Here is a 72089-nt window from a genome sequence, read left to right as displayed (position 1 = left end):
TTACCGGTATTCACTGATGTTCTCATCTCTGGTTTCATGATGGGCATGGACACATGGTCTACATCATGGAGGGGGTTTTACACACCTCCAAAAGCATGGCTAAAATAATATAGGCTAGCATACAATACATACAGTACCTTCGGAAAGTATTCCTGACTTAGTTACAGCCTTATTAAAAAAGGATTCAATTGGGTTTTTTCCTCATCAATCTATACACCAATCCCTCAATCCCCATAATGTCAAAGTGGAATTATGCTTTTAGACATTTTTACAAATGAATGAAAAATGAAATGCTGAAATGTCTTGCGTCAATAAGTGTTCAACCCCGTTGTTATGGCAAGCCTAAATAAGTTCAGGAGTGAAAATGTGCTTACCAAGTCGCATAATAAGTTGCATGGACTCACTCTGTGTGCAATAATAGTGTTTAACATGCTTTTTGAATGACTGCCTCATCTCTGTACTCCACATACTGTAGACAAAAAGGGAACGTCATCTCACCGTTTTCTGAATTGGGGGTGTGTGTGAGGGTATTGTTGCTTTTGTTAAAGAAAATGGGTAAAAGCATAGGCCTACCACTTGTTAGGTGAAGATTTTATTTTATTTTGATGGATCTGATTATATAAAGTGATCTATAGCGATGCTTTAGGCTGCAATGCTAGAAACAAGCTGTAAAATGCAGGGGAAAGACGTGACTCCAATGGATATGGGATATATTTGGGTTGACGCTATAACATTCAAATGCTGCAACCTTCTATAGCCGAGGAGACAAAACAATGCACTTTGCTTGGGAAGTAATGTGTGATTCTGTCACTGTCAATTGGCGTTGAATATTTCAACAACGTACTAACTCTAAATCAGTCAGGAGCAGGCTATACCCTGCCATTTCAGAAATTAATTGGGAAGCCTTTGTGACACACTACAGGCTGGCAGGAGCACTCAGCTTTTCAACAACACATCAACACCAGCTCTTCAACAACATGCCTATACACTTTGCATTTAGGCTGTATAAAATGAAATTGAAATAATAATGAAACAAAAACTTCCTTATTAGGCTATACAGTCATTCTACAGTGCCTTAGAATTCAGTTATAGAAACACGAGTTTGTCCAGTCTTTGGTTTGAAGATCATGTGGTGAGCTATGCATGCCTAGTTTGTTAATTTAGCCTAGGAGATGCGCTTATATTTCCATGCCCTAAACGCAAATCTATTTTCTAACAACAATGTCATCGAATAAAATATAATAAATTAGAAAAGGATAGTTTCCAGGAATTAAAAATAGTTACAAGTGCATATATGCCTACCTGATGTTATGCAGCTGCTGTGTTAAAAAAAACTCACTAATTCATTGATGATTAGATACTTCAGTTGTACTGGTTCTGTTTGCACTACATTTTTTAACGTTGATAGACAACTTCAGCACTGTTCCAGACTATCCTCTATTTTAACAATAGCCCATATAGAAATCAATATGCACTCATTCGTTGTCATGCTCTGTTGTGGTATTTCAAGATTCTTATTAGGGCCTCCCGAGTGTCGCAGCGGGCTAAGGCACTGCATTGCAGTGCTTGAGGCAGCACTACAGACCTGGGTTTGATTCCAGGCTGTGTCATAGCTGACCATGACCAGGAGACCCATGAGGTGGTGCACAATTGGCCCAGCATCATCTGGGTTAGGGTAGGGTTTGGCCGGTTGGGATTTCCTTGGCCCACCGCACCCTAGCAACTCCTTGTGGTGCAAGCTGACTCCGGTCGCCAGCTGGAGGGTTTTTCCTCCGACATATTGGTGCGACTGGCTTCCGGGTTAAGCGAGCAGTGTGTCAAGAAGCGGCTTGGCAGGGTCGTGTTTTGGAGGATGTATTGCTCTCGCCTCTCCCGAGTCTCTAGGGGAGTTGCAGCCCTGGGACAAGACTGTAACTACCAATTGGATATCAAGAAAAAGGGGTACAAGTAAAAAATGTAAATAAAAACTATTCTGTTCTATCCCTGGACACTGGCTGCGGTGTCGCTGAAAGGAACGCTTGTTGTAAGAGAAGGGGGAAGGGGAAGAGTAGACAGAAAAGAGAAACAATGAAAATGCAGAGTCATTCTGCCCCTCTCTTTCTCTCCTTTTAAACCCCCTGTCGCTTTCTCTGGCTGACACTGATCTGACAGCACTGAGTAGGAACTGGACAGTAGTTTGTGTGTGTGTGTGTGTGTGTGTGTGTGTGTGTGTGTGTGTGTGTGTGTGTGTGTGTGTGTGTGTGTGTGTGTGTGTGTGTGTGTGTGTGTGTGTGTGTGTGTCTTACTGGTCTTCTTTAGTAACACACATCACAAGTACTAATTGGGCATCAATAACAAGCATAAAGAAGTAAAGACTGCATGCTTAATATTGACATGTCAAATGATGTAGAATTGCATTAAACATTTATAAAAAAAAATTTTATTTTTATCAGACCACAAATAAGATGATAGATTCAAGCAGTGCTTTTATTATAATGGATATATTTTTACCCCTACCCGTTTCTGCGGTGGAATGTGAATCCACAACCTCTAGCTACTTTGTCATGTAGCCTAATGCTTACAAAACACAGAACAGTTACTAAAACTGCATGTCTAAAGGCTCTGGTCTGTCCCTGGAGTGAAGGTAAACAGTAGTCCTGTTCTCTGCTATCCACTTTATGTTTCAACATAAACACTAGTTTATTTCTCAAGTGTTCGGGTAAAAATATATTTTACTGAAGGGAGGGCAATCCATTTTCATTTCAGAGAGGTCCGAATTTCTCCAGGTATCCTTCATAGCTAATTAAATAATAAATAAAAAAAACATGTTTATTTATTAGCCTTTTTGTTATAAGTATTTAGGCATATCATGTGAAATAGTCCTCGAGAAATAATTGTCAAAGGCATAAGAGATACTGTTGGATGTAGGTCTAGATCAGTTATGGATCGATCATATACCCAGAAGTGTAGGAGTTAGAGGTCGACCGATTATGATTTTTCAACGACGATACCGATACCGATTATTGGAGGACCAAAAAAGCCGATGCCGGTTAGTCAGACGATTTTTAAAACATTTTATTTGTAATAATGACAATTACAACAATACTGAATGAACACTTATTTTAACTTAATATAATACATCAATAAAATCAACGTAGCCTCAACGTAATGAAACATGTTCAATTTGGTTTAAATAATGCAAAAACAAAGTGTTGGAGAAGAAAGTAAAAGTGCAATATGTGCCATGTAGAAAAGCTAACGTTTAAGTTCCTTGCTCAGAACATGAGAACATATGAAAGCTGGTGGTTCCTTTTAACATGAGTCTTCAATATTCCCAGGTAAGAAGTTTTAGGTTGTAGTTATTGTAGGAATTATTGGACTATTTCTCTCTATACCATTGTACTTCATATACCTTTGACTATTGGATGTTATAATAGGCACTTTAGTATTGCCAGTGTAACAGTATAGCTTCCGTCCCTCTCCTCGCCCCTACCTGGGCTTGAACCAGGAACACATCGACAAAAGCCACCCTCGAAGCATCGTTACCCATCGCTCCACAAAAGCCGCGGCACTTGCAGAGCAAGGGGAACAACTACTCCAAGTCTCAGAGCAAGTGAGGTCACCAATTGAAACGCTATTAGCGCGCACCCCGCTAACTAGCTAGCCATTTCACATCGGTTACACCAGCCTAACCTGGGGAGTTGATAGGCTTGAAGTCATAAACAGCTCAATGCTTGAAGCACAGCGAAGAGCTGCTGGCAAAATACACGAAAGTGCTGTTTGAATGAATGCGTACGAGCCTGCTGCTGCCTACCATCGCTCAGTCAGACTGCTCTATCAAATATCAAATCATAGACTTAATTATAACATAATAACACACAGAAATACGAGCCTTTGGTCATTAATATGGTCAAATCCGGAAACTATCATTTCGAAAACAAAACGTTTATTTTTTCAGTGAAAAACGGAACCGTTACGTATTTTATCTAACGGGTGGCATCCCTAAGTCTAAATATTGCTGTTACTTTGTACAACCTTCAATGTTATGTCATAATTATGTACAATTCTGGCAAATTAATTACGGTCTTTGTTAGGAATAAATGGACTTCACACAGTTCGCAAAGAGCCAGGCGGCCCAAACTGCTGTGTATACCCTGACTGCTTGCACTGAACGCAAGAGAAGTGCCACAATTTCCCTATTTATTAGAAATTCATGTTAGCAGGCAATATTAACTAAATATGCAGGTTTAAAATATATATACTTGTGTATTGATTTTAAAGAAAGGCATTGATATTTATGGTTAGGTTTGGTGTAACGACAGTGCTAAATCATCACCCGTTTGGCGAAGTAGGCTGTGATTCGATGAGAAATTAACAGGCACCGCAGGACACGCTAGATAAACTAGTAATATCATCAACCATGTGTAGTTAACTCGTGATTATATGAGGATTGATTGTTTTTTATAAGTTTAATGCTAGCTAGCAACTTACCTTGGCTTCTTGCTGCCCTCGCGTAACAGGTAGTCAGCCTGCCACGCAGGCTCCTCGTGGAGTGCAATGTAAGGCAGGTGGTTAGAGCGTTGGACTAGTAACCGGAAGGTTGCAAAAACGAACCCGAGCTCACAAGGTAAAAATCTGTTGTTCTGCCCCTGAACAAGGCAGTTAACCCACCGTTCCTAGGCCATCATTGAAAATAAGAATGTGTTCTTAACTGACTTGCCTAGTTAAATAAAAAATTCCAAAAATTCAGATTTCCCGATTGTTATGAAAACTTGAAATCGGCCCTAATTAATCGGCCATTCTGATTAATCGGTTGACCTCTAATAGGAGTACAACATCTTTATTCTCCACACTTTAATACGACTAATGTTCTACTCTGAGATGCTTCGTGGATAAAGGCCCAGGCCTTATTGATTCTCACACAGCACTAGGGAGGACACAAATGGATGTGGAAGGATGGCGGTAACTAAAGAACCACAGCTCAGACCTGCATGTGTTCCGCTCAGTTGGCTAAAACATTTTGCTACGTTTTGAAACGGCACATTCTGAACAACACATTCTCCCTGAAACGGACAGACTGGATATATTCCACCTATTGAACATGGTCTACCAGGGTTTAAAGCAAAAAAGGTCAACTCAAAAAGCTGAAGTACCTCAGAAGGCAATTCAGGAGCAGGGGTTGCCATGCCTACCACTGGAACACACATCTCTAAGTACTAATTACATGTCAATATTAAGCATGCAGTCTTTATGCTTGTTATTGATGTCCAATTAGTACTTAGTGATGTGTGTTATCTAAAAAAGACCAGTCTAGGTACTTAGACAGTAACACACACACACACACACACAAACTACTGTCCAGTTCCTACTCAGTACTGTCAGATCAGTGTCAGCCAGAGAAAGCGACAGGGGGTTTAAAAGGAGAGAAAGAGAGGGGCAGAATGACTCTGCATTTTCATTGTTTCTCTTTTCTGTCTACTCTTCCCCCTCCCCCTTCTCTTACAACAAGCGTTCCTTTCAGCGACACCACAGCCAGTGCCCAGGGATAGAACACGCACAGAAGCACACACTCAGACACAGTCCCTCTCTCTCTCTCTATCGTTCTCTGGCCATCAGATGACTAGAAGAAATTTGTTTAGGCTATATTGTACAGTAGCTTTCAGCATCCACAACAACAAAAATACTGTTGTATCTACAACAGCAATCTGTACATATGATTCATAATCTAGTTCACCCTAAAACCATTTAATCTTCCTCTCCGCTATCTCTCTTACATTTTTTTTTCTTTGTATCAAATATATTTATATATTTTTTATTTTCTTTCCCTTCCTTCTTTCTCAGCCAGCCTTGATGAGCATGGCCCCTCAGGGAGGGTTGCTTTGAAGAGGTCCTCTGTCTGTCTGTCTGTCTGTCTGTCTGTCTGTCTGTCTGTCTGTCTGTCTGTCTGTCTGTCTGTCTGTCTGTCTGTCTGTCTGTCTGTCTGTCTGTCTGTCTGTCTGTCTGTCTGTCTGTCTGTCTGTCTGTCTGTCTGTCTGTCTGTTTGTCTCTGAGAGCCTTTTTTGTTATTTTTCCTAAACAAGCTGATCTTGTGATGGGAAACGAGAACTTCCCGATTAGACTCTATCCTGGGGGTGAACAACTACACACACACACACACACACACACACACACACACGCACACACACATACAAACTCACGGACACACACACACAAACACACACACACGGACACACACACACACACACACGGACACACAGACACACACGGACACACACACACACACGGACACACACACACACACGGACACACGGACACGCATCGCACTATGCAAAACAAATACATAAAAATACAAACACACAGACAAACACACACACCAAGGTTATAATGGTTGTGTGTTTTATATTAGTTTTTATTTCTATTAATTCTTATGTGAAATTCAGTTTGGTCTTAGTTTGTTTTCTGACTTGATTTACTAGTTTTGATTCAGTTTAAGTTTGATGAAAAAAATTCTGTTTCGTTTTTATATTATTTTTGTTTCAGTTTTAGTGTTAGGGACAGAAAGTACCCTCTGCATGGGAGGCTAGGAGGCATGTATGTGTTGTAGGTTCTATTTCTTCCTGTTAGCTAGTGATAGCTAGCCATCTCGGAAATCCCTGACCTAGAGCAACAGCACTAGGTCTGGAGAGGATGTCAGATTCTCTTGGACATTTTCTGTTCTGGGGATGGTCCTCTTCAGACAGACAACTCTCCCAACAAAACACAAGTTTGGGTAGGTCGGGCCAAGCCTGAAAAATCTAACTATTTCCGAAGCCTATAGCCAGTCCAGAGGAGAATGACTGCCCCCTCCATGAAGTTCAAGGCTGACCGGGGTACTGCAGGCTGTTGTATCCAGAAAGAAGGATCCCCGTTATAGTCAGTGGGAAAATGGCAATCTTTGTCTTCAATATTCTTGTAAATAATAAACAAATCGAAGACAATCATGGTACAAATCATTTATTCTATTACACCAGATGTATGTCCTTGGGCCGATTATTTTAAAATCGCTTTCGGACAAAACCTTTTCCGTGGTTTTAGTGAAGGTAGATTATGCAAACTAGCCACTTGCGAAATGCACTCATTAAAAAGAACCATATCGCTAGCTAGCTACTACTTCATGTCCGGCAGGGATGTTCACACTAGGGCAACAATCGGATAAGCGGTGACGTCACCGGATAAGGCAGTGACAGTCTTCCCTGTGCTGACTCCTCTTTGTCCAGGTACTTGTAAGGATGTGTATGTTGGCATATAGGTACATTGTGGGAGGCAAACTGTCTGTCTAGAGCAGGGCTGCCCAACCCTCTTCCTGGAGATCTACTGTCCTGTAGCTTTTCAGTCCAACCCTAATTTAGCATATCTGATTAAGCTAGCTAAGATCTTGTTGAGCAGTTAATGAGTAGAATCAGGTGTGTTAAATTAGAGTTGGACTGAAAACCCACAGGACAGTAGATCTCCAGGTAGAAGGTTGGGCAGCCCTGATCGAGAGTGACTTGATAGCTAGTGATAGTGATGCTAAATAAGGCAGGCCTATTTGAAATATCGCCATCTCCTGGCAGCATGTACTTGCCAGATTCAGAAACTTGAAAATTAAAACCCCATTACAAGAAAAGCCCAATAATTAAAATAGAAAGAACTAAAACTGAACATCATTCATTATGTTTTTTTATTTTATTTTATTAGTTTTGGAGACAAAGATAATAGTTTCAGTATCATTTTTGTTTTTCAAACAGGTTTGTTAATTATTTTATTTCAGTTGACTAAATTGTTTTTTCAAGACTCGTTTTTGGAATTATGCCACATCCACACACACACACACACACACACACACACACACACACACACACACACACACACACACACACAAAACATTTGTACTTATTGCCAGTGGCGATTTTAGCATGTAAATCTTGGTGGGGCAAAAAAAAAGTGGGATGAATGCCAGCAAAGCCACTGCACAACCCAACACTAAACAACACATAAATTGCACTATAATGGTGACAAACGGTGCCCACAAACTGTTGGGGCCAACAGCAGAGTCCCAACACCATACCACTGCTACACCTGGCTTTCAGTGGAGCCTTTTCTGGCAGCGAAACTGTTCATTCAGCCTCATTTACTGCCGTTAAGAAAAACATAGCTGATATAGCTAACCTGCTTAAACAAATGTGGTTTCTACTGACAATTGAGATGTACAAACTATGGCATAAGGGGACGACAAGCGGATAAGAGGCAATCCGTAATTTCGATTAAGACATTAATGAGTGAGTGACAACGGACGTGGTCAATATACCTATTTGTTCAGCACTTTTGATATGTACAGTGACAGAATTCAGAACATGGGCCGTTCTCACAGTGTACTCCCTGTACAACAAGTCAGAACCGTAGGATAAATAAAGGGGGCATATAAGCAGACAATGAAAGCTCTTACAATATTCGATGATTGCATTTCTCTAAAACTGGTTATAGGCCACATGTGCACCACCAAGTTAGAACAGTAGGCAAAATTAAGAGGTGAAAATAGACCAAATTATTAGGGTGAGGCACATTGAACGCCGTTTGGGTCTTTGCGTGTTAAAAAAGATACACATCATATAACACTATTTGCCGTGTTAAATAAGCTTTTAATTTGACACGTCAAGTAACACAATTCTATTATAGAATGTTGTCTGTGCTGAATTTGCACATGCAAGCCAAGCACCACCACTACTACCAGTAGCACTGTCAAAGCTGTAAAAAGAAAGTTGGCAAACAAGCACACACTGGGCCACGAATGATGTGTTCACAATACCGCGTTGGTGAAAATAGACCAAATTATTAGGGTGAGACACATGGGCTACTAGCAGCTTACTACACAACATACACTTATTATTTTATTTAAAAATATATATTTTACCCCCTTTTTCTCCCCAATTTCGTGGTATCCAATTGTTAGTAGCTACTATCTTATCTCATCGCTACAACTCCCCGTACGGGCTCGGGAGAGACGAAGGTCGAAAGTCATGCGTCCTCCGATACACAACCCAACCAAGCCGCACTGCTTCTTAACACAGCGCGCATCCAACCCGGAAGCCAGCCGCACCAATGTGTCAGAGGAAACACCGTGCACCTGGCAACCTTGGTTAGCGTGCACTGCGCCCGCCCCACCACAGGAGTCACTGGTGCGCAATGAGACAAGGATATCCCTACCGGCCAAGCCCTCCCTAACCCGGACAACGCTAGGCCAATTGTGCGTCGCCCCACGGACCTCCCGGTCGCGGTTGGTTGCGACAGAGCCTGGGCGAGCCTGGGCACGAACCCAGAGTCTCTGGTGCCCACAAAGGACCGCTGCGCCACCCGGGAGGCCTAGTATTACTTTCTTAGCTACAGTATACATATGTCCCTTGCATATTACATAATTTATGCAGCAGCATACAAGACATTTTTGGACTCACCTTGTGAAGGTGGCACAGCGGGCCTTTGTGGGCAAATCTTGTCATCAAAGTCTGTCATTCTCTGGATGTATGGTGGGAACTCGAGAAAAAACACACGGCCACTACATTGAATATCAGGATAACGTTAGTGGTTGCTTTGCAATGCTTGCAGTTAGCCACTGATTCCTTCCAAATGACTCATTGTTGAATTTCCAACTTGTTGTGTAATCTTTATGTCCAATGACCGATGAGCATCTGTAATTTTTATCTATAATTTTTCTTCATTATTTCTCTTCATATAACAAGGATTAAAAAGGATTTGCCAGTAGATTGTCGACTTAATTCATGATGATGACTGCTAGCCAAGACTTTGAAAGTAAGATGTTGACATGATCAGTCCAATCAAAGCTACTGTACATATAACGTGATTTGATGTAATTTTATCTATGGCCAATGAAATTGAGCCTTCTTGGAAGGGCACTTATAATATCACTCTACGGCAGGCTCCAAAGTGCTGACATTTTGGATGTCTACCCTTACTAAGGACTTAAACTTGGCAATGACATACTGTCCCCATGATTGACAGAACACTGAGCCAATCACAGCGCAATGCTCATATTTTCTGCTGGCTTGCCCCACCACCACAGAAGGCACTGAGCTAAGCTGAAACACCTGCATTTTGGAGCTGCCTTACTCAAGAAAACTTTGCTTGACATCATGGGAAAATCAAAGGAAATCAGCCAAGACTTCAGAAAAACAATTGTAGACCTCCACAAGTCTGGTTCATCCTTGGGAGCAATTTCCAAATGCCCGAAGGTACCACGTTCATCTGTACAAACAATAGTACGCAAGTATAAACACCATGTAACCATGCAGCCGTCATACCGCTCAGAAAGTAGACGCGTTCTGTCTCCTAGAGATTAACGTACTTTGGTGTGAAATGTACAAATCAATCCCATAACAATAGCAAAGGACCTTGTGAAGATTCTGGAGGAAACAGGTACAAAAGTATCTATATCCACAGTAAAACGAGTCCTATATCGACATAACCTGAAAGGCCGCTCAGCAAGGAAGAAGCCACTGCTCCAAAACCACCATAAAAAAGCCAGAGTATAGTTTGCAACTGCACATGAGGTCAAAGATTGTACTTTTTGGAGAAATTTCCTCTGGTCTGATGAAACAATAATAGAACTGTTTGGCCATAATGACCATAGTTATGTTTGGAGGAAAAAGGGAGGGGCTTGCAAGCCGAAGAACACCATCCCAACCGTGAAGCACGGGGGTGGCAGCATCATGTTGTGGGAGTGCTTTGCTGCAGGAGGGACTGGTGCACTTCACAAAATAGATGGCATCATGAGGCAGGAAAATGATGTGGATATATTGAAGCAACATCAGTCAGGAAGTTAAAGCTTGGTCGCAAATGGGTTTTCCAAATGGACAATGTCCCCAAGCATACTTCCAAAGTTGTGGCAAAATGGCTTAAGGACAACAAAGTCAAGGTATTGGAGTGGCCATCGCAACGCCCTGACCTCAATCCTATAGAAAATGTGTGGGCAGAACTGAAAAAGCGTTTGAGAGCAAGGAGGCCTACAACCTGACTCAGTTACACCAGCTCTGTCAGGAGGAATGGGCCAAAATTCACCCAACTTATTGTGGGAAGCTTGTGGAAGGCTATTCGAAATGTTTGACCCAAGTTAAACAATTTAAAGGCAATGCTTCCAAATACTAATTGAGTGTATGTAAACTTCTGACCCACTGAGAATATGAAGAAAGAAAATCTGAAATAAATCATTATCTCTACTATTATTCTGACATTTCACATTCTTAAAATAAAATGGTGATCCTAACTGACCTAAGACAGGGAATGTTTACTCTGATTATATGTCAGCAATTGTGAAAAACGGATATTAAATGTAGTTGGCTAAGGTGTATGTAAACTTCCGACTTCAACTGTACATCCACAGGTACACCTCCAACTGACTCAAATTATGTCAATTAGCCTATCAGAATCTTCTAAAGCCATGACATCATTTTCGGGAATTTTCCAAGCTGTTTAAGGCACAGTCAACTTAGTATATGTAAACTTCTGACCCACTGGAATTGTGTTACAGCGAATTATAAGTGAAATAATCTGTCTGTAAACAATTGTTGGAAAAATGACCTGTGTTAAGCGCAAAGTAGATGTCCTAACTGACTTGCCAAAACTATAGTTTCTTAACAAGAAATTTGTGGAGTGGTTGAAAAATGAGTTTTAATGACTCCAACCTAAGTGTATGTAAACTTCCGACTTCAACTGTATGTCCCCCCCCCCCCATGTATACTTTTGTGTTTCAAAACACTTGATATGACTTTCGTTTGGTTGTTGGTTTGTCTTTTGTCTTGGATGATAACCCACTTCCCAACAAGTGAACAAAACCGGCAATTATTTTTGGTTTGAATGATAGGACGTTGCTCGGAAGAGAACCTGGCTTGAATGAACTGCTTAACCCATGAATTTGCATTATAGGCGAATGAATTATCCTTCAATTACCATTTAATTTACCTGATTTATTGATCAATCGTTATGATGATATTGTGTAAACGGTCACTTCTGCTTTCACTTTTTCCCCCACAGTCTGAAATTGCATTTTTGTCCCCACCAGTTTTATCATTGGAATGTGATACAAAACAAAGCAAAGGTGTGCTTTAGGACCTTGCAGACACCTCCGAGCGGCCGGGTAGGCTGTTTGGAGTGTTTATCCGACTGGATAAAAAAAATTTTTTAAAGCAATAAGGCACGAGGGTGTGTCATTTATGTCCAATATACCACGGCTAAAGGCTGTTCTTAGGCGCGAACAATAAGATGCCTCATTGCTATTATAAACTGGTTACCAATGTAATTAGAGCAGTATAAATAAATGTTTTGTCATACCCGTGTTATACGATATACCACGGCTGTCAGCCAATCAGCATTCAGGGATAGAACTATCCAGTTTATAATTCATATATATATATATGCCCCCCCCCCCCACACTTCTTAAACCAAAGTTGTGCCCCTGTGGGCACTATTTTTTATCAGGGCTTCTGGATTAAAGTGTAGTGCACTATATAGGGAACACCTCTAAACCATAAACACGGCTGTGAGTGTGTCATGTCTGGGTTTAAAGTTACACTTATTTTAAATAAAATAATAATAATAACATTTGCTATCCCTTCTCTCCGTCTCTCTTTTCTCTCTATCTCTCTTCTAATTCTCTGACCCACTACCATCCAACCACAACATGACAATGTAATATAGTAGGCTAACCTAATATAGTAGGCCCGTCGTTGAATACACAACTGCATCAGAGTGGAGAGAAAATTATATAAAAATTGGGCTTGTTTTTACTGTGACAAGGAAACCTATTCCATCAGTTTAGAGAATTCAATGTCATCTACCTCGCGCTCCTGGCTAGAGAGATGCCAATGATTGTGATGCTCGCGATTCCGATGCCACACTGGATGTTACATCGGAAGAAACAAGAGAAAAAGAGTTGGAGGACAATAACGTGTCGGGGGGTGTGGCAGTGATGGAGAGCAGCGGGATCAGGAGGGACGGAGGGATGGAAAAGGAGGTGGGATTTGCAAACCGGATAGCGCGGTGACATCATCTTGGAAAAATGTGTGTGCGCGAGTGTCTGCGAAACAACGGTATCAGACAGCGCGTGTGACCGGGAACGACAACCGAGAGAGAGAGAGAGAGAGAGAGAGAGAGAGAGAGAGAGAGAGTACAGAAAAGGCGTTTCCATCAACGAACCGGCAAAACTGTTTATCCAGACAACCGGACGGACGGATAGAACTTGCCTGGAACAAAAACAAAGCACTTATCCACACTAGCCAATAGAATTTCGCCATAACAATTGCTTTTGTAATCGCTTTTATATGTTTATAAAATAAGATCCATCACTAGACGGCGTCCCAGAGCTGACAACATCCTAAACCAACTAGCCTACATTCTGGATAGAGGAGCTGAGTGAAGAAGCCGATTTTGCAGCGAGATTGTGCGTCAATCGAATACAAATCACATTTTGATAACTGGTAGAGAAGTGAACACTATCTCACCCACAGAACAGGGCATCTCTCTTCGCGGACTCATAGCCTACACAAAGCCCGGGGTAAGCCAACACATGTTTTTAATATCCTGGCTTCACTCACTATTTGTATGGGAGGTTATAATGTTGGCGTGTCATTGTATGCGAGTGTGTTTTTTCAGTTTTTGCTTTTTGAATTCGTCATTATTCAATGATATAATAATGGTTGTATGCTACTACATGATTTGTCATTATTTTGGCACCATCATCAGAGAATTCCGTTACATGATGAACCATAAACCCTACTTCCATAACGTGTATAGTTTTGTGTTTCAAAACACTTGATATGACTTTCGTTTGGTTGTTGAGTTGTCTTTTGTCTTGGATGATAACCCACTTCCCAACAAGTGAACGATGCCGGCAATGAATGATGGGACGTTGCTCAGGAAGAGAACCCGTCTTGAATGAACTGCTTAACCCATGAATTAGCATTATAGGCGAATGTCTTATCCTTCAAGGACCATTTCATTTACTCGATGTATTGATTCATCGTTATGATGATATTGTGTAAACTGTCACTTCTGCTTTCTCAATGTTGCTGTGTAGCCTAATCCCATTCGTTTTTTTTTTTTACATTGACATCACTAACCACTTTATCTGGAATGTTCTGTGGCGTTCAATATCGGAGAGTGGTTCAACAATAGCTTAATAATCGATGCTGTTAAACAACCTGTGACCTAGCTAATGTCTCGGTGTTTTGTCGTGCCTCATCATGACTGTGAATAATGGACATGAGGAAAATGTTGAGCACATATCATCCTTAATCCCGACCGCTGCGCCGAGCCCAGCATCACCATGCACGAATGTGTGCAGGAGTGAGCAATTGGGGGACGACCATATAGATTGCTTGCTGAAAACTACTGTTAGGCTATACTGTAATGAATCAGGTTGATGATTGAGACAACAATGGTGTTATTAGTGACAGTACTATAATGAAATAATAATAATAATGGTAATAATTAATATTGCCATTATTGTTGGTTAATTACTAATGCATTACTAATATATTGTCATCAAAATATTGTTTTTAGTCTATTTCCTTGTCCTTTTTGTCAGTGATTTGGTGTACAATAACCCTTGCACTACTAGGCTACAGAGCTGGAACTGTATCAAGCGTCTCAGAGGAGGATCGGATCTAAAATCAGTTTAGCCTTTTATACAGTGTAAACTGTGTTAGGCACAGGGTGACAGCTGCCACTGCATGCATTTCCTGTCACTGCCTTTTCTCTCACAAGTTACATTCCAAGTATACCAAGGACCACTTCCACAAATCTCCTGATCTGTGTGCAGTGCGCACACAATGGTTGAGTAAACTTTTTTAAACAACCAAACCCATCAAAAAATATTGGTTGTATGTCAGTCGATGTATTAAACGCGTTGTACATCTGTTGTACACACGGAGTGTGTACTAGTCAAACAATAGTCAGAGGAGTTGGCTAAAAACACCGATTCGGCACCAGACTATATTTACATTGTTTCAAGTCATTCTGTAGGAACATACAACGACTACAACTGTCACACTAAGAAAGCTACTCTGCTTTGTGCTATTTAAAAAAGGACCCGTTCGTTTTTGTGCTGGAGGTTTTGAAATAGTTTGTCTTCCCGAAAACCCCTTTGTGTTGACTCAGAGACTGGCGAAACACTCGACCGCATACATTCCCACAGACACAGACAGGACGTAGCCAAGGGGGAAGCACATTTCTGCTGTGCTGAACAGTTTTGTCCTCCGAGCAAAAAAATAAAAAATCGATATATCAAATGGGAGAGCCATTCCGGCCCGGCAGAGAGAGAAAGACAGAGAGAGAGAGAGAGAGAGAGGGGAGAGGATCATTAAACCAAAAAGCAAGCTGTCTCAATGTCCTCTACCGCCCACGTCCAAGATACACACTCCGCTGTTCTCTTGACTCCCTTATCAGAGCAGAACTTTCTTTACTGTGGCCGTTGAGCATTTTCCGACTGAGTCAATTGTGGAACCAGGAATGTCTCGCTCTGTACCTGAAGCAAAGGGAACTATCACATGAAATGCTTTGTCATGTTACGATGTAAGACATGTCATTTAAGCTGTGTTTCTGTGTTGAGGTCTGCAGTCTCTGCACGTATTTTGGAAACGACAGTAAGGGAGTCGGGATGTGCTTGTGAAAATCTCCAGAATATTTACACGTTCTTCTCACTCAGTTCCAGATGTAGAGGAAACAATGCCTTCGAGGGTGGGTGCTGTGTTGCATCATTGAGCTGTCGGTGGTGTGTTGTGTTGAAGTTGAACCCTGTAGGTAACTTTGGGAGTTTGGAATTGGAATGCATCCCAAAAATCTTTCAAACCATGGTTCTGGAACATTATGTCACGAATGCACACACACACACACACACACACACACACACACACACACACACACACACACACACACACACACACACACACACACACACACACACACACACACACACACACACACACACACACACACACACACACAAATCCCCCCCCCCCTCCTCTCTCTCTCTCTCTCTCTCTCTCTCTCTCTCTCTCTCGCTGTCTCTTTCACAAGGTCAACCATCCACTGTCTGGCAGTCCAGTGGTGTGGTGGAGAGGAGGGCTTAAGCCTCACCCAGCTCTAAGCTGGGTTGGCACAAAAACCTGATTAACCCATCCCAACAGTTGCTATGCTGCAGTGCTTCCATGCAGTCAGCGCCCTGGTAAAAAGTAGTGGACTATACAGTATAGGAAATAGGGTGCCATTTGGGACACAGCCCATATGTAGGCTACACTATTCCTGGTTTGTTATGGATTATGGAATCTTCCTGGAATCGCTTGCGCGCTCACACACACACACATGCACACACACACACACACATCCAGCAGCCCCCCCCAATCCCCCCTCCTATATGTAATCCACTCTCTGCTTCCAGATGAAAAGTCTCAATAGCCGTGATTTGATTTGATATGACTTGATTCGATTGGACTGCTGTGTTTGGAGAAGGATGATTGAGTGCACAGATGGAGGTATTGTGTGTGTGTGTGTGTGTGTGTGTGTGTGTGTGTGTGTGTGTGTGTGTGTGTGTGTGTGTGTGTGTGTGTGTGTGTGTGTGTGTGTGTGTGTGTGTGTGTGTAGTGATATCATTGTGTGCCACAGAAAGAGGCACCTCTAACTCTTCATCTTTGTTTTTCTCTTTCTGTCTCACTCTTTACTGTAGATGCTAGCATGTCTCTCTGCCTGTCTCTCTGTTTGTCTGCCTCTCTTTCTGTCTGCCTGTCTCCCTCTCTCTCTCTCTCGCTCACCATCTCTGTCTATCTCTATCATGTTTGTCTGTCTGTCCTCCCTATTAATTTCTCATTCTACCCACTACATTTTTGGTAGATTCCTCATACAGATGTAAGATCTTCATTTGATCACACTTTTGTTGCAGAGAATGTTCCTGCACAGCAGCAAACACAAACTTGTAGTGTATTCAAAGGTTAGAAAGGCTTTTAAAGTTTGTTTTTTCCACTTTAAAATGTCAGACTTGATTTTCCATAATGAAAAATGTATCAACCCTTACAACATTTTCCATTAATTATAATCCACATAATAATTCACATTTCCTGTTGCTGCAGGATTATTGTCCTGCTGTAGAATACTGGCTCAAATTAAGATCCTACATCTGTACCTTCAGTCTGATCAGTCCAGCTGTGTGTGTGCTGGTTTTCTCTGCCTCTCCTCCTGCCCGTATCTATGGTGGCCTGTGTGTGTCATTCAGTACCAGCAGTCAATTGTTATGTATCTTACTACACACATCCAATCAATCAGAATAAACCAAATTACAAGACAGTCAAAATAAAACTACATTACTTATTGGGAAGCACAAGCATAAAGCAAAATGCAGTGTTATCTGGCCCTAAATCGACAGCACACCGTGGCAAATTATTTGACCATGGTTACTAATCAAAACCTTAGAAAAACCTTGACAAGGTACAGTGAGCACAGCCTTACCATTCATTGAGAAGGGTAGACACAGGAAAAACCTGGCTTCCTATAGAGGAAAGGCTATGCAACCACTGCACCACAGCAGAACCCGAGACAGAGCTGCATTTCCTGACAAAATGTCAAAAATATGAAACAATTAGTGTCACTTCCCCAAATGTGAAACTCTTATTCAAGGTTTCAAAGATCTCTCTGATGAGAATATATTTCCCATCCTGTTGGGGGAGGATGCAGAGAGCTGTGGGTTGGCATCGCATGACATTGCTGCCTGACATAAAATGAGGGACCGTGTCTGACAGACCGAACAACGTGCACATGTCCTTTATGCCATTGTTAAATGAATGGTTATTTTGACCCTTGATTATTGTTGTTACTGTTGTCCCATTAACAATATTGATTCTTATTTTAATTATGTTAATATTGTAAATCTCCAAAGTAAGCTTTGGCAATATGTACATTGTTACGTCATGCCAATAAAGCGAATATAATTGAGTTGAAATTTAAAGAGAGAGATAAAGTCTGCATCTCTAGGCAGTGAGTCTGGTCTGCGCCTGTTGCTCTGCCTCTTCATCTGCTGTTGAGATGATCAAATGGGATAGACAGGGTAGAGAGAGGGAGTGAGACAGTGCGACACAGAAACAGAGAGAGAGGGAGCGATAGAGAGAGCGAGTGTGAGAGAGAGAGAGAGAGAGCGTGAGTTTGCCCATGCCAACCACTATGTAACCAAGGAGCCAGTGTGTGTGCTGTCAGATGGAAAGAAAGAGAGGTGGATGGATGGATGGATGGATGGATGGAAGTGGGTGAATGTTACCATGGCACTGTGGATATCTCCAAACCTGGGTGCTGTTAAGAGATTTGTATTCCCCAAAAGAGCACACACACACACACACACACACACACACACACACACACACACACACAAACAAAATCCCAAAGTCTTTTGTTTTCAATCCTTTCTATCCCTTGTCTTTCTCGCCGTTATTTTTGCTCAGTAAGACATGAATCTAGCCATCCATCCAGCCATTTGGGTCTTGGCCAGGCAGGGACTCTCCATCAGTTAAGGTTTGCACAGACACACAAGCTTCATATTTCATCAGTTTCCCTTCTATAAAGCTAAGGTGAAAAAAGACTTCCATTACTTCGTGGCTTGTTGTGAAGCTCAGTGCCAGATAACAATGTTAACTTGATTCCCCTGGCTATAACACAATGAAAAGACAGGCAGAGACACGCTCGGTCGGTGCGTGTGTGCTCACATGCGTTCGTGCATGCATGTGTGTCTATACGCACGTCCGTGTGTGTGTGTGTGTGTGTCAGTGTGTGCATGCATATGGGTTTGACCTTGTGCTGTGCTGTTGCTTATGTAATCCACATGAAGATACCTAATCAAACCAAATGTTATTGGTCGCACACACCTATTTTGCAGATGTTATTCCAGGTGTTGCGAAACGCTTGTGTTCCTAGCTCCAACCATGCAGTAATATCTAACAATACACAACTAGGTGCTGTGGCGGTCACGAGATTTCATCGACTGTTGATTGACAAGCAAATAACTGTCGGTCTCACGGTAATTGAGCGTTAATTAGCATAAACACATTTAGCATCTCCTGGCTTCCACACATAGCCTACAAGACACGGATGCTGACCTTTGGAACATCTACATTTAAAGAAAGATGAATCAAATCCATGTAATATAGCCTACACCTTCACAATAAATCCATCATTTATTAAAGACAGGTCAAAAGATGCGTGATATGAAGAAAAATAATAGCATTCTCTGAGTTGTCCTCATGTTAGGTCCTGATCTGGCTATGCCAAATGGCTGTGGGCTACACTAGTTCATTTAGCAGACAAGATTTGCTTAGAATTGCGTGGCATTATTTTATAGTATGAAGAATACAATTGAACAAAGCTGAATGAAATAGAATACAATCTCCAAATGATTTGAGGGAGTGCGCACATGCGGCTATTCTGTGTTGAGAAGTTGACAAAGAAATATTCCTAGAGCTATTAATGTAACTTTAGTTGTTCTACAAACGTTGCGCTGTATGTTTTAGATTTTTAATACATTGTAAGGCTGCATGATGCGACTCTAATGATGATTTGAAAACATTGCTTAAAAGGCATGAGCTCTGCTTTGTTTTTTGTTTTTTTGCACAGGCTGTACACACTACATCAGTCACTCATTCACAATTTGACAAGCACTTGATAATGCCTAGAATTTCACGGCGGCATCCCCTTTGTGTGGCCGTAATGCATCCCCCCAAAAAAATCCATGCCTTTTGCGGCCAGGGGCCGTTGTGCCCTTCTCCTTGAGTGCTGCGCGCTCTTTCATGTGATTGAGTCTTTCTCACAGGCTACAAGTGAAGACAGACACATCGGGACGCAGCTGCGTGCGCCCTTATCCAATTCCGAGGTACATATTGAAGATATTGTAAGAACTGTTCATCAGCCAACAAGATGAGAAGGCCAAACGAACAGCAAAAGCACTAGTCTATGTCAAGCTACCATCCCCCGTAGTACAAAGGTCGACCTATTCTATTCTGTGTGAGAAATTAAATATTCCAAACATAGTCTGGGACAATTGTGGGATGCGATAGATCCCAAATTAATTTAACCACTAGCATCAAAAAACGTTTTACGCAATGTGGCTGATGCAACAGATCAGAACATTTAGCTTAAAATGTTGATAAACTATTAAGCTACTTCTTCACATTATAAGCGCAGCAATGCACACATGGTATAGTAGGTTATAAGAGCAAATGTTCCATTAAAGGAAAACACCCATATCAAAAGTGACCTCAAATGCAATTATGCATGTAATGCTTTTATTATAAAGGTGCGTTTTTATGGTGAAAATTATCTTCCCCAAACTTGAAACTCAGGCGCTGCTTATATATGCCAGTTTGGCTCTACACCCCTTAATGTGCTTCATTTTAAGAAGTTATTTGCCAGGTTAGTTGCGATACAAATCTTATGAAAACATAGATGCCTCTGGGCTACGCTACATGAGGTGTGCGAATATGATTTGAAAAAGTTGCCAAAAAAAGGCATTGTTTCTTATACTGGGCATCGTTCACAAGTGGTAACATATAATTCACAAGTGACAGGCTAATATTGCCACCCATCAGACGATTCTTGATTTAATCTTTCCTTTACATATACTAACTAATATATGTGTAAAAATTTGTTTTGATTTAGAATGTACCGTTATCATGCACCTGTATCGAAACAGAGGCAGTGGAAAACATACATGTAATCTATGCACTTAAACAGCACATTGGTTTATTTTCATGCCAGCCAGGTAGCTGTTGTAAATATAAGCTTAATATTAGGAAAGTTGAGAAATAAATATAGAGGCCATCACTCTGTTTTCTCGCCCAGTTGCATAGCCTATTGAAGTGTTGGGCAACATGAGCTCATGGGCTCTCGTGAAGTGTTTGATTAGATTTTCGAATACATTTGCATTGATGCCAGAGTGATTAAAGGGACAATAGATTGCTGAGTACCAGGCAGTTAGCAAGTTTGGTAGGCTACTAATGATCATCAGCAGCTCTGTAATTACCGTGACTAAACGGTCACGTGGAATTTAACTGCCTTCATGACTCGTGACTGCCTGTGTGGCGTTAATATGGTCACCGCAACAGCCCTATACACAACAATATACACAAATCTAAAAAGTAATAGAATGGAATGAAGAAATATATATATATAAATATGTGATGGGATTTATAGGCAATATGGAGAGTATATGGATAGAATATGTAGTATATCTGAAGAATAGGATATGTACAGCAATAGTTAAGTAGCATGGACTTTACTAGAGCACAGCATATGCACACAAAGTGGGTAAAACTGTATGTAAACATTATTTAAAGTGACCAGTGTTCCATGACTATGTACATAGGGCAGCAGCCCTATGTAAGTTGCATGGTAGAGTAACCGGGTTGTAGCTGTCTTGTGACAGTGACTTAAGTTCAGGGCAGGGTACTGGGTGGGGGCCGTCTAGTGGTGACTATTTAACGGTCTGATGGCCTTGAGATAGAAGCTGTTTTTCAGTCTCTCGGTCCCAGCTTTGATGGACCTCTACTGACCTCACCTTCTGGATGGTAGCTGGGTGAACAGGCCATGGCTCGGCTGGGTGAGGTCCTTGAAGTCTTCTTGGCCTTCCTGTGACACCAGATGTTGTGGATGTCCTGGAGGGCAGACAGCGTGCCACCGGTGATGTGTTGGGCAGACCACACCACCATCTGGAGAGCCCTGCGGTCATGGATGGTGCAGCTGCCGTGCCAGGCGGTGATACAGCCCGACAGGATGTTCTCAATGGTGCATCTGTAAAAGTTTGTGAGGGCCAAGCCAAATCTTTTCAGCCTCCTGAGGTTGAAGAGGCGCTGTTGCGCCTTGTCTGTGTGGGTGGACCATTTCAGATTGTCAGTGATGTGTATGCCGAGGAACCTGCAGCATTTCACCGTCTCCACTGTGGCCCCGTCGATGTGGATGGGGTCGTGCTCCTTCAGCTGTCTCCTGAAGTCCTCGATCAGCTCTTTTGTGTTGTTGACGTTGAGGGAGAGGTTATTTTCCTGGCATCACTCAGCCAGGGCCCTCACCTCCTCCCTGTAGGCTGTCTCGTCGTTGTTGGTAGTCAGGCCTAACACTGTTGTGTCGTCTCTTTCCTTATCCTATAGGTACTGCATTTTCTGTGCAGGAACATTTGCAGCACCAAATGAGTGATCAAATTAAGATCCTACATCTGAGGCACTTTCTCAGACATGTTACATTGTGTTGACTGTGTGTTATGTCATGTGTTTGGACAAGTGTTTTTATTCTGTAAAGCCAGTTAATAATATTGGTTACTAAAACACATGTGCAGAAGGATTAGTGTATATACCACGAGCTCAGTCCCTGTCAGCTTATCAACAGCTGCCGTTTGTCTGTTACACTGGAAATACACACGCACACACACACTCGCGCGCACACGCACACACACATACACAGAGAGAGAGAGACATACACACACACAGTCTACTTCCCATTGAATGTGGGCCAAAGTCCTGATTATAGTCACCCTGCTCAGCTCTGCTGTCTGAAAATAACCCAGCGACAGGATGGAAGGAAAATGGCCGACATTTTGTATTGGGGATTTATTTGGCTAATTAAATAAATCAGAGGGAGGACAGGACAGGAAAGGACAGCGGCTTTGACTTTGACATTGTATTATCTCCTGTTTGTTTTGACGAGAATAACAAAAGCCTCCTACTTTCAGTACCGTAGAGATGAAGACAGTGGGAAAAAGAGAGGGAAAGACACTGCAGGAAAAAAAGAGGGAGAAAAAGGGAAGCTGAGGAGTGATGGTGAGGGTTCAAGCACTTTGCGAGATGCCCAAACGGTTCCTGAACGAGGGCTGGGCCAGATGAGTGTGTGTGGGGAGGGGGAAGGCACCTGTTTGTGTCTTTATTTCAGGCTGTTTTCCATTGATTCTGAGTCAGCCTTAACGTGTTGCGAAACAAGGGATAACGGGCTATTTGCTGCAAGACCTGATCCCAGTTCAGCAGACGTCAAGGTTTCAGGTGTCAGCTGGTGGTTATGTAATGACATCCTGTATGTTCTATACCCAACAAATCCAGGGTCGCTTTTGATTCTCGGCTCCTTAATGGGTAACCTGATCCTATAGGTCTGTATGGTTAGGGGCAAGCGGGTGTGGTTCCTTGACAATCATTTATTCTTAAAACGAGAGGGACCGCCTGGATCTTCAATTGAAAGGCTCTTGCTCCCTTCGGTCTCAACGTAGAGTTTTGATCTGAAGCCATTCTTGTGATTGTTGTGTTTTTGCTACCCATTGCAAATAATATTTTGTAGGCCTATATAGCCAAATTGTATCTATGATCGTATGTTATCCATTCATGCTTTTTTATATCTTCTATTTATGTCTGTAAATCAACCAATGAAGTCAAGCCAGGATTGCAGACACCTGTGTGTGTGTGTGTGCGTGTCTGTGTCCTTTCAAACTATATAACTATATAAACTAGTGACTAGTGTTTGTCGTTATACCTTAATGAAGACAGTTTGGCAATAAAATTATTGTCGGCCACTACAGCCAGGCGTGTTACACTGCTTTACTTTTCTTTCAGAGGGGAAGGAAGGAAGAAAGGAGGGATAGGGGAAGGAGGGAGGGAGGGAAAGGAGTGCATCTTTTCAGAAGAGGCGGGGAAGGAGGGAAAAGGAGGAGCGCGTCTGAGTCATCTACAGTTACAGACATCATCGGAAAAGAGAGGGAGAGACCAAACGAGAGGAGAGCAGGAGGCTTGGGTGGTATAAACCATATACCATATATCGGGGTATTTGGAAAATACCGTCAATACCGTTGAAACTATTTCTTTGAGGTTTTTCAATAAAATAAAATATTTGTTGCTACTTTTTAAGTTATTACCTGCAGTCAACTTGTGCAATATGTTAGGGAACATTATGAAGCTTACCGTAGTTCCCCAGAACAGTTGTAAGTAGCACAATGGGAGAAAGCGGGAGCTGGTGAGTCCACAGCATTCGATATCTATCGGCAAGTCTCTGTTGTGCGGTGCACATAAGGTGATGAAGTTACACTTGTATGCAATTCACTACTAAATGTTTGCCATCAGATATCTTATAATTGTTTTCTGCCTGAAGTCACAGAGTTCTGGATGAGTTATCTGTACAGCTGCCATTTTTTCCCATTTTTCCCTCTTTTCCCTCTTCCTACTAAGCATTTTTCTTCGTCTTCTCACATCGGCTCCGTGTACACATGGTGTTCTTCCTTCGGAAAAGCATGCATCACATCTTTGTTCATTTGCATAATTTCTCTCGTTCACTTTCGCTTGGCAATGTCCACACTCACCAACAATGGCATTTGTTAGCTACTAGCTATGCTTGTATAACTTTATGGGCTGGATTTTCCTGTCTTTGCAATTAGTTTGTTTATTTTCGCTGGTTAGAATTTAGGTAACGGTGATTTTGCTATTAGTTTGTGCTAAATTTGTTTGTGTTCTGGTAATAGAGGCCCAATGGGCTTTTCTTGAGGTTTTAGCGCCCCCTTGTGTGCTATGCCGGTAATACCGTAAATCCTGGGAAATGGAAAAGTACAGTATGACGATATGACAATCTGGATACTGCCCAAGCCTAGAGGGGAGGGAGTTATCATTCAAGTCATGGCAGTCACTCTTACCCATTGGCTTAAAGGGGATAGTGTCACTCAGATCTGATGATGTCAATGTGGGGAAAGATAGGTGACCTCACCTTATCTTCCCTTCTTTGTGGTATATACACTGCTCAAAAAAATAAAGAACACTTAAACAACACAATGTAACTCCAAGTCAATCACACTTCTGTGAAATCAAACTGTCCACTTAGGAATCAACACTGATTGACTATAAATGTCACATGCTGTTGTGCAAATGGAATAGACAACAGGTGGAAATTATAGGCATTTAGCAAGACACCCCCAATAAAGGAGTGGTTCTGCAGGTGGGACCACAGACCACTTCTCAGTTCCTATGCTTCCTGGCTGATGTTTTGGTCATTTTTGAATGCTGGCGGTGCTTTCACTCTAGTGGTAGCATGAGACGGAGTCTACAACCCACACAACTGGCTCAGGTAGTGCAGCTCATCCAGGATGGTACATCAATGCAAGATGTGGCAAGAAGGTTTGCTGTGTCTGTCAGCGTAGTGTCCAGAGCATGGAGGCGCTACGAGGAGACAGGCCAGTACATCAGGAGATGTGGAGGAGGCCGTAGGAGGGCAACAACCCAGCAGCAGGACCGCTACCTCCGCCTTTGTGCAAGGAGGAGCAGGAGGAGCATTGCCAGAGCCCTGCAAAATGACCTCCAGCAGGCCACAAATGTGCATGTGTCTGCTCAAACGGTCATAAACAGACTCCATGAGGGTGGTATGAGGGCCCGACGTCCACAGGGTGGGGGTTGTGCTTACAGCCCAACACCGTGCAGGACATTTGGCATTTGCAAGAGAAAACCAAGATTGGCAAATTCGCCACTGGCGCCCTGTGCTCTTCACAGATGAAAGTAGGTTCACACTGAGCACATGTGACAGACGTGACAGTCTGGAGACGCCGTGGAGAACGTTCTGCTGCCTGCAACATCCTCCAGCATGACCGCTTTGGCGAGGGGTCAGTCATGGTGTGGGGTGGCATTTCTTTGAGGGGCCGCACATTTCTTTGAGGGGCCTCCATGTGCTCGCCAGAGGTTGCCTGACTGCCATTAGGTACCGAGATGAGATCCTCAGACCCCTTGTGAGACCATATGCTGGTGTGTCTTCCTAATGCAAGACAATGCTAAACCTCGTGTGGCTGGAGTATGTCAACAGTTCCTAAAAGAGGAAGGCATTGATGCTATGGACTGGCCCTCCCGTTCCCCAGACCTGAATCCAATTGAGCACATCTGGGACATCATGTCTCGCGCCATGCTTTAGTCCAGGTCTGGGAGGAGATCCCTCAGGAGACCATCCGCCACCTCATCAGGAGCATGTCCAGGCGTTGTAGGGAGGTCATACAGGCACGTGGAGGCCACACACACTACTGAGCCTCATTTTGACTTGTTTTAAGGACATTACATCAAAGATGGATCAGCCTGTAGTGTGGTTTTCCACTTCAATTTTGAGTGTGACTCCAAATCCAGACCTCCATGGGTTGATAAATTTGATTTCCATTAATCATTTTTGTGTGATTTTGTTGTCAGCACATTCAACTATGTAAATAATATTTCATTCATTCAGATCTAGGATGTGTTATTTTAGTGTTCCCTTTATTTTTTTGAGCAGTGTATTTATACTATAATAGCTGTATTTGAGCCACTGACCACCCCTCCCATGCCCATCTAGTTAATCTACATCTATATTGTAATAGCTCAAACCCACACTTAACGTTTCAGTCTGTGTGTATAATAGCAGTATGTTGCAGAGATAAACAATCAATTAGAGAATGACTTCACTCCCAAGCAGCATCACTGTGTGATTCTACACTTTACAGCATGATTCACATGAGTGTGTGTGTGTGTGTGTGTGTGTGTGTGTGTGTGTGTGTGTGTGTGTGTGTGTGTGTGTGTGTGTGTGTGTGTGTGTGTGTGTGTGTGTGTGTGTGTGTGTGTGCGTGCGTGCGTGCGTGCGCGTGTGTGTGTGTGTGCTTGCCTGTGCACACTTTGCTATTTTCCATTAGCGGAACCAGCAGCAGTGAGGAGGAGGAGGAAGAAGCAATATGATTCAGAGACAATTACACTCAGTCAATCATCCAATCCTCATCTTCCTGTGTGTGTGTGTGTGAACTGGATTCCTGGAGCAAGATTGGAGGACATTACCAGAGGCAATTTTGCCTATTAAGGGGCACTTGGTCTAGCGAAGATACAGCGCCCTATGGGGTGTGAATGTAACAGTAATGGCCATGTTGTACACTCTCACGCTAAACCAACCAATGGAGAGAAGTAAAGGGATACTTCAGGATTTTGTCAATGAATCCCTTTATCTACTTCCCCAGAGTCAGATGAACTTGTGGATAAAATGTTTGTCTCTGCATGCAGTTTGAAGGCACTTGCGAACTAGCATTAGCGTAACTGCTAAATAGCGTTAGCACAGTGACTCAAAGTCTATGGTAACTGCAAGCATTGGCTTGCAAAACTAACAATAACTTCCATCATATTGGATGCAGATACATAAAAATGGCATACGTGAGTTCATCTGACTCCGGGGTAGTAGATAAAGGGCTTCAATAACAAAATCCTAAAGTATCCCTTTAATATGTTTTGGCATGGGATACATCTTTTGGACAAAATTGTAGCATGTTACAAACGGTACCTCATATGATGCAAGAGCTAGCACAACCATTCGACCTGGACAGGGTCAACACACACACACACACACAGCATTTTCCCAGTCTACGTGTTCTTCATTTTCTTCATTAAGCATTCGTGCTTAACTGTGTGAGTGGATTTGTGCACCTGTTTGCATATTGCAGTGTGTGCATTTGAATGTGTAGGAGGCTGCAATATTGGTTGTGTGTTAGGCTGTTGACAGCAGTGTGAATGTTAGGTTGTTGATTTTCACCCTGTGAGAGGTTGTCAGCCAAGCTATAGCACTCTTTCTTCCTTCCTTTCTCTCTCTCTCTCTCTCTCTCTCTCTCTCCTTCTCTCAATTCAATCTAAGGGTTTTATTGGCATGGGAAACATTATTAATATTGCCAAAGCAAGTGAGGTAGATGATAAACAAAAGTGAAATAAACAATACAATCATTGTTTGTAATGTTTACAAATACAGTAAACATTACAATAAAGAACATGAGCTGGCGCACACCCAGAACAATCATTTTGTGTGGATGAGCTGACTAACGGCGAATAAACTATAAACAACATCAAATAAAGAGAGCCACACACTCCATATATCAACTCCCAGTCATTTATTGGGTAAATCACCAACGTTTCGGCATCACTGTGCCTTCCTCAGGGTAACGTCATGAATACTCGAAAGAGGTTATGTAGACACACAGTGCAATTAGTGCAACCAATGACAGTAGTGAGGGGTGTGTCATAATGATTAAGTTAATTAGAACGAATTGAGTGAAACTGTTAAAAAAAAAATGTTTATGGCATATTAAATATATTAGGCTATTGTTATCATGTGGAAACGTAATTTAATGTTGTACATAATATTAGCATCAACATACATTATTGTTTAATTCAATTTCACATATTTAACTGTTTCCTATTTCATTTCATATTTGTTACATGTAATCTTTTGGTTCAACCCTAATGCATAATACGCATCGTCAATAGGGTGAACATATTAGGTGTACGCCGATAAGCTGTAGAAAGAATATATACATTCATAAGACTTTTTAAAAAGTTAATGAAAGAGAGAATTGTACATAAAAAGGGCCTGTGATCAAAGTCAATATTCAGACCACTCGGGGTCAATGTTTTTAGATCGGATCTCCAGTAAAGCCTCCCTTTGTAGTATTAGGATCTCGATGTTACCTCCTCTCCTTGGTAGAGCAACATTCTCAATGCCTGTGTATTTGAGGGAGGAGATGGGATGGTCAGTGTCAACAAAGTGAGCTGCTACTGGATAGTCAATGTTCTTGTACCTGATTGAGCTGCGGTGTTCAGCTATGTGTTGTTTTAATTGTCTTTTCGTTTGTTCTACGTAGGCTTTTCCACATGAACAGGTGATGAGATACATTACTCCCTTGGTCTTGCATGAGATGACACCCCTAACAGGGATTTTTCCCGACCTGCACGTGGGTGTCTGAAGAAAGATGTTTTTATAGTGCTACTGCACTTTGCGCATGAGCCACATTTGTAGTTCCCATTTGGAAAGGGAAAGGAGGGATACCTGAATGCGTTCAACTGAGACGTCTCTTCCGGATTTAACCCAATGGGTGTCAAGAGTGTCTGAGTGTTTTTCTTTGGTTGAGTTTTAAGTAATTCCTCTCTTGATTTTTTAGATATTTACATCATTGCAGCATCGAGAGTTTTTTAGCCTCTCATTTTTTTAAAGCATTGCTGTCAAAATCTGCACATAGCAAGGTATTGCGATCTGTGGGCTTTGTGTATAAGTCTGTGTGTAATGCATCACTCTCTTTGATAATCCATAAATTCAGGTAGTTTATTTTTCTCTTATCAGTTTGCATGGTGAGTTTGAGTTATTCAGAGCTCTCGTTTAGTAGAGTTTGGACTTAATTTAGTTCCTGCTGACTTCCTTCCCAGAGCACAAAGACATAATCTATGTATCTCTTCCATAGGAGGATTTTAGAAAGTAAGGTGTGTGTCTCTGTTTTGTAAAGGAGTGCTTCCTAAAATTGTCCCACATACAGGTTTGCATAGTTGGGGGAAAGTAAACATTGCACCCACAAAAGTTCCAAAAGAATAAAGACATTGCAAATGTCATATTATGTGCAAATAGTTCAAGTACAAAAGGGAAAATAAATAAACGTAAATATGGGTTGTATTCACAATGATGTTTGTTCTTCACTGGTTTCCCTTTTCTTGTGGCAACAGGTCACAAATCTTGCTGCTGATATGGGATTGTTTTCGAATTCTTTGTGGGTCTGTGTAATCTGAGGGAAATATGTGTCTCTAATATGGTCATACATTTGGCAGGAGGTTAGGAAGTACAGCTCAGTTTGTGGGCAGTGTGCACATAGCCTGTCTGCCTATGGTGGTCTTTCTCAATAGAAAGGCTATGCTCACTGAGTCTGTACATAGTCAAAGCTTTCCTTAAGTTTGGGTCAGTCACAGAGGTAAGGTATTCTGCCACTGTGTACTCTCTGTTTAGGGCCAAATAGCATTCTAGTTTGCTCTGTTTTTTTGTGAATACTTTCCAATGTGTCAAGTAATTATCTTTTTGTTTTCTCATAATTTGGTTGGGTCTAATTGTGTTGCTGTCCTGGGGCTCTGTGGGGTGTGTTTGTGTTTGTGAACAGAGACCCAGGAGCAGCTGTAGTTCATTCAATGTAATTGGAGAATCCAGTGGGTTCTGGTAGTTTTTAATAGTTGATTCTAAGATTTGTATTTGACCATGTATATGGTTTTTCTGTTTGTTCCACACATCTCCGTTTTGGATTAGAAAACTCTTTGTGCTGTTGATTGTTCAGTGTTTTCCAATTTTCCCAGAAGTGGTTAGGGTCAATGGATTCTTCAATTATATCCAGCTGATTTCTGATGAGCTGTCCCTTCTTTTTCTGTCGTGTATTTCTGTTTTGTTTGAGTTGTTTTAGATTGATGAGGGGAAAAAAGAACAATTTCATCCATTTTATGATACGGCTGTAACGGTAAAACAAATGTGGAAAAACTGAACGAGTCTGAATACTTTTCGAATGCACTGTTTGTTTCCAATGCCAACAAAGTCCCTTTGAATTTAACTGAGAGGGTGTGGAGGGAGAAATAGAGGGAGGAGAGGGAGGAGAGAGAAACAGAAGAGGTGTTGGAAGAGCAGGAAGGTGATGAAAGGAATGAAAGAATGAACCTCCTTTAACACTTGTCGGAGGTTTGACGTCATCCAAGTGGCGGGTCTTACCTAAGACTAGTGTGTGTGTGTGTCCTGTCTAAGACTAGGCTGTGTACCCAGCCCTCAGTAAAGCGAGGAAGAATTGGATTTAAGTCTCCTATAAATTCAGACAAAGCTGAATCATTGTGCTCACATCCATTCACTTATACACTCAAGTTACGAAAACCTGAAACACACACCAAACACACACAATTACACATGCACACCTGCACATGCTGATGAATACTAAGAAATACTCTTGTTGATGCTGGATGATCATTGACCTCCACTCTGTTGACTTGATGACCTTTTAACCTTAACTCAATGTGGCTCCAAGAAATGAGTGTCTCTCGACATTTGAGAGCTGATTAAAAACATGTATAGCATGTGACAAGTGCTCACTACTCTCTTTCATTAGGCCACATGCTAAATACCCAATATTCTCTGCTTCTCTGTTCTCCATTGTATCTTTCTCTCTCTCTCTCTCTCTCTCTCTCTCTCTCTCTCTCTCTCTCTCTCTCTCTCTCTCTCTCTCTCTCTCTTTCTCTCTCGCTCTCTCTCTCTCTTTCTCTCTCTGTGTTCAAAAGCTTGGGGTCACTTAGAAATGTCCTTGTTTTTGAAAGAAAACGAATGTATTGTCCATTAAAATAACATAAAATTGATCAGAAAAACAGTGTAGACATTGTTAATGTTGTAAATGACTTTTGTAGCTGGAAACGGCTGATTTTTTATGTAATATCTACATAGCCGTACATAGGCCAATTATCAGCAACCATCACTCCTGTGTTCCATTGGCACGCTGTTTTAGCTAATCCAAGTTTATCCTTTTAAAAGGCTAATTGATCATTAGAAAACCCTTTTGCAATTATGTTAGCACAGATGAAAACTGTTGTCCTGATTAAAGAAGCAATACAACTGTCCTTCTTTAGATTAATTGAGTATCTGGAGCATCAGCATCTGTGGGTTCGATTACAGGCTCAAAATGGCCAGAAATAGTATGAAACTCATCAGTCTATTCTTGTTCTGAGAAATGAAGGCTATTCCATGCGAGAAATTGCCAAGAAATATAAGATCTCGTACAACGCTGTGTAGTACTCCCTTCACAGAACAGTGCAAAATGTCTCTTACCAGAATAGAAAGAGGAGTGGGAGGCCCCGGTGCACAACTGAGCAAGAGGACAAGTGCATTAGAGTGTCTAGTTTGAGAACAGATGCCTCACAAGTCCTCAACTGACAGCTTCATTAAATAATACCAGCAAAACACCTGTCTCGACGTCAACAGTGAAGAGGCGACTCCGGGATGCTGGCCTTCTAGGCAGAGTTGCAAAGAAAAAGCCATAACTCAGACTGGCCAATAAAAATAAAAGATGAAGATGGACAAAAGAACACAGACACAGGACAGAGGAACTCTGCCTAGAAGGCCAGCATCCCGGAGTCGCCTCTTCGCTGTTGACATTCAGACTGGTGTTTTGCGGGTTTAATGAAGCTGCCAGTTGAGGACTTGTGAGGAGTCTGTTTCTTAAACGAGACACTCTAATGTACTTGTCCTTTTGCTCAGTTGTGCACCGGAACCTCCCACTCCTCTTTCTATTCTGGTTAGAGCCAGTTTGCGCTTTTCTGTAACGGGAGTAGTACACAGCATTGTACGAGATCTTCAGTTTCTTGGCAATTTCTCGCATGGAATAGCCTTCATTTCTGAGAACAAGAATAGACTGACGAGTTTCAGAAGAAAGTTATTTGTTTCTGACCCTTTTGAGCCTGTAATCGAACCCACAAATGCTGACGCTCCAGATACTCAACTAATCTAAAGAAGGACAGTTTTATTGCTTCTTTAATCAGGACAACAGTTTTTAGCTGTGCTAACATAATTACAAAAGGGTTTTCTAATGACCATTTAGCCTTTTTAAATGATAAACTTGGATTAGCTAACACAATGTGCCATTGGAACACAGGAGTGATGGTTGCTGTAAATGGGCCTCTGTACGCCTATGTAGATATTCCATTACAAAATCAGTCGTTTCCAGCTACAATAGTCATTTACAACATTAACAATGTCTACACTGTATTTCTGATCAATTTGATGTTATTTTAATGGACAAAAAAAATGCATTTCTTTCAAAAACAAGGACATTTCTAAGTGACCCCAAACTTTTGAACGGTAGTGTATATCTCTCTTACCCTCCGGGCATCTCTCCTCTTGTCTCCTTGATTCCTGTGTGTTCATCTCCTACTCCCACACCCCATTAGGCGGCATCCCAAATGGCACCCTTTTCCCTACATATTGCACTACCTTTGACTAGAGCTCTGGTCAAAAGTAGTGCACTATAAAGGGAATAGGGTGCCATTTGGTATGCAGCCTAGGAGCTACCAGACATAACCCCAGACTTGTCTGGTTTACTTGATTATAAAAGACCTATCAACATGTCTATCTGAGCAGGCTTAAGGGCAAGATGTCCTCAAAATGTCTGCGCCTGTGTGTCTGCCAGTGTGTGTGTGTCTGTCTTCTCTCGCTCTCTCAATCTCTCTCTCTCAATCTCCATCTCTCTCTCCATCTAGCTCTCATTAGCAGTAGTAGTCTAAGGTGTCACATTGTCACTTGGGTGGCTCTGGATCTAGCTCTGTCTATCCCTAATTAGTGCAGTAGTTGTCAGTTATTTTATTCTCTGTTGATAGAAGGAAACGTTGCTGCTATGTGTTGACTCATCGTGGAGACAGAGGGTGAGAGAAGAAAATAAAGGAGGAAAGGAAGCGATAGAAGGAAAGACGGGAGTAAAGATATATTTTTTGACATTTGGTTCACAACAGGATGTCTTGAGAATGACGTCATAAACACATGATTCACACACACACTCACGCGGCAGTGAAAACTCACAAATGATTAAGTGGGGCAAACACTTACACTTCTCTCTCTCCCACTCACACACACAGAGAGAGAGAGAGAGAGACACACACACACCCTTCCTTTTACCAACGCATTTATCCTTCTCCGTTTCTCTCTCCACTTCTACCTCTTTCTCTCTCGTTCTCTTCCACCTCCCTCTCTCTCTCTCTGTTAGTCTCTCTCCCTTTCCCTGCACCCAGAGGCAGAAGGATATTTTTATCTAGCGTAAAGCGGAGCCACTAATAAGGCATTATAATACTGAAATACATTTGGATTAGATTTCATACTACAGCACTATAGTACTCCATTCCATGTAATGTCAACCAACATTCACAGTCACAGACACATACACACACATACTTCACATGAAGATTATAATGATACAAATGCTAATCTTCCATCACACATATTCTGCCACATTATCACTGTAATATTATCTGAAATTTGTTGAGGGGGAAATGGTTTCGGGTTATCTTTGTGTGCATTTATTTAATTGTTTCTGTACTCCCTCTGAAAAAACGGATAAAACTACACCGAACCAAATGTAAAAGCATCATGTAGGGTGTTGGTCCGATGTTTCATGAGCTGAAATAAAAGATCCCAGAAATGTTCCATGCGCACAAAAAAGCTTGTTTCTCTCAATTTTGTACACAAATATGTTTTAGATCCCTGTTACTGAGCATTTCTCCTTTGCCAAGATAATCCATCCACCTGACAGGTGTGGCATATCAAGAAGATGATTAAACAGCATGATCATTACACAGGTGCACCTTGTGCTGTGGACAATAAAAGGCCACTCTGAAATGTGCAGTTTTGTCACATTACACAATGCCACAGATGTCTTAAATGTTGAGGGAGCGTGCAATTGGCATACTGAATGCAAGAATGTCAACCAGAGCTGTTGCCAGAGAATTTAATGTTAATTTCTCTAACATAACATGCCTCCAATGTCGTTTTAGAGAATTTGGCAGTATGTCCAACCGGCCTCACAACCGCAGACTGGCCGGTTCGCTGATGTCAACATTGTGAACAGAGTGCCCCATGGTGGCGGTGGGATTATGGTGTGGGCTGGTATAAACTACGGACAACAAACACAATTGCATTTTATCAATGTCAATTTGAATGCACAAAAATACCGTGATGAGATTCTGAGGCCCATTTTTTCCATTTTTTCTGTGACCAACAGATACATATCTGTATTTCCAGTCATGTGAAATCCATAGATTAGGGCCTCATTTATTTATTTCAATTGACTGATTTCCTCATATGAACTGTAACTCAGTAAAAGCAATGAAATTGTTGCATTTTGCGTCCATATTTTTGTTCAGTATAAATAAAAAGTTGGTCACAAATAAAGTTACATTTGTTGCAGTGAATTTTGGGATAGAAGTGATGTGCATGGTGTGCATGGTGCATGGTGCATGGTGTTTTGTTTTTTTCTTCCTCCAGACAGTGTCTGTCTGATGCAATACATTGTCATCTAGGACAGATAAACAGAGAGGGGGTGGGGGGAGAGGGGAGAGGTAGAGACAGGGAGAGAGAGAGAGAGGGAGAGAGAGAGAGAGAGAGGGAAGAGGGGGAGAGAGAGAGACAGAGGCAAGAGGGGGGAGAGAGAGACAGAGGCAAGAGGGGGGAGAGAGAGACAGAGGCAAGAGGGGGGAGAGAGAGACAGAGGCAAGAGGGGGGAGAGAGGGACAGAGGCAAGAGGGGGGGAGAGAGGGACAGAGACATGGGGGAGAGAGAGAGAGATAAGGGGGTGAGAGTGAGAGAGGAAGAGAGAGAAAGACCCCACAGAGCCCCAGGACAGCAACACAATTAGACCCAACCAAATCATGAGAAAACAATAAGATAATTACTAGATAATTAGCCTATGTGTATTCAATAGGTGCTTTTGATTTGGCAGTGATGCTATAGCTCAATGCTAGTCCCTCACAATGCAAGTGAACATCAGCATGATTCTTTGTTAGAAGGAGGCTATTGTGAATGCACTACACAAAACACAATCATTCAAACAAATTCCACCGTACAGTATATATGCGATGCCTTCAGTCTAAATGCTAGGAATTCATGCAATTTATGACGCTAGCTAATACGCTAGCTAATACTAACCTGCACTTTTTACTTCTAATTTGCAACTATTCATAATCCTCCTGATGCTATCTACTCGCGTTAGCCGCTAATGCTACCGTAAACATTAGTGGCTTACAGCTAGTAAGCAGTTCTTAATGACTTCTAATTTGAGTGTTTACCAGGTGCGGAAGACTACTTATGTTGTTGTTTAGCCCTCCGAACACAGGATTATTTAGAGGATTAAAGAATGACTGAAGACCTGGCTATTCGTCTCCTTAAAATGTGTGTATGTTTGTAATCCCTATATAAGGTACTACTAGGGGTCCTGGTCAAAAGTAGTGCACTACATAGGGAATAGGATGCAATTTGGCACACATGGAGACTGTGTGTCTGTGGGTCATTCCGCCGAATCGGTGCCATTTGCATGTTGTAACTTTTCAAAATTAAACTTCATTCTTTATGTTTTTTTCAGCACTGTATCTAATAGCACACATGTTAAACTATTCTCAGTCCTGTTACCAAAACTCTTACAACTGTTTAAATATCAATTAAAAGTCATGCCAACTAGTTCATTTGTTTTTCCCTCAATAAAGTGGTTATTTTAAAGGTAATAATTGGTTACATGTTCAAAAAATATATATCTGTAGCTAAAAAGTCAACATATGCAGGTGAAATGTATTTCTTTTTAAAACACAAAGCCATTTTTTTTAAAGGGAGACCCCAACCTAAATTTGATCAAAAATCTATCATGTGATTTATCAAACAATTGTTTAAATGATGGACCAAACATAATTGAAAAATAAGTGGTTTATCTTTATTTTTTATCTAAAAAACAATTAAATAACAGGTATGAACATTGGGTCACAGGAATAAGCACTGAGTGACAGGAATGAGCGCTGAGTAACAGGAATGAGCGCTGAGTAACAGGAATGAGCGCTGAGTAACAGGAATGAGCGCTGAGTAACAGGAATGAGCACTGAGTAACAGGAATGAGCACATGAGCACTGAGTAACAGGAATGAGCACTGAGTAACAGGAATGAGCACTAAGTAAATGGAATGAGCACTGAGTAACAGGAATGAGCACTGAGTAACAGGAATGAGCACTGAGTAACAGGAATGAGCACTGAGTAAATGGAATGAGCACTGAGTAACAGGAATGAGCACTGAGTAACAGGAATGAGCACTGAGTAACAGGAATGAGCACTGAGTAACAGGAATGGGCGCTGAGTAACAGGAATGAGCGCTGAGTAACAGGAATGAGCGCTGAGTAACAGGAATGAGCGCTGAGTAACAGGAATGAGCACTGAGTAACAGGAATGAGTGCTGAGTAACAGGAATGAGTGCTGAGTAACAGGAATGAGTGCTGAGTAACAGGAATGAGCACTGAGTAACAGGAATGAGTGCTGAGTAACAAGAATGAGTGCTGAGTAACAGGAATGAGCACTGAGTAACAGGAATGAGTGCTGAGTAACAGGAATGAGCACTGAGTAACAGGAATGAGTGCTGAGTAACAGGAATGAGCACTGAGTAACAGGAATGAGCACTGAGTAACATGAATGAGTGCTGAGTAACAGGAATGAGTGCTGAGTAACAGTAATGAGTACTGAGTAACAGGAATGAGTGCTGAGTAACAGGAATGAGTGCTGAGTAACAGGAATGAGCACTGAGTAACAGGAATGAGTGCTGAGTAACAGGAATGAGTGCTGAGTAACAGGAATGAGTGCCGAGTAACAGGAATGAGTGCTGAGTAACATGAATGAACACTGAGTAACAGGAATGAGTGCTGAGTAACAGGAATGAACACTGAGTAACAGGAATGAGTGCTGAGTAACAGGAATGAGCACTGAGTAACAGGAATGAGTGCTGAGTAACAGGAATGAGCACTGAGTAACAGGAATGAGCACTGAGTAACATGAATGAGTGCTGAGTAACAGGAATGAGTGCTGAGTAACAGGAATGAGTACTGAGTAACAGGAATGAGTGCTGAGTAACAGGAATGAGTGCTGAGTAACAGGAATGAGTGCTGGTGTGTGTGAGAATAACTGGATGTCAGAATTTCCTTAAATTAAACAAAGATAAAACAGAGGTCATTATATTTGGCAAGAAAAAAGATCTTAGTCTAAATAGCAACATAAAAGCAGTAACAATTGTGTGTGCGTGCTTTCGCATGGGTGTGTGTGAGTGCTTTCGCATGAGTGTGTGTGCGTGCTTTTGCATGAGTGTGTGTGCGTGCTTTTGCATGAGTGTGTGTGCATGTATGTGAGTGCGTGCTTGTGTGTGCGGGGTGGGGTGGGCGGTGGAGAGAGAGAGGGAAAGAGAGAGAAGGTGTGAGTATCGCTCCTCCCCCTGCAGCATGTGTGTCTGGCTCCTGCCTCTGCACAGTATGGGTTCTCCATCTTCCTCTACAAAAGGCAAGACAGACAACAAATGCAAAAAGCTGATCATCTCCACATTGACGACCAGTACCTAATATTAACCTGAAAATACTATTCTTCTGCATATAAAACACAACATTCACTTGCAAGCAGGACATACAATTGCATTTCATATAGAATTGCAAAACAAATGAATGAACAAAAACTTGCCTTTTCTTAGAAAGTCTCTAGTTTGGCACTAGAGCTAACTCTCATCCTGACCCGGAAGTGCTTGGCTCTGGATTATCAGCTCTGTCTGGTGAAAGCCGGGGGCTCTCTGGAGGTGTGGTGAAGTGCTTTAGGGCTACTTTCCTGGACTTGATCCTGTAGTAAGTCTCTCTCCACTTCCTGCCTGATGCTATGTCCTCCCAGTATTTCTGTCGTTCCTTTTTGAAGTACCACATTGTAAAACAGAAGCCACCTTCAGTAATTCCAACTGTAAAACTTCAAATCAAGAGAATAGTATATTAATCAATGTATATACCAGATACACATTTCAAATGGCTATTTCATTCGAACCTCTCACTCCTGTTACTCGTATTCAGTCCTGTTACCCTTCATATTTAGCCTGAGTGTTCAGCATAGCATTAGCAAATGCATGAAATGTAGCCACGTGGCATCAATGCTAATAGCATGAGAACATTTAGCACCTTCAAGTGGTTTACCAAAACTATCTTTACATTTTTTTTTATGTGAAATAATTTAGGTAACAGGACTTCTCGGTCATACTTACAATATGATAAAAACAAATACAGAAGTAGAGTGAGAGAACTTACTTTTGGTCTTCCCATGGCCTTCAGGAGACTCAAATGATGCTACTTCCTGTTGATCATGTAACTTGTGGATTGTCCCACATTTTTAGAGGGGGGAATGTGTCAGGTTAACAGGACTGAGTGAAAACCTGGGGACAACGACTAAAATGTGTATTTTAACTAACAATCTTGTGATTTTCTGAAGGATTCTAATCATTATATTTCATGGTTAAGTGTAGTGAGAGTGGGGGACGGGTTATAAAATCCTATTTTGTCAGTGTTCTGGGTAGTTTTTATTAAGGTTTTACTTTGATGTATCTTCAAATTGCAATTAGGACAAAGTGCAGGACACTTATATAATGTATTATACAGATACTTTTCATGCATATTTATGCATGTAATGTCCCGGAGACCGGAAAAGGCACCGATTCGGCGACATGGCCCCTGTATTGTCAGAGTGAACTGTTCACCCCTTGGTCGTTTTCCACTAACCTATTTACCCCATCCCTCCATCTCTCTGTCATTCTATCCCTCCCTCTCTCTTTCAATCTCAAATGTACGCTCCCCTTCTGCCCTCTGATACTGATATTTGGCAGTGTTCTCATTCTCTCTCTCTCTCTCTCTCTCTCTCTCTCTCTCTCTCTCTCTCTCGAATCTGACCGTCTGGTCTGGAGGCTGAGAGTGCATCCCAAATAGCACCCCATTCCTTTACAGTAAGGCGATTGCCATTTATATTAAACCAGGCGGAGCCCGCAAAAGAGAAGTACACAAATACAACACAATACACATTCACAGACTGATGAATACACACAGACCCAGTCGATTATTGGATACTTTCAGGCACACGTACACATATCAGTAAGACATTATACATATTCATACTTTAACATATACATTGCATTCAGAAAGTATTCAGACCACTTGACTTTTTCCACATTTTGTTAAGTTACAGCCTTATTCTAAAATGGATACAATTGTTGTTTTTCCTCATCAATCTACACACATTACCCCATAATGACAAAGTAAAACAGGTTTTTAACATTTTTAGCAAATGTATTACAAATAAAAAACGGAAATATCACATTTACATAAGTTTCAGACCCTTTACTCAGTACTTTGTTGAAGCACCTTTGGCAGCGATTATAGCCTTCGTGGGTATGAGGCTGCAAGCTCTTATGCACTGTGCATATGCATATACGTAAATACATGTAAATACAGTTTATTCATATTCAACACATACAAAAGACACACATGCCCACCGAGAGAGGGAGGCATGTAGACAGAGAGAGAGAGAGAGAGAGAGAGAGAGAGAGAGAGAGGGAGGCATGTAGACAGAGAGAGAGGGAGAGACAGAGAGAGAGAGAGAGAGAGAGAGAGAGAGAGAGAGAGAGAGAGAGAGGGAGGCATGTAGACAGAGAGAGAGAGAGAGGGAGAGACAGAGAGAGAGAGAGGGAGGCATGTAGACAGAGAGAGAGAGAGAGAGGGAGAGAGAGAGAGAGAGAGAGAGAGAGAGAGAGAGAGAGAGAGAGAGAGAGAGAGGGAGGCATGTAGACAGAGAGAGGGAGAGAGAGAGATGGAGAGGCATGTAGACAGAGAGAGAGAGAGAGGGAGAGAGAGAGAGAGAGAGAGAGGGAGGCATGTAGACAGAGAGAGAGGGAGAGACAGAGAGAGAGAGAGAGAGAGAGAGAGAGAGAGGGAGGCATGTAGACAGAGAGAGAGAGAGAGGGAGAGACAGAGAGAGAGAGAGAGAGAGAGGGAGGCATGTAGACAGAGAGAGAGAGAGAGGGAGAGACAGAGAGAGGGAGGCATGTAGACAGAGAGAGGGAGAGAGAGAGAGAGAGAGAGAGAGAGAGACCAGATAGAGAGAGAGACAGATAGAGAGAGCGAGAGAGGAGAGGGAGGCATGTAGACAGAGAGAGAGAGGGAGAGACAGAGAGAGAGAGAGACAGAGAGAGAGAGGGAGAGAGAGGAGGGGTAGAGGAGAGAGAGAGTTAAAGAGAGAAAGGGAGAGAGGGAGGAAAGAGGTAGAGAGAGGTTTGGCGAGAGGAGGGGTAGAGGAGAGAGGGCAAGAAAGAGAGAAAGGGAGGCATGTAGACAGAGAGAGAGAGAGGGAGAGAGACCGAGAGAGAGAGAGAGGGAGAGACAGAGAGAGAGAGAGGGAGGCATGTAGACAGAGAGAGAGAGAGGGAGAGAGACATAGAGAGAGAGAGAGGGAGAGAGAGGGAGGCATGTAGACAGAGAGAGAGAGGGAGAGAGACAGAGAGAGAGGGAGAGACAGAGAGAGAGAGAGAGGGAGAGACAGAGAGAGAGAGAGAGAGACAGATAGAGAGAGAGAGCGAGAGAGAGAGGGAGGCATGTAGACAGAGAGAGAGAGGGAGAGACAGAGAGAGAGAGAGAGACAGATAGAGAGAGAGAGAGAGGGAGGCATGTAGACAGAGAGAGGGAGAGAGAGAGATAGAGAGAGATAGAGACTGGTGAACTGAAAAGATGAGTTGCTTCTTAATACCGATGGTGAATCCAGCTGCTGTTTTTTCCCTCCGCTGCTCCCGACGACCGGCCAGGAAGTGTTGGTCACTCACAGCTGGGTTACCACGACAACCGTGCATGACACCGTAAGCCCAATGAAACCTTTAGAAAGGTAGTAAATATAAGGAAGGGAAGGTGGAGAGAGAGAGAGAGAGAGAGAAATGGAGAGAGGGTGAGAGAGAAAGAGAGGGCGGAGGAAGAAGAGAAAGGTGGTGGGAGTTACAAAGCGGTTATAGGAGTAAGGAAAGGAAGGAGGTAGGGGGAGGGGACAGGCGGGCTAAAGGAAGGAAATGAGGAAGGAAAGAGAGGGATGACAAGGATCTCATTGTTGTACTCAGAGGGGTACAACAAAAGGAAGGAAACACAGCACTGTGTGTTGGTGTACTACTGCATGCTAAGTACATCAGAGGAGGCTGGTGGGAGGAGCTATTGGAGGATGGGCTCATTGTAAAGACTGGAATGGGATGAATGGAATGGTATCAAACACATCACACATATGCAAACCACGTTTGACTCCATTCCAAATAATCCATTGCAGCCATTACAATGAGCTTGTCCTCCTATAGCTCCTCCCACCAGCCTCCTCTGATTTAAATTGTTCTCTCATCCTCTGTCTCTCCCTTCCTCTCTCTCTTTCTCTCTCCCTCTTACTCCCTCCCATCTCTGTGTGTGCGTGTGTGAGGAGAAAGCTAGTTGGTCTGTTTGTTGGATTTCTCCCATGGTTTCTGTTTGACCTTTGATCCCTTGTCTTATACAACAGCTACCGCTCTGCTGTGCCAGCCGGCCGTGGGCATCAGTATGCCCGACACACCCACACACCCACTCACAGACACACACATACACAGACACTTTGCTCAAAGTCTTACACATCCTGCTGTGGTAACCCTGTATGGATTCAGAAATATACAGTACCAGTCAAAAGTTTGGACACACCTACTCATTCAAGGGTTTTTCATTATTTTTTACTATTTTCTACATTGTAGAATAATAGTGAATACATCAAAACTATGAAATAACACATATGGTATCATGTAGTAACCAAAAAAGTGTTAAACAAATTCAAATCTATTTTAGATTTTAGATTCTTCAAAGTAGCCACCCTTTGCCTTGATGACAGGAGGTAGTCACCTGGAGTGCTTTTCCAACAGGTTTGAAGGAGTTCCCATATATGCTGAGCACTTGTTGGCTGTTTTTTCTTCACTCTGCGGTCCAACTCATCCCAAACCATCTCAATTGGGTTGAGGTCGGATGATTGCTGAGGGCAGGTCATCTGATGCAGCACTCCATCACTCTCCTTCTTGGTAAAACAGCCCTACACAGCCTGGAGGTGTGTTGGGTCATTGTCTTGTTGAAAAACAAATGATAGTTCCACTAAGCGCAAACCAGATGGGATGGCATATCGCTGCAGAATGCTGTGGTAGCCATGCTGGTTAAGTGTGCCTTGAATTCTAAATATATCACCGACAGTGTCAACAGCAAAGCATCCCCACACATCACACCTCCTCCTCCGTGCTTCACGGTGGAAATCACACATGCGGAGATCATCCGTTCACCTACTCTGGGTTTCACAAAGACACAGCGGTCTCAAATTTGGACTCATCAGACGAAAGGACCGATTTCCACCGATCTATTGTCCATTGCTCGTGTTTCTTGGTCCAAGCAAGTCTCTTCTTTTTATTGGTGTCCTTAAATGGTGGTTTCTTTGCAGCATTTCAATCATGAAGGCCTGATTCATGCAGTCTCCTCTGAACAGTTGATTTTGAGATGTGTCTGTTACTTATTTGGGCTGCAATCTGAGGTGCAGCTAATTGCCGATTTCTGAGGCTGGTAACTCTAATGAACTTACCCTCTGCAGTAGAGGTAACTCTGGGTCTTCCTTTCCTGTGGCGGTCCTCATGAGAGCCAGTTTCATCATAGTGCTTGATGGTTTTTGCGACTGCACTTGAAGAAACTTTCAAAGTTCTTGACATTTTCCAGACTGACTGACAGACAGACTGTCATTAGTCTTTGCTTAGTTGACCTGTTCTTGCCATAATATGGACTTTTATGAAATAGGGCCATCTTCTGTATACCACCCCTACCTTGTCACAACACAACTGATTGGCTCAAATGCATTAAGAAGGAAAGAAATTCCACAAATTACATTTTAACAAGGCGCACCTGTTAATTGAAATGCATTCCAGGTGTCTACCTCATGAAGCTGGTTGAGAGAATGCCAAGAGTGCGCAAAGCTGTCCTCAAGGCAAAGGGTGGCTACTTTGAAGAATCTCAAATATAAAATAAATGTTGATTTGTTTATCACTTTTTTGGTTACTACATGATTACATATGTGGTATTATGTATTCACTATTATTCTACAATGTCGAAAATAGTAAAAATTAAGTAAAACCCTTGAATGAGTAGGTTTGTCCACACTTTTGACTGGTGCTGTAGATAGACCATGAATTGAGATTGGCGATTCAGAGATACTGTGCTGACTACTGGGTTGAAGTGTCTGTTAGTAATGAGGTCTATAATGTGTGTGTGCATTTGTGTGTGTGTGTGTGTGTGTGTCACAGAAGGTTGGTGGCACCTTAATTGGGGAGGACGGGCTCACGGAAATGGCTGGAGCGGAATAGGTGGAATGGCCAAAAGTTTTGAGAATGACACAAATTTTAATTTCCACAAAGTTTACTGCTTCAGTGTCTTTAGATATTTTTGTCAGGTGTTACTATGGAATACTGAAGTATAATTACAAGCATTTCATAAGTGTCAAAGGCTTTTATTGACAATTTCATGAGGTTGATGCAGTGGAGTCACTATTTGCAGTGTTGACCCTTTTTTTTTCTCTGCAATCCGCCCTGGCATGCTGTCAATTAACTTCTGGAAAACATCCTGAATGAAGGAAGCCCATTCTTGCATAATCAATGCTTGGAGTTTGTCAGAATTTGTGGGTTTTTGTTTGTCCACCCACCTCTTAAGGATTGACCACAAGTTCTCAATGGGATTAAGGTCTGGAGAGTTTCCTGGACATGGAACCAAAATATCGATGTTTTGTTCCCCAAGCCACTTAGTTATCACTTTGGCCTTATGGCAAGGTGCTCCATCATGCTGGAAAAGGCATTGTTTGCCACCAAACTGTTCCTGGATTGTTGGGAGAAGTTGCTCTCAGAGGATGTGTTGATACCATTCTTTATTCATGGCTGTGTTCTTAGGCAAAATTGTGAGTGAGCCCACTCCCTTGGCTGAGAATCAACCCCAGACATGAATGGTCTCAGGATGCTTTACTGTTGGCATGACACAGAACTGATAGTAGCGCTCACCTTGTCTTCTCCCGACAAGCTTTTTTCCGGATTCCCCAAACAATCGGAAAGGGGATTCATCAGAGAAAATGACTTTATCCCAGTCCTCAGCAGTCCAATCCCTGTACCTTTTGCAGAATATCTGTCTGTCCCTGATGTTGTTCCTGTAGAGAAGTGGCTTCTTTGCTGCCCTTCTTGACACCAGGCCATCCTCCAAAAGTCTTCGCCTCACTGTGCGTGCAGATGCACTCACACCTGCCTGCTGCCATTCCTGAGCAAGCTCTGTACTGATGGTTCCCTGATCCCGCAGCTGAATCAACTTTAGGAGACAGTCCTGGCGCTTGCTGGACTTTCTTGGGCGCCCTGAAGCCTTCTTCACAACAATTGAACCACTCTCCTTGAAGTTCTTGTCACGGCTGGCTGAAGGACTGGACCAAGGTGTAGCATGGTAAGCATACATTTGAACTTTATTTAAAAATGACGCCGACAAAACGAAGAACAAAAAAACTTCCCACAAAACAGGTGGGGGAAAAGGGTACCTAAGTATGGTTCTCAATCAGAGACAACGATAGACAGCTGTTCCTGATTGGCCATACCAGGCCAAGACAGAAATACAAAACATAGAAAAAAGGACATAGAATGCCCACCCTAGTCACACCCTGGCCTAACCAAAATAGAGAATAAAAAGCCTCTCTATGACCAGGGCGTGACAGTTCTTGATGATCCGATAAATGGTTGATTTAGGTGCAATCTTACTGGCAGCAATATCCTTGCCTGTGAAGCCCTTTTGCGCAAAGCAATGATGACGGCACGTGTTTCCTTGCAGGTAACCATAGTTGACAGAGGAAGAACAATGATTCCAAGCACCACCCTCCTTTTGAAGTTTCCAGTCTGTTATTTTAACTCAATCAGCATGACAGAGGGATCTCCAGCCTTGTCCTCGTCAACACTTACACATGTGTTAACAAGAGAATCACTGACATGATGTCAGCTGGTCCTTTTGTGGCAGGGCTGAAATGCAGTGGAAATATTTTGGGGGGATTCAGTTCATTTACTGTACATGGCAAAGAGGGACTTTGCAATTAATTGCAATTCATCTGATCACTCTTCATAACATTCTGGAGCATATGCAAATTGCCATCATACAAACTGAGGCAGCAATTAATATTTGTGTCATTCTCAAAACTTTTGGCCACGACTGTACATCAAACATGTGGTTTCCATGTGTTTGTTGCCATTCCAGTTGGTCTGTTCCAGCCATTATTATAAGTCATCCTCCCCTCAGCAGCCTTTACTGGTGTGTGTGTGTGTTTCTCCACTGAGACAGTGGTGTGGAATGCAGCTGCAGTAGCTAATACCAGATGGATAGTTCTCCAGAAACTCACTCTTCAAAGAGCAGCAGTGGAGGCCTCCCAATTTATGTACCTCACCCACGCACACAGACACACACACAAATGGAGCACTGCATACAGACACACACGTTTTTCTCTTCTCCTTCGGGAGAATGGTAGAGAAGCGGTTGATTACAACTTCGTTGCAAAGTGTCTGCGTGTGTGTGTGTGAGTGTACCCTCACTATCATTCTGTTCAGAGAGGAAAGGCACATTTAGACATTGTCAAGGCCCTATGGGAGGTTAGACTATCAGAAGGCCAGCTGTCTTTGTCTGCGTCTCAAGTGGCACCCCATTCCCTACATAGGGCACTACTTTTGATCCTGGTCGACAAAGGGAATAGGGTGCCATTTGGGACACATCCTTTGTGTTTCCTTTTGTTGTGTGTATGATACAAAGATCACATTACCAGACAATGTTATGAAGGGGAGAGGAAGGAAGAAAGAAGAAAGGGTCAAGGAAAGGAAACAGTGAAGAGGACAGAGACAGAGAAAGGGGGGAGAGAGAAAAGGATACAAAGAAAGATAGAGAGAGAAGAGATACCTAGACAGAAGGGGTAGAGAGAGAAAAAGAGGGAACAGCAGGAGGTAGAGAGAGAAAAACATAATCGTTATGTGGTGGTTAATTTCCTTACTATCAAATGAGGAGAGACAAACTTATCACACAAGTCAGAGTTATACTTAAACTAAATCTTTATTCACTTATTAATAAGGGAGCAGGTCAATACAACACACACATATAAAGTGAATCGATTGAGTGCTCTAAGTTAATGATGGCTGGTCGACGAATCACACTCAGATGATTCGTTGAGAGCCCAGAGACAAAAGTACAAAGGTCTTTTATAGCCAACATACACCCCCTTCAGGCTACATGACAAACAACAGATGTATGGAATGGGTCCCAAGGTTAAGAATTGTATGAAGGATACTTATAATTCACAGTAGACACTATCTGCTGTAAAAACAGTTCTATTTGTGTAGAGACCAAGGTCTGGCCCTGGGGTCATCTCTCCCTGGTACCGTATAGAACAGAAACATTATCTCATGCTCTGGAATGCGGTATCCCCAAAGACATTGTAAATCTTCCAAAGGCCCATCCTCAGTAGAACACACATAGATGAGGGTTCTAACAACTCCTTATTCTGTTGCATAAAACAACCATTTGATGCAATAACAGCATTATAACGTAATCTTGTCATTTCTCCACCATAGTTACAATAACGATGTACTGTACATATTAAGAATAAGATAACTATTTATACACACACAGACACAGACACATACAAATATACATACTGTACATAGCCAATTCTTTCCCTTGAATGAGGAAATGGGCCAGTGGCCTACATTCCCGGGCACTTTGCTATGCTTCGTCTCTCTCCAGATTAGTGTTCACTCTCTCTACTTTCAGCCACTCCCTTTCTCCTCAACTCCCTCTTCCTCTCTTCTACCCATGCCTATGTGCTGGCCGGTATTTAAACTCAGGGGGGCCAGTCTCTCTCTTTTCTTTATCTGTCTCTTCTCCCTTTTCCTTTTCTCCTCTCTCCCCACGCGCTCTCTTTCTCTCTCTCCGTGCGTCTCTCTCACTCCTCCCTCTCTCTCTCTCTTTGTCTCTTTCTCATCCCTCTCTTTTCTCCACGCATGCCCGTCCTACTGCCGACAATCTTTTTACACTGATGCTAGCTGACAGCACACACACTGGCTCAGTGGTTACACAGCAGTTTGCATGGCCAAATACTCTCTCTCTCTCTCTCTCTCTCCCTAACGCCTTCTTTATTCCCCGAACACAGTCCTACTGTAGGGGAAATGGGTTTGGAGGGAAAGGGAACATATTGTTTTTAAAGACTGGTTGGATGGAGCTTTAAATCCTGTCGCTGAGCAGGAAGGCAGTTGAAAGGCAGGGATGGATGGGAGAGAGGGAGAGATGATCAGAGTTGAAGTGGAGGAAAGGAGGAGAGGAGTAGAGTAGAGGCGGTTGGAAGGCAGGGAGAATGTGAGGGAGGTAGAGAGTGTCAGAGGCTATAGATGTGGGAGAGATTAAAAAATAAAATAAAACGTGTGGAGAAAGAGAGGAAAGGAGGAGAGGAGAGGGGGATGGCGTGCCCTGAAGGGTGGTGTTTCACCTGTGGTGAGATCGCATCTTAATTTGGTGTGCGGGTGGGCGCATGCATGCATTCATATGACAATGCTATGCTTAATTCAAATCAAATTGTATTTGTCACATGCTTTGTAAACAACAGGTGTAGACTTACAGTGAAATGCTTACTTACGGGCCCTTCCCAACAATATAGAGAAAACAAAGGAGAAATTATATAAAAATAATAACACAGGGAATAAATACACAATGAGTAACAATAATTTAGCTATATACTCGGGGTACCAGTACCGAGTCGATGTGCAAGGGTACGAAGTAATTGAGGTAGATATGTAAGTATAACGTGACTAGGCAACAAGATAGATAATCAACAGCAGCAGCGTATGAGATGAGTCAAAATAGTTTGTGCAAAAATGGTCAATGAAGATAGTTAAATAGTTAACCAATAGCTACCGGAATAACTATTTAGCAGCCTTATGGCTTAGGGGTGTTCAGCGTCCTGTTGGTTCCAGACTTGGTGCATCGGTACCGCTTGCCGTGCGGTAGCAGAGAAAACAGTCTATGACTTGGGTGGCTGTAATCTTTGACAATTTTAGGGCCTCCCTCTGACACTGCCTGCTAAAGAAGTCCTGAATGACAGGGAGTTCGGCCCCAGAGATGTACTGGGCCGCACATACTACCCTCTGTAGGGCCTTGCAGTCGGATGCCGAGCAGTTGCCATACTAAGCGGTGATGAAGCCGTAGAACTTTTTGAGGATCTGAGGGCCCATGCCAAACCTTTGACTCTCAATGTCGTCTGTGATCAGGCCAAGCACGTCATGTCGTCAGCAAACTTAATGATGATGTTGGCGTTGTGCGAGACCACGAAGTTGTTAGTTAACAGGGAGTACAGGCGGGTACTAAGCACACACCCCTGAGGGACCCCCGTGTTGAGGGTCAGCATGGCAGATGTGTTGTTGCCTACCCTCACCACCTGGGGGTGGCCTGTCAGGATGTCCAGAATCCAACTGCAGAGGGAGGTGTTCAGTCCCACGGTCCTGAGCTTAGTGATGAGCTTGGAGGGAACTATGGTGTTGAACGCTAAGCTATAGTCAATAAACAGCATTCTCACATAGGTGTTTCTCTTGCCCAGGTGGCAGAGGGCTGTATGTAGTGCAATAGATATTGCATCATCTGTGGATCTGTTGGGGCAGTATGTGAATTGGAGCTGCTCCAGTGTGTCTAGGATGATGGTGTTGATGTGAGCCATGACCAGCCTTTCAAAGCATTTCAAGGCTACAGATAGTCATTTAGACAGGATACCTTGGCGTTCTTGGACACAGGGACTATGGTGTTCAGCTTGAAACATGTATGTATTACAGACTGGGTCAGGGAGAGGTTGAAAATGTCAGTGAAGACTCTTGCCAGCTGGTCAGCGCTTGCTCTGAGTACATGTCCTGGTAATCCGTCTGGCCCCGCGGCCGTGTGAATGTTAACCTGTTTAATGGTCTCACTCACATAGGCTATGGAGAGGGAGATCACACAGTCGTCCAGAACAGCTGGTACTCTCATGCATGTTTCAGTGTTGCTTGCCTAAAAGCCCGTATAGAAGGAATTTAGCTTGTCTGGTACAGTGGTTCCTCCTTTAAAAGTTGTGAGCTTAAACCGCGGGACTTTGATGTACCCAGCGTCACGGCTTCATTGCTCCAGACCACCACAAGGGGGAGTTAGAGCCCTCACTATGCATTTGGGTCCCAAGGTTTTTATATGACCAATCATATCGAGTGGTGTGACTTTCTTCAGCAATGATGGCTGACAAAACATAACGGGGGAAGCTAATGTAAGTAATTATAGCATCATAACGGGTCAAGCAAAACATTTACAATTGAGAGGAATATGTTAGTTAATGTAGAGACAAATGATTGTGCATAATTTTTGTCATAAAGTTCATTTACGAAAATCGCTATTTAGCAAGGTTTTTTTCAGTCATATCCAATACCAGGTGTATCAAACTCCATTCTTTGAATGATGCAGTGTCTGCATGAATGTATTACAGTTATACACTTCAACAGTGTTTACCACTCCTGCTCCTGGGTCATCAATGATTACACATTGTAACTATTCAACAGACTAGAAGCATGATTTAAGTAAAGGCTGATTTGTAATTCATATATACAGATTAAAAAACAGTACATCCTGCCAGTACGCCCACAAGCGTGCTGAATGACACATGGAAGAGAGAGAAGAACGAGATGGGAGTAACAATCCAGGCTAATGCTTTGAGACCGACATAATAATGTAATGAAACAAGCAGGGAGCAGGTTTTGAACCCTCAACATTCTAGCCCGAAATCCAGCACGCTATCGACTGTGCCCAAATGTATTAATTGGGGTTGGGGACGATTGTGGCTAAAAACACTTTATCAATTGGAATCTTTAACGTGGAAAGGGGGGGTATTATTATTAGTTTTTCACAAGCTAGCAGGATGGGCTATGAGCTGAACAATAGACTATTCAACCTTTACTAAAGAATTTTCTATTAAACGAGCTAGGTCTGAACCCCCCTCCCCAACTTGAGCTAGGTGTGAACCCACCCTCTCCTCCCCAACTTGCAACAAATCATTTGTATCTATCTTTCCACATCTACCTACACACGTATCTACCTACACACGGTTAATGTTCTCAACAAAAAAATATATATATATACTGCATCTCGGTGCAAGAGGCTTTAGTACAGTCCCTTGTTCGAATTCAGGCTGTATCACATCCGACTGTGAGCCATAGGGCGATGCTCAAGTGGCCCAGCGTCATCCGGGTTTGGCTAGGGTAGGCCTTCATTGTAAAACAAGAATTTGTTCTTCCCTGACTTGCCTAGTTAAATAGATTGGCCAGACGGAAGCCACTCCTCAGTAAAAGGCACCTGTAGTCCGCTTGGCAGCTCGCTTGGAGTTTGCCAAAAGGCAGCTAAAGGATTCTCAGACCACAAGATTTTCTGGTCTGATGAAACCAAGATTGAACTCTTTGGCCTGAATGCCAAGCGTCACGTCTGGAGGAAACCAGGCACCGCTCATCATCTGGCCAATACCATCCCTACGGTGAAGCATGATGGTGGCAGCATCATGCTGTGGGGATGGGAGAGTAGTCAGGATCAAAGTGAAGTTGAACGGAGCAAAGTACAGAGAGAATCTTGATGAAAACCTGCTCCAGAGTGCTTCACCTTCCAACAGGACAACAACCCTAAGCACACATCCTAGACAACGCAGGAGTGGCTTCGGAACAGGTCTCTGAATGTCCTTGAGGGGCCCAGCCAGAGCCCGGACTTGAACATCTCAGGAGAGACCTATAAAAAAGCTGTGCAGCGACGATCCCAATCTAACCTGGCAGAGGATGTACAGAGAAGAATTGGAGAAAATCCCCAAATACAGGTGTGCCAAGCTTGTAGTGTCATACCCAAGAAGACCGAGTAAAGGATGTGAATACTTATGTAAATGTGATATTTCTGTTTTTCATTTTTTATACATTTGCAAAAAATTTGTAGAAACATCTCAACATGATCAATAGAAACAGGATGCACCTCAGCTCAATTTCGAGTCTCATAGCAAAGGGTCTGTAAATAAAGTATTTCTGTTTTTTAGATTTAATAAATGTGCCAAAATGTCAAAACTGTTTTTGCTTTGTCATTCTGGGATATTGTGTGTAGATTGTTGAGGGGGAAAAAAGGATTTCATTCATTTTAGAATAAGACTGTAACGTAACAAAATGTGGAAAAAGTCAAGTGGTCTGAATACTTTCCAAATGCACTGTATAAGCTTGTTTTACTAAAATGTCTGTAAACAAAGTAAGTGTATAAAAAATATATATATATATACATAGCCTGACATGGTTAAACCTATAATTGTAATACCCTGGATGGTTCAGTCCTTGCACCCATAGCTCTGTAAAATTGATTTGAGAGTGGTTACATTTTTCCAGCCCCATCCCTCAGCTTTTTACTGAAACGTGGCGGGAAGGATGCTTAATTATTGTTTCTATTGCTGATTGCCGCTTTAAGGAACTGTATTGTTGCCTTCCATGGCTTCCTGTTTCACTGGGATATAAAATGAGGTAATACGCATGTAAAAATCCATTTGTCATCCATCACCATTGTGAAAGGCAAGGAAACGAAAAGAGACAAATGTGGTTGTGGATTTTCATAAATCAGGCAATAGGTAAAAACATTTTTTTGAAACGTCAACAACAAAAAAGATACCGCAATTAGGGCAGTAATTAAGATGTTCAAAACCACTGGAACTGTGGTAAACTTGCCTGGTAAAGGACGCATTTGTATCTTGTCCCACATATACTGAGGAAGATGGTTCGGGAGGCAAGTAAAAATTCAAGGGCCACAGTTGGAGAATAACAGAACTTGGTGGCATCTTGGGGTCACCAAGATTCCAAAACTACAATTAGATGCCACCCCCATGCCAATAGGATCTTTGGAAGAGTTGCTAGGGGGGAAAAGCCTGTTTAAGCACAACAACAAATGTAAACACCTGGAGTTTGCGAAGTGGCATTGGCACTTGGATTGAAACCGGTGCTATGGTCAGATGAGACAAAAAATAGGGCTCTATGGCCACGCAAACCAGCGGTGGGTTTTGGCATTTAAAGAACAATGCATATGCAGAAAAGGACCTCATAACTACTATAACATATGGTGATGAATCATTGATGTTATGGGGCTGTTTTGCTTGCATCGGTCCTGGGGCACTTGTTAAGGTCAATGGCATCATGAACTTTACCCATTACCAGGACATTTCATCCGAAAACCTGGTTGCCTCTGCTTGGAGGCTGAAACTTGGCCTCAAGTGGATCTTCCAGCAGGACAATGACCCCAAGCACACATCAAAATCCACAAAGAAATGGTGATTTGACAACAACAACAAAAACATTTTGAAAATGGCCATGCCAGTCTCCGGACTTGAACCCATTGAAAACCTGTGGTTTGAATTGAAGAGGGCAGTCCGTATGTGTACACTGAAGGATATCAAGGATCTGGAAATATTCTGTATGGCGGAATGGTCTAAGATTCCTCCCAGTGTGTTCTCCAATCTCAAAAACATGATATACTGTCAAAAGTCTAAGTGCCATTATCCTAGCAAAGGGAGGTTGCACAAAGCATTGAAACCAGCGGTGCCAATCATTTTGACACCTATCATTTTGAGATAAAAAAGGATTACTTGTTCAACAAAATCTCTTTCTCTAAACAATTTGATTAGTATAACATAATAGAACTGTCCAGGTTTTTTGAGCATACAAAATATCTCAGAATTTATATTATCTATTTGAGACAGTATTTTTTTACTCATCTTTAGCAAGGGTGCCAATCATTTTTACGAGGTGACTGTAACACTGTAGTCGAGAGGAAAAGTGGGGCTGGCATGGAGGGATTGAGTTTCGAAAAGTTACCGGAGAAGTGAGGTTTAATAGTGAGTGAGAGATTCAAGAGAACGACTGATAGAGAGACAACAAAGCAGGCATAGAGATACTGAAAGTGAGAGGGGAGGAGGGAGGGAGGGAGGGAGGGAGCCATGTCATCATGCCCTGTGAAACAAAATAGGGGCAAAATAGTGTAAGGGGGAGAGAGAGGCAGACAGAGAGCAACACATAACAGAGAAAGCGGGGGTAAAGAGAGCGTGAGAGAGAGAGGCAGATTAGACAAAAGGAGATAACACAGGTCGATTGAGAGGGAGAGATAGCGGTAGAGAGAGCGAGAGAGAGAAATGGAGGTATTTTATTCCCTTCCTAAATCCCTGTCATTATTGTGATTTTTGCAGCTCACTGTAATGTGGTTGTCATGGTTACATGTAAAGATCGCATTTTAGCCTGGTCAAGCTTTGAAGCACATGGTTCCCCCCATTGTATAGATGCCCCCATTGTGCTTTTTGACCCTTTTGTTTTCCCTTGTTCCCAGTTATTATTTGCACCTGTGCCTCGTTTCCCTTGATTGTATTTAAACCCTTAGTTTTCCTCAGTTCTTTGCTCTGTGTTTGCATGTTAGCACCCAGCCCCAGTGATGCTGTGAACATGTGTTTCTCCAGTTGGACTCTCTTGTGGTACTCTGTTTTTGTTCTTGTTTATTTATTTTTGATTATCTTTTGAGGCTTTTTTCTGCTGTACCTACCACCTTGTGGATTTACCTTTTTGACTTGGAGGATTACCTTTGTTCTCTTGGAATTACTTTTGACGTTGTGGATTTTTATTTTTGCCTGAACTTTCCTTTCACTTTATTAAAACACCGTCTCAAGTACTGCTGTGTCTGCCTCATCTTATGGGTTCTGCCGACTATTCGTGGCTCAGTTTGCTAAGTGACTGTTTCTCATACTGGAGACCCGGGTTCGTAACCGGGTCCTGACAGGTGCGGTTTAAGTAAAAAAATATATTCGTCATGGAGCTGTCAAACAGTGAGCCTGTGTGTTAGTCTGTGTTGACATTAGTCAGACATTGTCACATTGGCACCATGTTGTCACATTCAAAAGCTCAACACTCTACTGTCTCGCTAGCCCTTTCTCTCTCTTTTTCCTTCTCTCGCACCAGGAGCTTCTGGGGTAGAGTGGAACTTTCCCTGGTCGCTAGGAAACAGTCTCCGGGCTGAAAGACAAAGCAGGGCCTGGTCTCCATGGCAACTTCAGCAGTGTGAAGAGTGAATGGAGTTTGGGTAGTGGTGGTAGTAGTAGTGGTGTGTGTGTGCATGTGTGTGTGGGCAATAAAGGGGAGGTTGGTGATTATTCTTACAAGAGTGTAGTGTCTGTGTCGGTGTGTATGGTGCCGCCTGTTTAGCCAGACAGTGACGGGCCCCCCACTCAGACACACACACACAAATTCACACACACAAATGAACCATACAGGTCCCTTAGTTCTATTTGACGAGCACACCCCTCACTCACCCAGCAATAGAGAATAGGCATCCAAAGGTCGAGTAGCTATTGGAATAGAGTGATGGTGCTAAGAGAGAGAGAGCGAAAGAAAGGGAAAGTGAGGGGGAGGGGAGTCAGAGAGAAAGAGAACAGGGGACCGTGAGAGGGAGAGAGAGAGAGGAGAATACTCAATCGCTCTCACTTTACCCCCTCTTGCATGGCTCACAGTGAGAAATATGGCTCGTGTGTGTGTGTGTGTGTGTGTGTGTGTGTGTGTGTGTGTGTGTGTGTGTGTGTGTGTGTGTGTGTGTGTGTGTGTGTGTCTGTGTGCCTGCCTGTGTGTTTGCACACATGTACAGTTGAAGTCGGAAGTTTACATACACTTAGGTTGTAGTCATTAAAAATTGTTTTCAACAACTCCACACATTTCTTGTTAACAAACTATAGTTTTGGCAAGTCGGTTAGGACATCTACTTTGTGCATGACACATGTAATTTTTCCAACAACTGTTTACAGACAGATTAATTCACTGTATCACAATTCCAGTGGATCAGAAGTTTACATACAGTAAGTTGATTGTGCCTTTAAACAGCTTGGAAAATTCCAGAAAATGATGTCATGGCTTTAGAAGCTTCTGATAGGCTACTCATTTGAGTCAATTGGAGGTGTACCTGTGGATGTATTTCAAGGCCAACCTTCAAACTCAGTGCCTCTTTGCTTGACATGATGGGAAAATCAAAAGAAATCAGCCAATATCTCAGAAAAAAAATTCTAGACCTCCACACATCTGGTTCATCCTTGGGAGCAATTTCCAAACGCCTGAAGGTACCACGCACAAACAATAGTACGCAAGTATAAACACCATGAGACCACGCAGCCGTCATACCACTCAGGAAGGAGACGTGTTCTGTCTCCTAGAGATGAACCACACTTTGGTGCGAAATGTGCAAATCAATCCCAGAACAACAGCAAAGGGACCTTGTGAAGATGCTGGAGGAAACCAGTACAAACGTATCTATATCCACAGTAAAACGAGTCCTATATCGACATAACCTGACAGGCCGCTCCGCAAGGAAGAAGCCACTGCTCCAAAACCGCCATAAAAAAGCCAGACTACGGTTTGCAACTGCACATAGGGACAAAGATCGTACTTTTTGGAGAAATGTCCTCTGGTCTGATGAAACAAAAATAGAACTGTTTGGCCATAATGACCATTGTTATGTTTGGAGGAAAAAGGGGGAGGCTTGCAAGCCGAAGAACACCATCCCAACCGTGAAGCACGGGGGTGGCAGCATCATGTTGTGGGGGTGCTTTGCTGCAGGAGGGACTGGTGCACTTCACAAAAAAGATGCCATCATGAGGCAGGAAAATTATGTGGATATATTGAAGCAACATCTCAAGACATCAGTCAGGAAGTTAAAGCTTGGTCGCAAATGGGTCTTCCAAATGGACAATGACCCCAAGCATACTTCCAAAGGTGTGGCAAAATGGCTTAAGGACAACAAAGTCAAGGTATTGGAGTGGCCGTCACAAAGCCCTGACCTCAATCCTATAGAAAATTTGTGGGCAGAACTGAAAAAGCGTGTGCGAGCAAGGAGGCCTACAAACCTGACAGTTACACCAGCTCTGTCAGGAGGAATGGGCCAAAATTCACCCAACTTATTGTGGAAAGCTGGTGGAAGGCTACCCGAAACGTTTGACCAAAGTTAAACAATTTAAAGTCAATGCTACCAAATACTAATTGAGTGTATGTAAACATCTGACCCACTAAGAATGTGATGAAAGAAATAAAAGCTGATATAAATCATTCTCTCTACTATTGTTCTGACATTTCACATTCTTAAAATAAAGTGGTGATCCTAACTGACCTAAGACAGGGAATTGTTACTCGGATTAAATGTCAGGAATTGTGAAAAACTGAGTTTAAATGTATTTGGCTAAGTGTATGTAAACATCCGACTTCAACTGTATGTGTGAGAACAGTAGGTCTTGTTGGCGAGGTGGATAATAGCACAGTGGCATTGCTCTCTAGTCAAATGAACAGTCTATATGGTGTGCTCGGCTCTAGAGCAGCCAGAACTGGGTTCAAATACTATTTAGAATCTTTTCCAAAACTCCAATAACTTTGTTCTTGCCTGCCTAGTGTCAGATGGGTGGGGATTACAGATTTGAGACTATTCTCTTGGTCCATGAAGCCAGTTAAGCTCAATGAAGCACATATAAAGTATTTGAAATTACTTTGAATACTGTTGGAACCCGTTTTGCTTGGGGCTAGGCCAGATGGCTGCCAGGGGGTAGATTTAGGAGTTTACTCACGAGGGAGAGGGGCTGCCTGGGCTAGGCTGGCGTTCTTGTCCCCCCTCTCCACCCTCCTTACACTGGGATAGAGGGGTGGAGGGAGTGAGAGAGAGAGAGGGAGGTAGAGAGACAGAAGATACCAGCAGACGTTCTCTCCCACCTTCACCCTCCACACACTGGGATAGAGGGAGGGATAGAGGGAGGGAGGGGTGGAGGGAGAGAGACAGAGAGCAGCAGACAAAAGCATGTTTGTGTTCATGAGAATGTGAGGGAGACAGTGGCCCTACTATGTGTGGAAGCAGTGTCAGCCTCGTCCTAGAGAACGAGGGGGGGTTAAGAAAGAGGGAGAGGGAGGTAGGAGGCATGGAGAGAAAGAGAGATGGAGAGTAGAGACAGCGAGTGAGATGGGGAGAAAAAGAGAGAGATAAGGGGGAGAGAAATAGACTAGAAAGTAATAGAATAGATAATCTGTCTCGTGTTGTATTTCTCCACACACACAAAAGCAGGGCTGGTTTATTGTGTTGCAATAGAGAGACCCTTTAGGGTTACAGGGAAAGGCAGAGAGGACAGACAGACAGAGAGACAGACAGACAGACAGACAGACAGACAGACAGACAGACAGACAGACAGACAGACAGACAGATTGACGCACGCACTCACACTCATCTGAACAAACACACATACACACCTGCACTGCATTCCATTTTCCATTCACCCGGGGCTAGGAGTGTATTCTCCCACGCAACACTCTCTCTTTATTGACTAAAAACTGCTTTGAATTGAGGGGAGATGAATGTGACATTTAAGGTAATGAGGGGGGGCAGTAAAACACACTGTTGTTATATTGCTCTCCTTTAGTCACAGATCTAGGTTCATTTCACCCACACCCTATCATAACCTTCATCATTTAAGGGAAAATGACACAAACTGACCGCATAACAGTGTCTGTCAGGACGCTGATGCGCGCACACACACACACCATTGGGTCTGTATATGGATCACTGCCCTCTCCTGGAAGAAGAGAGTATGGCACCTCTAGTATTTAGGTCATGCCTGAGCCTTGTTAATCATACATACACATCAGTGGAGCTGGTGGGAGGAGCTGTAGGAGGAAGGGCTCATTGTAATGGCTGGAATGGAATTAATGGAACGGAGTCAAACCTCTGGTTTCCATATGTTTGATACCGTTCCATTTATTCCAGTCCAGCCATTACAATGGGCCCATCCTCCTATAGCTCCGCTCACCAGCCTCCTCGGATACACACATGCACACACACACACACACAAACAAGTCGTGTTCGGAGAGATCCACCAATAATTATTCTTCTCCTTTTCAAGGCAAGACAGCTGTATGTGTGTGCAGTGTGCATTCATTTTTATTGTAGGTAGATGCCATTGTACAAGAGCACACACACACACATACAGTACACACACACACACACAGGAAACACTTGAAAAACACTCAGTTACTGTCACACTGCTACTCAAAACTCGATCACCCACATCAAATACACTCTTTCACAAAGAGGCTAATCTCATCAGGTGCATTGTCACATCGGCACCACAGTGTCACTCAACAGCTAAATATTGTCATATTAACAGTCACGGACGCATACAGTGTATTGATGTTTGTGTGGCTTAGTAGTAAGTATAGCCACGTTCCAGCCTCCCATCTACAGAGTTGCCTGACTTTACCGGAGAGAGCCAATAGAATAGAAGGACTGCCTCTGTGCTCCCCATTTATCTTACTCTTCTATTTTCTATATCCCATTCTCTCTCATATTTCTATTTCTCTCTCTCTCTATCTACATATCTATCTCGCTCTCTCTCTCCCCCTCTCTCTCTCTCTCTCTCTCTCTCTCTCTCTCTCTCTCTCTCTATCTATCTCACTCTCTTTCTCTCTTTTTCTCTCTCGCTCCCTCTCTAGAGAGATGTTTCCCCGAACCACAGATGTAGGATCAGATTACACAACCCAAACCTTAACCATTAGGGAGTTGGAAATACAACTGGCTGTAGGACAGTGGTTAGGGGTAATGTCTAGAGAAAAGAAGATTTACACACTAAAGAAATGTAGCCACACACTCATACTTTGATGCAAAGTTTAAGGTTCACTGTTTCAAAATTAGCTAACAGCTCTCTCTCTCTTCTCTCTTTCCCTTCCTGCCCTCCCTTCTCATCCCTCCCTCAGACCATGTCGGAGTACAGCTCTTTGCTCAGTGACCTGTCTGAGAACATCACCAACGAGGACTTGGACCAACTCAAGTCAGCCTGCAAGGAGGACATCACAGAGGACCAGAGCAACACAATCACCTCCTCCAAGGAGTGGTTCAACTACCTGGAGAAAAACGAAAAGCTGGCACAGGGTGAGAGAGGGAGAATTTTCCAGGTTTCCCAGATCAACATTTGGGGAAGGGAGGAGGAGGAGGAAGGGAGGGAGGGAGAGATGGAGGGGAGTGTAGGGCCCTATAAAATCTGTTGTATTTTTTGCCTGATTCCGTTTAGTTTAACTCCACAACAATGCTCAAACCACACCAGGAAATCAAAGGAATTTAGATTTTGGGGTGTAGTTACCCTTTAATTCATGTGCACACCAGCCAGAGACCGTTGTTTTGTTAGTAAAGCTTCTGTTGTGTTCACATGATTGCAGAGTTTGCTAAACAAATGGCCACAGGATTGATGCAAATAATCCTGATATCATTCTGCCAGATAGGCATAAGGCTAAATTGTAGTTTAATTGAGAAGGTTTTTTGGGAAACCTTTTCATCCCTACCAGAAGATGTTATCATTAGCATCATCATCGCTAGCGGCTACACAAAGTATATGAGTGCACCGCACACATGCACACAGACTTCGGCGTTCCTGTGCCCTTTCAGGAAGTTGCAGGAAAGTACGAACCACTGATGCATTTTGTTCATGTCTTGTGATTTACTTGGGTGAATTCATACATTTTCAAACAAGTTCAATACATGTAGTTGATTTCCTACTAAGGTCAATACATTTTGGAACATGGTTGAATTCCGTTTCAATGGGATTCCGTCAACGTTCTCCACAACACCGATTTTTATAGGACTCTAGGAGTGGAGAGTGACCAGGAGAAGAATGACAAACTGGAACAGTGTGAGAGACGCAGAGAGAGAGAGGAAGGGGACGGAGGAGAGGGAGGGATGGAGGGTTGTTTCATGGTGCAAACGAGCGAAGATCTTATAACGCTTCAAATTGAATCCCTTTCATATTACAATTAGTATTCTTGCACAGGTCTTTGCTGTTTTGCACCTCAAAAATATCACCCGATGTTGCCCTTCTTATAGATAACCTGTCGTACATCGAGCACATCTTTGAGATCTCACGACGACCAGACCTGCTGACCCGGGTCATTGAGTATCGCACCACCGTACTCAAGATCTCTGAGGACGACGAGATCGACACCAAGCTCACACGCATCCCCTCTGCCAAGAAATACAAAGGTGTGTGTGCGTGTGTATGTGTGTGTGTGTGTGTGTATGTGTGTGTGTGTGTGACACCAAGCACACATGCATTCCCTCTGCCAAGAAATACAAAAGTGCGTGTGCGTGTGTATGTGTGTGTGCGCGTGTGTGTGTGTGTATGTGTGTGTGTGTGTGTGTGTGACACCAAGCACACATGCATTCCCTCTGCCAAAAAACATTCAACTTTTACTGAGACCCTTTTTTCTTTCTCTTTCTCTCTCCTCAGATATCATTCGCCAACCCTCTGAAGACGAGATCATCAAGTTGGCCCCTCCCCCTAAAAAAGTGTGAGGTCATCACCCCTGACCTTTGCACATTGACCCCTGGCACTCCAACCATCTCGACCCCCCCCCCCCCTCACCCCCGTTCCACTAACAGACACCACATGACACAGAGACTAGCAGCCCCTCTCCAATTAACCAATCAGATCGCCACGATGCTTCGCTGCCACGTCTGCCGCGATCGCCTCTTCCCTGACTGAAGGAGGAGGAGAAGACGAGCTCAAGATGAGAGAAAGATGGAGAGAACAAAAAAGAGAAAGAAAGAAAGACAGAGCCAAAGCTAAAATCCTAGCCCTCTTTGTTAAAAGAAGTGTGGGTTAGTTTGTGTTCCTGTAACACTGTTTTGAGAAAACGTGTGTACATGTGTGTGTGTGTGTGTGTGTGTGTGTGTGTGTGTGTGTGTGTGTGTGTGTGTGTGTGTGTGTGTGTGTGTGTGTGTGTGTGTGTGTGTGTGTGTGTGTGTGTGTGTGTGTGTGTGAGTGAGTGAGTGAGTGAGTGAGTGAGTGAGTGAGTGAGTGAGTGAGTGAGTGAGTGAGTGAGTGAGTGAGTGAGTGAGTGAGTGAGTGAGTGAGTGAGTGAGTGTGTGAGAGTGTGAGAGAACCGTTCCAGTTCGACCTAGATGTTGCAGGAAAAGCACCATTATATCAGATCCAGTAGTTACATCTCCTGTGTTGGGTCATTAGAATGAACCTGTTGTCATTAGTTACATACTGTAGATGTGCAAACATATTATTCAGTCAATCTTGCAGTGCACTTGAATTGCTATATCACTAAGGGGCAAATCCTAACTTCAGTCCAATGTTCACTTAGTCATGCATTGGGATACTAAGTGAAAATGTGACTTAAGTGGAAGTTAGAAATCCACTTAACTTAGCATTATGCATTGCTTTATCAGAGTTGAGCAAGAGGACGCCTATAATACAGGTGTCATATTCCCTTTATTCAAAACTCGGATGACATCAGATCATTGGATTTTAAAAAGTATTTTGTTAGATAGTCTTTAAAAAAAAAAGCCAATATTTGCCTTTAGACCAGCCATAGCATGGAATTATCGAAGAAGAAAATGTTATGATATTAAGTTTATGTATTCGGTAATTCAACGTTAATCAAATGTTATCGCTTAAACAGTCACACTTATTTACCCTCATTGTGATTTTACACAGAGATTCCAATGCTCCTTTGCTGCGAAATCTTATAATAAAAAGACAACTTATTGTAAAAACGTATACAAAATTATTATATTGATCAACTTAAAACACTTTATGAAGCAGTATATGAACTATATGATGTGAAAAAAAGTCAACAATATATTTTATATCCTTATAAAATATATTTAAATGTTTGTTGTTTTTATATAGTTAATATAGTGCTTCATGTGGTGTTGATCAATATAATAATTTTGTATATGTTTTATCATACGCATTTACAATAAGGTTTACCTATAAACGTAACTATTTTACTCGATAACAACAGCAACAAAAATGTTTATTGGACAGTTACTTTACTTTAGTGGCAGGGCCTCTAGACAATTTTCTCCAGTGCCAAGTCAGACACCTGAGATGGTAGCCTATGATTAAAAAAGTAAGCTATTTCATCTAACATATCAAGGAAATGCAGGATGGATATTTTGATGTGCAACCTGTCAAAATAGGATCCAGAATTATCCGATAGATTATTGGCTCTTCAGAGAATTTGCCGATATCTATGTGCATATTGGCGTATAAACTATTATTCACCACCTGAGGAAGTGGGAACTCAAAACACTTAACCATGGAGGCTAATTGATTAATCTATCAGTAAATGCAGGCTAATGTTCTACAAAAACCTTTCCAGCGCTAGACTAGGCTACTTGATGTAAAGCCTATTCACTGCAAATGGCGCACTCGGCTCCGCTACGCGGGTGCATCAAAACCATACTTACTACAGCCCACTGCGGTTGTAAAGTAGGGCCGTGAACTCATTGTTTAGAGGTACATGATATACTCACAGAAAGCTGTGACTCTCCTCTCTGTAACTAAAATAACAGTAGTTGCTTGTATTTCTCGCAATAGCCTTTTGAGCAACAGTCATATGCTTGTGCTTCTCTGAATGCATTTCTTCCTCCTCTGTGCGCAGTGGGGAGATGGAGTGAGAGTCAGCAGCCGACAACGAAACAGGGACAGGGCAAATACTTTCATAAGTAGGAATTAACATAATGTATAGGCTATTACAGTTGACACAATAATGGTTTTAGAACAATCTACATGAACGTTCTGTATCAAAATCACAGAAAAGGACCGACGTAAGTCCAAATGTTTCGGTAAGAGGAAAGCAATGTCGGTGTGGGCAACTTTCGGTTTTGTCGTCCCATCTTCAAAATATATAAACATTTGTCTTTCTGCTCAGACAATGCCACTCGGAATTCCAGCCGAATAGTTTTTCAGGACGTAAAACAACTGACCAATCACAGAGCAGGGAAGACGACTGCTTCTGAAAGGAAATGTAAGGAAAGAACAAAATGGCAGAAAAAAAACAAAGTAGATTATATAAATCAATGATATACAGTCAATTGTTCATTAATCTCCTTTGTGAAATGCCCAAGTACTGCATGAGTCATCAATAAACACACAACAGTCAACTACACTCTGAATAATCTCATCCCTAATCCCTAACACATTTTGAGCTGTCTCAGCCATTGTACATCAATAAAAATAAAAAAATCAAGACTGTTGATTCAAATGAAATAATTACTCATTTACGTATATTTACACTGTGTTTCATCCCTATGAAGAAGCCTTAGCAGAATTGGTGTATGTGACAACTAATGTGTCAAATGTGAAAATGTATGTGTTCAAGTGTGGTTGCACCCGCACACCAGTGGAGACTTGCTGAGGGGAGGACGACTCATAAAAATGGCCAGATTGGAGTAAATAGAATGGCATCAAACACGTTGACTCCATTAAAGTCCGTTCCAGACATTATCATGAGCCGTCCTCCCCTCAGCAACCTCCACTGGCGCACACATCAAGTTCAGTCTCACGCGTAAAGAAGGGGACTATATTGTAAGTTTGCTGAGCACTTCGCGAGTGGTCTGTGTAGATGTCTGCTAAACTAAAGGGTCTAGGCAGGGACAGTGATCACCTGTGTGTGAGCTTAAGGCTCCCGGGGTTTCCTGAGCCGAATGGAACCTTTTCCGATGTCCTAAGAGCTCAGAAACACTTACACACAGACCTTTCTATAATTGTATAGACACAGCACAATGGCCACCACTTTCTCTGGAAAAAGAACCTAAAAAACAACACTTTTCTCTCCTATAACCCCTACCCTCACCTCTCCCCCCATTCCCTCTTTCCCTCCCCCCAGTGCCAATGACCAAGCCTTTTATTTAGATCGCAGATTTCGTGATCTGTTTTTGTATTGCTCGCCGTTTATCGTAGTGTTGGAACTGATTTGTATCCTATGCATTTAACTTTATTTGTTATATACGCCTCCGCATTATGTAGACCAGGGCCTGTATTCACAAAGCGTCTCAGAAAAGGAGCCCTGATCTAAGATCAGCCCCCCCCCCCCCCCCCCCCCTGTTTATATAATTGTATTCATTATAATCTAAAAGGCAAAACTGATCCTAGATCAGCACTCCGAGTCAAAGACTCTTCATGCATACCGAACTAAGTCAAAAAGAGTATTGTAAGTATGTTCAGAGCATTTGTATTAAGGTGAACAGCCAAGCAAGTCACCCGTTCAAAGCCAGCACCCCTTTATAGTGAAGCGGTGGCTGCTGCTAACAAACCATGTGCTGAAATGTGTTATTTGATCCGAGATATGTTGCTAGGGGCAGCATTAAAGTATGGTTATAATCAGGGTTCGGTTAACCTGATCCTGGATCTGTTGCTAGGGAGAAGGAGTACAGTATTGCAGGCAACGGCACTCAGTTGTACTTAACCGCTATGATCTGTGGGTGCTGGTCGACAGGGTAGGTAGGAAGGTAGGTGCTCGTCTTGCTGGGGAGTTTGCGTCAGACGACCATTGTAGATCCTCTTAGGCCTACTATCGCACTAACCACTTACAGAGTTCTGGAGATAAACATAGGAATTGTCCTTACTGTAAAACTTTGGGGGGGAAATGTTTTTTTTTTTTTATCAATTCTTTGGTGTAGATTCTTATGAGGATCACAAGGGAGGTGTTTTCTTGTTTGTTTTTGTCTTGTTTTTGTTTTGCGTGTTGTTGTTGTTGTTTTTTCATGCTTACAGTATGTAGGGAATTGTGAATCTCGGTGTTTGTGTACAAGTGACCATTTTTTCAAGTCAGAATTCCATTATAGGTCATGGACTGTGTCATGTTAGCATTTGTGTGGTAGAATATCAGTAGAGAAATGGATAAACCTTACACACATACACACACAAACACTCATAATACAAATCAATGGCCAGATACCAATAAGGATCAACCTTCACTTTACAACATTCAAATTATTCTCATGTCTAAACACATATGTATTTGGTTATCCACGTTTGTTTGATTGCAGCTACTGTATATACATATTTCTATATTCCAACTCACACCCAGAAAAATCATTCAAGCGATGAGGAAGTTGCCATATTCGTTACTAAGAATGCAAACCCCTTTACCTGTGAAAAGGTGGAATGAAAACCGCTTTTCATTCCACCATACCCTTTTCTCTCCCCCCCCCCCCCCCCCTTTACCCTTTGTCTCCCCCCCCCCCCCCCCCCCCCCATGAATCAGCCTATCTATCAAGTGTTCTATATCTATGGTAAAACTCTCAATAGGGTCCAACACATGGCGCTCGGTGTGGATTTGATATATTTCTTATTGGTTAGAAGTCACGTGTATGACATCGCTGTGCTTTTTATGTGGCCATTGGCACAAATAATAACAACATGTCACTCACAAATGATGTCAATTTGGAATTCCGTGTACCAATTACATATCAAGTTACGAAAGAATGCTGCAAAAAAATGTGTATTAGAAAAATTATAAAATCTAAGTCAAAAATAAACATAGCCTATATGACAAATATATATGTAACAATATAACCAAGACATACAATAGACCTAAAAATTAATGATCATTTTAAGACGTAAGACAAAGCTAACCGTTATAGAGAGCTCATCAAACTACAATTCAAATTCAAACTATTCAAGCTACAGGAGTTTGACTTTTCCCTTTATCCCTTCGTTTACATTCAATATACTGAAGTTATGATTGAAGGGATTTTTACAGTAGTTAATTTTCCTATGTTTACTTTTCAATTTTTGGGGGATTAAGTTGTACATATATATGATGAATTTATATCAATATGTTGGTTTCGTAATGGATTAATTTATTTTATGCCAATGTATTGTTTGTTTTTGTATTTTTTAAGTATTCTGATATGTTCACTAAATGGGGTAAAAACGTGTCACTTATCTGATATTAAGTAAGGATTGATCAGAGACCACACTTCAATTTAGATTTTAATCTCTGTATCTCTATCCATGTTTTTATCTTTAAATATGGAGTTAGGGGTTTCGTTGTTTTTATTAAGTTAGGAGATATAACCATCCTTCCTTAAAAAAAAAAACAGATTGTATTCTATTATTGTATTTAATTTGTCTTCTTATCATCGGATGTATTTTACAACACACACGCCAACTACACAAACTGTTATCCAGACAGTTGCTAAATTGCAACAGGATATCCATTGTGATTATCTCTTCACGTCATTTGTTGTTGTTTTTCATTGTGGTTGTTTTTATTGGATTATTGTCTTTGTTTTTGATAGAGATGCTTTTGTTTGTTGTGCCGTGAAATGTAACTATCTGAAAGCAGGCCGCTGGGTAGAAAAGTCTCACTCAGAAGAGTTTGTTCCATTCCTGTTCATTTTCTTTTTTTTTCTAGCTGTGGAAAAAAAGTGTTGATTTGCAGTTGTGATAGAGAGGTAGAGGAGGGATGAATTTGGAGTCAGTGCAGTGTAGCAGTAGATGAAAACCCAGGCCCAAATTACACTAATTGCAAATCAAATCATTTCCCTGAGACTAACAACTTGCTAAGTTTATCGGTTTTAACAGGTTTCAACTGGTTAGCCGCTCACAATTCCAACAGTGTTAACGTAGTATGTGAACCTGCATTGTGAATTCCTTTATCTAATGTAGATTGAATTTGGAGCCTGAGTTGGATTTGAAGTGGCTGGTGAACTATACATTACAAAGGTCTTAAAGAATAAGTTAATTACTTTACAACTTAATGTTTGATGGTTCCTTATCCATTACAGTTTATCCTGGCTCATAGACTACGTTCATGGTAAGGAACCATTCGACATTAAGTAGCAAAATGACAAACTTATCCTTTAAGGTGTTGAATGTTTTCAGGACTCACACATGATGCTGTATAGTAGGCTAGAGAGGTTGTGTTGAGTATTTTTATGTGGAGTTTTGTGTGCTTGGCAAGAAGTTAGTGAGGTTGGGGATTTTGAATGTCTAAAGTTGGAAGATATTTGTACAGCAGAAACAACATTGACAAACATATATATTTTCACGTTCATTGCGTGACAGAAAGAGTGAAAGAGCAAAAAATCAATTGAAATTGTGACCATGCATTTTTAAAGCATGACTATTCAACCTTCTAGCACTAAATAGCAAAATGTGACGTGACAATTTTCAAATAAACATTTACATTAATATGCACAAGAAGCAAGCTTTCACACCATATAGTAAAAGTGCCAACTTTATAGTTTAGTTGCAAAACCGCTAGGGAGGCGGATGGGAGACTTGACAAATCCTGATGCTTGTATGTGCTGTTAACATGACAGAATAATAAAAACAAGTGTACAGTATGTGTACTGAACAATCTCTCAGAGGCTACGTCCCGAAATCCACACTGGCGTACTATTTAGAATGCAGCAGTATGTATGCTAGTGTGGATATCGGGATGGAGACTCTTTATTTTAGACGGAAGTTGAAGGCCGTTTTTTGGTGGCTGTAAGAAGCCATTTTCAGTGTGTGTTTTTGCAGTAGAGACTAGCTAGCAGCATTTGTTGTGCCGTGTTTTAAGGTGCTCTGCGAGAGGTGAGTTCAACAAGGCGAACCGTATGCGAATGTTTGCTAACAGAAGCTAACACGTTCCATTTGGTTTGTGCCAGCTGGAAACGTTTGCTAACATTAACAGTCTAAAAAGGTAGTGTGCAGTAAACATATTAAGAGTCTGTTTTTGGTCTAAACTTTTTAAAAAGTGGCTATTTGCGGCTTCACTGTTACAGTTTTGAATGTTTATTGTTCAACTGAGATTATTACTAGGTATTCTAACATTGTTGAACTCCCCTCAGGTCGGTGTCAGGGCCATATATTTAGAGAGTTTGGACATTGTGTTTCTATAATGCACTTATATTCCATATGGCAGTCATGTTAGCTCCCCATTATTACATTGGCAATATTGAGTTCATTGAATTTCTGACATTTTAAACAATGCTATATCTAACTGAACATCTAGAATTACAATTACAATCCAAACGCTCATCATGAATGGATAAATGGAATACTTGAAAGCACTATGCATTCTAACGGTTGGCCGAACTCTAAATATATGACGCTGGTCAGTGTTAATCAGCGTAACTGCAGTGGTGTGGTCCCGTCAACGTGAGTAGAGGTCATCATCGTAAGGTCACGAGTCATGACGTTCCTGTGCTTGGTTAAGGATAGACTAGGGTCTATGTCCTAATAATATCGCCTTTCTTCTGAAGTGTACACTGGTCACTACTTCCCACACATACGTAAATGCATTCTATGTAGCTAGGTATGGGCTAGCTAGAGGGAGTTTCCACCATATTTCCTATAACAGCTATTTCCTTTCAAAGCAGTGAAGGGAAGTGTACAAGTGCACACTTTGGGTGGAAGGAGAGGTAATTGGGATGTAGCCTAGATATAGGCATCTAACCGTTTGATTTTACCATGAAGGAACTTTAGATTTCCGGCAAGAAGTAGCCTATCTAAATACATGATCATGATCATGTCCCCCTATTCATAATTTTGACCCTCAGAAGTGAAGAAAAGTAAGAGAAGGTATTTCTTAATGGATCACTGCATATCATATCTGGGTGTTGGAAAGTGTTGTTTTTATGAACCTGTTTAAATATGACATCACAGACTGAGACTGATTTCACTGAGCCACAACACAATAGGCCACTATGTTCTTAGTGAGTAAGTTCAAAAGTATTAGTCAACCTGCGATACCTTGCATACTGTAGTACACATAAGCATTAACGGAACCGCAACATCTCCGTGGTAAGAAAACATTTGATAAATGCAGGTCAAAGGTCAGGTTTCCTCTGATTAGCCAATGAAATGGTCTCAATCTTACCAAAATGACAGGATGTTGCATCAGTCTGAAGGAGTTGCTTGTCTTGAAGCTCTGTTCTCACCGTGTGGTAAAGAGGATGGCCGCATTCCAAACCGACTAGATAGCAGACATCTTCCAGATCTCACGACTGGATAGGTGTATAACAATTAACTAACCACATCATATGATAGCAATTTAATGCCCTACTGCGTACTCGATGACGTAGCACAGAACCATTGGTTGATACAATTCAATGCCTGCAATGTACTCGGCCTGGAAAGCAAACTATTACAACTACATCCACACCTTGCATTGTTATCATATCTCCCACTGGATGCCATAGGCTATATGCTGTTAGGTTTTATTAGAATTCTTATTTTACAGGACCAAGAAAAAAAAGAAGGATTTATGACAGCAACAAATAAATAAATAAAATATAAGGTATTACAATATGTATTAAAATAAATACCGACCTACAGATGTGGCTTTTGTCCTGATTTACATGAGACTAAACTGAAATGATGCCATTTTGTCATTGTGCTAAAATTATTATAAATATTATATTATATATTAAAATATATTTGCTAACCTACTGATTTGTCTTGAGTGGTCTTTTTTTTCTAGTTTAATACCTCAGTAACTTTCAACCAGATATTATCAACCAGCAATTGTCTGTGATTTTTGTGGGAGATGTCGCCACTTTCTCTTTTGTTTCCCGCCACTTCAAGTGGGGGGGTGTTGTTGGCTAATCTGTTGCAGATTGGTGATATTCCTGAGCAGTTTCCTTCCTCTCCGGCAACTGAATTAGGAAGGACACCTGTATCTTTTGTAGTGACTGTGTGTACTAATACACCCATCCAAAGATTATAAGGCTCAATAAAGCTAGTTGTCTTGACTACTTTCTTATGTCATTCTCGCTGGCACCAAAAGTTTAAAAAAAAGTGTTGATAGAGGACAGAATGCGGACGTACAATTAAATAATTGGCCTTTACAGTGCCTTAGAGACCCCTTGACTTATTCCACATTTTGTGACATGACAGCCTTATTCTAAAATGGATAAAAATATATACAAATCCTCAGCAATCTACACACAATACCCCATGACGAAGCAAAAACAAGTTTTTAGACATTTTTACAACTGTATTAAACATAAAAAACAGGACTACCTTATTTACATAATTATTCAGACACTTTGCTATGAGACTCGAACTTGAGCTGAAGTTCATCCTGTTTCCGTTGATCACCCTTGAGATGTTTATACAAATTGATTGGAGTCCACTTGTGGTGAATTCAATTGATTGGACATGATTTGGAAAGGATACGCACCTGTCTACATAAGGTCCCACAGTTGACAGTGCATGTCAGAGCAAAAACAAAACCTTGAGGTCGAAGGAATTGTCCATATAGCTCCGAGACAGGATTGTGTCGAGGCACAGATCTGGGGAAAGGTAACAAAACATTTCTGCAGCATTTAAGGTCCCCTTGAACACAGTTGCCTCCATCATTCTTAAATTGAAGAAGATTGGAACCACCAAGACTCTTCCTAGAGCTGGCCCCCAGCAAAACTGAGTCATTGGGGGGGGTGGGCCTTGGTCAGGGAGGTGACCAAGAACCTGATGGTCACGCTAACAGAGCTCTAGATTTCCTCTATGGAGATGGGAGGGCCTTCCATAAGGACAACCATCTCAGCAGCACTCTACCAATCAGGCCTTTATGGTAGAGTGGCCAGACGGAAGCCACTTCTCAGTAAAAGGCACATGACAGCCCACTTGGAGTTTGCCAAAAGGCAACTAAAGACTCTTAGAACATGAGAAACAAGATTCTCTGCTCTGATAAAACCAAGATTTAACTCTTTGGTCTGAATGCCAAGCGTCACGTCTGGAGGAAATCTGGCACCATCTCTACGGTGAAGCATGGTGGTGGCAGCCATCATGCTGTGTGGATGTTTTTCAGCTGCAGAGACTAGGGAATTTTACAATAACCCACGTAACTAGTAGACAGTAAGTAAAAAATCATGATGTACAAGACACCTGTCTGATTCGTGCCTGTCTGAGTGGACTGATCCATTGTAGAGGCCTTGGGGATGGTACAGTCCATCAGTCTAAGGGTGATTTCACATATAGTCCTCTTTAAAATAAGCGATCTCAGTCCTCAAGAAAGTGAACTGGGTTAAAACAAAAAAATAATTGCAAAATAACTCAGTTTCTCTTTTGTATTCACACTGCCCTTGCATTTGAATGAGGACTCTTCTGCAAGTTCACTTCACCTAGTCCTCTTTGCATTCACATTGCCATGTTTAGAAAGGAACAAAGATTTCTTTGTAACATGCATTCTGGGTTTTTACAAAGTGTAGGACAAGCCATTCAATCAGAATGTGTTATCGGACAGCCTGCTTAGATATACCTGCTTACCTTTTGGATTGCATTTAATTCAAATATGAGACATAGTAATTATAATCAGAAGACACTATTAACATCTACATAGCAATAGAATAACTGCAGAATAAATAATGCTGTAATTTAAACATGTACGCCCAAGGTAGGCTACTGCCCTTTTAAGAGCTAGAATAGATGTTGTACCCTTTCTGTGCATCCTTGACAATCGCTATTCAATATCCAAAAACAGTACACATTGTTTCCCGCGAACCTGAACATCATAATCTTCTCTCTTTTGTGTCACCAATGTGAGGGTTTATGGGAGGGGAAATGGTGTTGCAGTAGTCTAATGTGTTGCGGGAATAATGACAAGTGAACCTCGGGAGCTTTGCTTTCACATTGCCCTAAAAAAGGTAACCCGGACTGCGAATTTCAAGCGAAGCGAACTCAGACCCACTCTCGAAATAGTCTTTGTTCGGTTCGCTTCAGGGGCTCTTTTGAGGGGTCTGAGTTTCTTCAGCATATTGGTGTTGAGAAGAATGCAGGCAGAGGCAGCA

At 42.2% G+C, this 72089-nt stretch overlaps 1 protein-coding gene across 1 annotated transcript; it reads left to right on the top strand.

The window, feature by feature from the left end:
• The first annotated feature begins 12944 nt into the window (after positions 1-12944).
• On the top strand, positions 12945-69749 carry LOC109896896 (astrocytic phosphoprotein PEA-15-like). The gene is made up of 4 exons (XM_020491331.2): positions 12945-13558; positions 59270-59444; positions 60390-60545; positions 60793-69749. Exons 2-4 carry the CDS (start codon positions 59273-59275, stop codon positions 60855-60857), a joined length of 393 nt encoding a protein of 130 aa, XP_020346920.1. The 5' UTR covers positions 12945-13558; positions 59270-59272; the 3' UTR covers positions 60858-69749.
• The last annotated feature ends 2340 nt before the right edge of the window (positions 69750-72089 follow it).

This window comes from Oncorhynchus kisutch, linkage group LG9 (genome assembly GCF_002021735.2).
Source record: "Oncorhynchus kisutch isolate 150728-3 linkage group LG9, Okis_V2, whole genome shotgun sequence".
Lineage (NCBI taxonomy): Eukaryota > Metazoa > Chordata > Actinopteri > Salmoniformes > Salmonidae > Oncorhynchus > Oncorhynchus kisutch.
Note: the sequence above shows the minus strand (reverse complement) of the source record. Positions and strands in the feature narration are given on the sequence as shown.

Coding starts and splice junctions, on each gene's coding strand:
- LOC109896896 (XM_020491331.2), top strand. CDS start 59,273: ATGTCGGAGTACAGCTCTTTGCTCAGTGACCTGTCTGAGAACATCACC. Junction 59,445..60,389: donor AAACGAAAAGCTGGCACAGG/GTGAGAGAGGGA, acceptor CCCTTCTTATAG/ATAACCTGTCGTACATCGAG. Junction 60,546..60,792: donor CTCTGCCAAGAAATACAAAG/GTGTGTGTGCGT, acceptor CTCTCTCCTCAG/ATATCATTCGCCAACCCTCT.